This window comes from Colias croceus, chromosome 6 (genome assembly GCF_905220415.1).
Source record: "Colias croceus chromosome 6, ilColCroc2.1".
NCBI lineage: Eukaryota > Metazoa > Arthropoda > Insecta > Lepidoptera > Pieridae > Colias > Colias croceus.
In genome coordinates this window covers 6,463,861-6,533,211 of record NC_059542.1, presented here as the reverse complement: position 1 = coordinate 6,533,211, position 69,351 = coordinate 6,463,861, and the positions used below count along the sequence as shown (strand labels likewise).

The 69,351-nt window shown below is 34.0% G+C and overlaps 5 protein-coding genes across 5 annotated transcripts; 4 read left to right on the top strand and 1 right to left on the bottom strand.

Moving 5' to 3' along the window:
- The first annotated feature begins 8,697 nt into the window (after window positions 1-8,697).
- On the top strand, window positions 8,698-29,575 carry LOC123692831 (T-related protein). The gene is made up of 8 exons (XM_045637628.1): window positions 8,698-8,913; window positions 24,086-24,248; window positions 26,084-26,204; window positions 26,472-26,615; window positions 27,435-27,711; window positions 28,012-28,128; window positions 28,288-28,627; window positions 28,913-29,575. The coding sequence occupies exons 2-8, from the start codon at window positions 24,088-24,090 to the stop codon at window positions 29,160-29,162; spliced, it is 1,410 nt and encodes a 469-aa protein (XP_045493584.1). The 5' UTR covers window positions 8,698-8,913; window positions 24,086-24,087; the 3' UTR covers window positions 29,163-29,575.
- Window positions 29,576-35,130: 5,555 nt separating this feature from the next.
- LOC123692287 (origin recognition complex subunit 3) lies at window positions 35,131-50,949 on the top strand. The gene is made up of 13 exons (XM_045637011.1): window positions 35,131-35,343; window positions 35,436-35,582; window positions 35,660-35,838; window positions 36,064-36,172; window positions 36,405-36,628; window positions 36,726-36,873; window positions 37,112-37,237; window positions 37,465-37,779; window positions 37,935-38,324; window positions 38,497-38,593; window positions 38,950-39,086; window positions 50,061-50,245; window positions 50,793-50,949. Exons 1-13 carry the CDS (start codon window positions 35,317-35,319, stop codon window positions 50,887-50,889), a joined length of 2,181 nt encoding a protein of 726 aa, XP_045492967.1. The 5' UTR covers window positions 35,131-35,316; the 3' UTR covers window positions 50,890-50,949.
- A 1,623-nt stretch (window positions 50,950-52,572) lies between these two features.
- LOC123692668 lies at window positions 52,573-53,160 on the bottom strand. The gene has a single exon (XM_045637439.1). The coding sequence runs from the start codon at window positions 53,158-53,160 to the stop codon at window positions 52,573-52,575; it is 588 nt and encodes a 195-aa protein (XP_045493395.1).
- A 4,189-nt stretch (window positions 53,161-57,349) lies between these two features.
- Window positions 57,350-58,438, top strand: LOC123692311 (larval cuticle protein 1-like). Its single transcript, XM_045637045.1, has 3 exons — window positions 57,350-57,458; window positions 57,545-57,669; window positions 58,046-58,438. Exons 1-3 carry the CDS (start codon window positions 57,450-57,452, stop codon window positions 58,260-58,262), a joined length of 351 nt encoding a protein of 116 aa, XP_045493001.1. The 5' UTR covers window positions 57,350-57,449; the 3' UTR covers window positions 58,263-58,438.
- A 4,412-nt stretch (window positions 58,439-62,850) lies between these two features.
- LOC123692667 lies at window positions 62,851-68,985 on the top strand. The gene is made up of 9 exons (XM_045637438.1): window positions 62,851-62,901; window positions 63,286-63,545; window positions 63,658-63,748; window positions 63,922-63,997; window positions 64,677-64,905; window positions 66,158-66,248; window positions 67,020-67,174; window positions 68,069-68,189; window positions 68,695-68,985. The coding sequence occupies exons 2-9, from the start codon at window positions 63,286-63,288 to the stop codon at window positions 68,851-68,853; spliced, it is 1,182 nt and encodes a 393-aa protein (XP_045493394.1). The 5' UTR covers window positions 62,851-62,901; the 3' UTR covers window positions 68,854-68,985.
- The last annotated feature ends 366 nt before the right edge of the window (window positions 68,986-69,351 follow it).

Sequence of the window (69,351 nt, the reverse complement as noted above, 5' to 3'; positions counted from 1 at the left end):
AAAAACTTTTACTTTTATTTCTATTTATTCGGTATAATTACGACTTAATATTGATAAATACGATCATTATAAATACAAATAAGAATTAACAAGATCACGAACACGTGACACAACTAGTATTTTACCGATTCCATACGTGGTCATACATGTTTCAAAACAAAAACTTTTACTATTATTTCAATTTATCCGGTATAATTAAGTCTTAATAGTGATACATATGATCATTATAAATACAAATAGGAATTAACAATATCACGAATACGTGGCACAACTAAAATTTTACCGATACCACCCGTGGTCATTCTCCTTTCGTGCAAATTGGTTCAGTAGTTTAGGCGTGATTGAGTAACAGACAGACAGACAGAGTTACTTTCGCATTTATAATATTAGTATGGATTAGTTATTACTTACTTATACCAACTCAACATAAGCGTTCAAGCCTACACAAATATCAAATGTAAACAAGTAAAAAGTATGAAATTTGGTTAAAACTCTAGCGATAAGTTTTACAATATTATAATATTGACAAAATAACAATGGTATGTCGGCGTAACTAAGTTGGACTCCGTCGGCATTCGGCACCTTTAATGGTCAGGGAAATAATCGTACTTTACACACGCATCGTAAACCTAAGCAAACCGGAGACAGACAGGACAAGGTGTATTTGCCTTGGTCGCTGCTAGGGTTACAGGTAATGTGATTTGCATAATGCCGCCCACGATGAACTTTTAGCAATATTAGACCATAACATTTTATAACGTGACTGTTTTTGTAGGATTGGTTATCGATCGAAATAGTTTAAGTAACTAGTAGCTCTACCTACTTGTTTAGGAAGCTAGGATGTATATCTACTTGTACGTATCTTTTCTATAAACACAAGGTAGGTACACTTCACCTATCGAGATTGCTTGTAGAGACAAAATACCTACATTTGGTTATAATATCGATCAAATCTGATCCTCGAAGAGCACGGTCAGAATAAATCAGAACATATATCAGATTTTATAGGATAAATTATACACACTAGCTATCCTATAACTTGGTAAACAAATTATTCGTTTAAATTTTGTGAAGTTTTAAATGCATGTAGTTTGTGAAGTTTTTAATGCATAGCATCTGCTATTTAAGAGAGAGATTAGAAACCAGATTGTACCTAACATTTGTTTTAAACAAGTTTATCCAATATATTCGTGACAATCAGTTCAATCACGTCTATTCCAAAGCATACGTTAGTTTGAAAGCAAATAAGCGCCTTGAAAGCGTGTTTAAAGTAAACCGAGTTTGAAATTAAGATTCAAATAGAAACGTAAAGCGCAGCCCGACAGGCGACAGTCGTAAAACATAATTGTTTGCTAACCACGAATAGTTGGCGTAGCGTTATTGATCCTTCTAATAATTATCGAACACGTTTCATGTCACCATGTTTAAGTACATGTTTAAACATAAACGTCGACGAGCATGGCGGAGACCACGTCATGCTTGTTTATAGTCGAACAGAACCGTAGGCAAGCAGTAGGTAGAGCTAACAGAAAGGCCCATGATGATCATATCACGCTGTATAATAGGGATTCAAATTAGGTTTTTATAAGAGCAAACGTTACACGATAGCAGCGACATATTTACCTACATAGTTACGATATTTCTTATTTACTTCATGAGAGATAATACCTGCCTGTACCTATCATTGGTTTTCTGAAACGAAATAATTAATTCTATTCGAGTTCATTTTCTCATTAACAAACTTGTACTTTGAAATAATTGTAGTGTTGGCACAACATTGTCGTGTACGTACCTATTAGGTACAAGTCATAAAAAATATTTAATCAATCGAGTTACATTGCTAACTTCCTTTTTCAATATTAATTCATACTATTTACACCACTTGTAGTTCTATATAATTAAGCAGGCTGTACCTATTAAATAGGTTTAGATACCTATAGTAGATATTATCTCTAGATTGGTACCTATATTGTTTTCCCTCATCGTACCAACTGCCCAATAAATATTTTCTTTGTAACTGTTTTGGTGTTTCACTATTTTGTCAAGTTTCTAACATTATCGTCTTAGGCAAATGAAGCGTAAAACTTAACAATTATTATCGATGTAGGTACGTAAATGTTGATTTTCTATAAAGCCATTTATGAACTGTAATTTTTAGCAAGTTGTTAACCTATCGCTAATGGTAACGAAATATTTGCTTTTTTTAACGTCACAAAAAATTTCACGACACTTACCGATCGCATTTAAAGTCATCAAATATTTTTACCATCTATTTAACTATTAACTGTTAAGTAGTAAATTAATATTTCAGATATATAAGAATTCAATACTTTAATTTAAGAGCGATTAACGATACATTGTAGATCTTGCAATCTGGCTTAAAAAATAGGTTCTTCCTTCAATATGTATTGTTCTACAGTTAATTAAAAATTAAATAGCTCCCAATATTTCTTAAACCATGCGAGAAGAGCGGGTTATTTATTATAAAGAAATACGAAACATTTAGTGTTTATGTACTAAATATGCGAGTGGTAAATAAGGATAAACAAGGCATAAACCTACACAGTACATTTAAAATTAAAGTAGGTAATGAATATTATCATATAGAATGGTATTTATAATTGAATTTTTTTGAATCTATACATATAATAAATCTGTAGAAGGGTCAATTCTGGATTACTACTTATTACTAATTACTGGATCGATACCAAACCCAAATATGTGATTAAAAATTTTTTTGTCTGTCTGTCTGTCTGTATGTGAAGACATCACGTAAAAACTACCGGTTCGATATCGATGAAACTTGGTATAATTATACCTTATTATCCTGGGCGTAAAATAGGATACTTTTTATCCTGAAAAAATACGTAGAAAAAAAAATAATCTTAATTTTTCAGTTTTATTCATAGACGTTGTTCTGTATATAGAACCGCGAAAACACGTTGCGTATTATTATAGGCCTAGCCGTATTTGGATCCAATAGATATTTATAAGATGTCATTGTCAGAGTTACTCAAAATGGAGAAATAAACCATCCGCGCGAAGACCGACATCCGCGCGGACGGAGTCGCAGGCGAAAGCTAGTATAAAATAAAATAATTGTAGATGGGTACCTACCTACCTTTAAGTTGAGGTATGGTCTACGTCCGTACTATCAAAACATTTTAAGATGCTGATTAAAAAAATATATATACATATATACAGTTTTCCTTATTAATCTGCTAACTACATATACAGGATGACCCAAAAAGTAGTGATGAACGGAAGCTGGGAGGTAGAGGACCTAGAGGGCTATCCGAACCACCCCCATGTTATGCGATTTTACGTATTTTCGGAGTTATGACGTTTTTTTCAATTTTTCACCTATCGCCGAGTACGATTAGACGAAACGATTGGACGTTATGATAACCCGGAAATTCATATGATGATATGAGCAGAAGAAACCATTAAAAATGATAAAAGGGCACTCAGAAATTTAAAAGACAACTTTTTACGGTGATATCGCACTTACATTTAGCAACAGCGGGGTTATTTTAAAAATTTCTGGTAATTAAACACCTATTTATTGGTTTTAATTTGGTAATATTAGTACGGGAGCTAGCAACGTTTAAAAAAAAGTCATTTTAGTATAGTTGGGTTTTTGATATACTGTTTCTCTTGCTATTTCGGTTAGAGTCCGGGCTGTCTGGCTGGCCGCAGTGGTTGCGTTTATTAGTGCGCATCTTATCTGCACAGGAAAATATCCTTAATTTAAAGTCATTTTTTAACGCGTAATTTTTAATCTTTTGCCTTTAGATAGATCCATCAGACATAATTTTTTTATTGCAAGACGTTTTTTTCGTTGTAAAATAGGTGCCATACGCAATTTTTATTTCAAAATAACTAAAATGTCATCGAAATAAGTGAAATTACATCAACATGAGTCCGCTTAAAAGGTAAGTAATAACTTTATTATTTATATTATATTATCCTTTTTTAATACTTATATTGAATAATTAGTAAACTAATATTTTTAATAGATGGTTTCATATTTATTACACTTTTGGGTATAAATATGAATTTGATGATATTTGTATTTTCTAGTGTTTGATTTTACGCGAGTATTATACATTTTGAAATTAAAGACTTGAGAAAATAATACAATGAATAAATCGCGTTTAGAATCCTTTAAAAAGTCTTTAATTTCTTGATGATATTTGGTTTTTATCAAGTTTACATTAACGTCCTATTTGAGGTTCGTTGGGAAAAAGGAGGCGATATAGTAGATTGTTGCAAAAAAACTGTAAATAGTAAAATGAATATTATATATAGTATAAGTAACACAGTGATTACTTATCCTTCACTGGGACTCATGTTGATGGAATTTCACTTATTACGATGATATTTTAATTATTTTGAAATAAAAATTGCGTCTGGCACCTATTTAACAACGAAAAAAACGTCTTGCAATAAAAAATGTATGTCTAATGGATCTATCTAAAGGCAAACAATTAAAAATTACGCGTTAAAAATGACTTTAAATTAAGGATATTTTCCTGTGCAGATAAGATGCGCACTAATAAACGCAACCACTGCGGCCAGCCAGACAGCCCGGACTGTAACCGAAATAGCAAGAGGAACAGCATATCAAAGAACCAACTATACTAAAATGCTCACTTGTCAACGTTGCTACCTCCTAGAATATATTGATCATTATGTTAATAAAATTTTTGTACTTAGACATTCAGATTTCAATTTTTCGATTGAAGCCTTCTGAATAATAGAATGAAATTTTTAGGGTAGCTACCTGATGGATAGAGCAAGTTTTTAAAAGCCAAATGGAAAACTTTTTTTATGTGAATTTATTTTTTTATGGGCCCTTGAAGTTGTGACATAGGTACTGGGTTATTTTATCTTTCTTGGCATTTAATTCTTTTTTTATTCCATTCGAATATCTAACGATAGTAAATGTTACCATTCTGAATTGGCCTATCTTTCAGTTTAGCACACAAAAAAAAATCAAGCATCTTGCGCAATAATTCACGTCACCATAAATAAAAATCGCATAACCTACATGGGGGTGATTCGGATAGCCCTCTAGGTCCTCTACCTTCCAGCTTCCGTTCATCACTACCTTTTGGGACACCCTGTATAATTAAATTATGGAGAATAACTATTATTATAATTATTTCTGATAGTACATTTTCATTACTTTTTTAAGTGTGGCCTTTGATTGTAGCAATACAAGCTTTACGTGCTGTTCATATTATTTAGTAAATACAGAAGCTATTGAGGACAAATCACACTACAAACATGATTGGGCAATGCTTCTCGCAATACAATCTAAGTAAACAATACAGGCATGATTATTGCGTTAAATATTCGATCAGCAAAGACGAAATTTTGTTATGTCATGCCATTTCTATTTAAAAGATTGCCCATGTCGTGACAAACATATTTTTTCATTTAGGTACAGGAACAGTACTTGCAAGTAATTTTACCTATAATTATAATGAACGATTGTGTAACTTAATCTAAAACCGTTAGATGTTTATTACTACCAAACATTCATGTGGGAGATAACGAGACTAAATAGTATTTACGCCAAGGTGTTAATTTCAGGAGGTTAGAGTAGCGTGAATTTTATTTATATGGAAAGTTAATTCATGCCCTGCTAGCACGTAGTGTTTAAACGACAGAGTTAACATATACCTCCGAATAAACAGAGTTCCGTCGAGGCTTAGGTCTAAGGAGGCTTGGCACTTGGCAGTTGGCACCGGGTGCATCAATGTGATATTTTGTCGGCGCTAACCCTTTTATTAGCAAATGTTTCAGAAAAATGTTTTAATAGTTTGTGTGTAGGTAAGTAATTTTTAGACAATGCACAGATATTTTTTAAGTACTTAAATCGTAAAATTTTGCACAAAAAAGAACATGACAAATTGAAAACTAATTTAACTCAGTCTTGAATGATCTTTAGGTGCCTTTTCTCTTTCATTACTAATGAAGCTGTTTTAAAGCATTTTACATTCTAAGAAATATATTTCGTATCAAAATGTTTCGAAGGTTTCCAAAAAATACATAAAAATCCGAAGTTTGTTTGCCGGGTCTAATGAAATATGTAAACTCGAGTATTAAATAGAATTAGGTTCAGTAGTTTCTAAGAAAAGACGGAGAATGGTCAGGCATTGCAAATAGATAGATTAAATAAGATTTTAGATTATCATCATCCTTTTTCTTTTCTTTTTATAATAATTATTTAGTCTGTTATTTTCATATTGCGCTACCTCTCAATAGAAATATTGAAATACATGTAGTAGATTTGTGTGTAGAGATTTATATCTCTACTAGGTAGCCTTCCTTATAGTGTCCGGTTTAAAAACATACACGTGTATGTACACAAATAGATACCACATAGGTATTGCAATCGTCTATAACGGTCGAGTGTTTAAAAATGAAACGTTTCTGTTGAGAGCACTGAGCTCGATCGTTGTTTGAGGTTTCCTTTACCAATTAGCGCCCCTCGGCCGGTAGACCGTAACTGGGTGAGGCGGGCGAAGCGATGGAATGCTGACGAGACTTTAACCTCTTCACGGGAGGTATATATTGCTTACTTTTCGTCCGAAGTACACTCTATTTATTTTAAAATTGGACGTGTTCTTAAGAAAAGCTAGCAATAAATGTTGAATTGTAAACCAGTTTTAGGTATATAAACAGAGACTATATAGAATAGACTATTGACTGACGTGAAGTTCATCGGTTAAGATTATGAAAAATTAATTTAATGTGCCTATTTCCATTGTAAATTGTAGATTTATTATTTAGTAAGTACTTGTGTTAAGTATGCGTTAAGCTTTTCAGCTAAGATTAAGCTTAATCAATTATATTCATATAGATTTATAAAACACGCTTGACTCAAGTTAAAATTAAGATTATGTTACTTTATATATGACGAATAAATAGCAGTCATCAGATAAAACAAGAAAAAACGAACCCAGATTTTGATGAGGTTATTGAGAGTGTAGCAATAATTGACCACTGTTTAGAACATTACCAATAAGTAGGTTACACACGCATAGCACTCATTGTGAAACTTCAATGGTATGTTCCCGCCGAAATAGATAACAAAGGGTTGAATGAGTGTTTTCCTTTCGAGATTTTTTACTCGGTACTTAAAGTTCTCAGGTATGGAATTGAATGGAAGTGATTAGATTATCGCTAATGATAAGCATCATATGGTTCTTTAGACTAATGCATTTATTGTTTTCGTATCATTTGTTTAGCTTTTAACACATTTAAAATGTGATATATCAACAAAATTTTCGTTACAAATACATTTGTAATAACATTAATGACATTTTCCCACGAAAAATCTGGAGTTTTCCACGACGAAGGTAAATTGATTCCATCCTGAAAAAAAGGTAGAGCCTATAAAAATGAGTTTGATTAGGTCTAGGTATACCTTTATCAATACAAATTCATATTTTTTGTTATTCATATTATGTTGCATAAGTTAATTTGTTTTTTCTAACAACTGAAATGATTACTATATACCTACCTATAGGTATTTGGTAAGTAGGTACCTAAATACATATATATTATAATCTCGTAAAGCGATTTTATATTCATTTAAATTCTCTTCATTTAAACACTTTAGTCAAGGCACCCCTTTTATTTTTTAACAATATCTATTTTTGTGTTACTGTGATCATATGAATAATTTTGTTTTGTAAAAATCTTACAAATACAATTAGGTATTGAGGTGACTATTGTACCTATATTTCTTACTTATATAAGCAGAAGTAGAATAGGTAGAGCCAAAATATGCTCTACTCTCTAGGGTGAATGTGATAAAAACTTCTTCGACATCATTTATGTGAATAATATTCCTTTACCTGTACCTACGTGTTACAGTGCCTTCAAGCTCTGTCTCGATTATGATAAATTATTTTTTTTTAATATAGTCTGGAAATTTCTACAATTTAGTTTGCAAAAAGAAAATAATTCTTACACAATTATTGAAGATGGATATTGGCTCTATTCCATAAACTAGGTACCTACTCTTGTACTCCGTAATTACTCGAAGAAACCACTTTTTTTAAATCATGTTGAAACAAAAACACTTGTTAACGTAATATTTTATAATAAACATAATATAATGATTGATACATCACATATAAATTATGACGATTATATTACGATAAAGTTGAATAATGAATTCACAAAAAACAATATAAATAAATCTAATCATAATATATTTTTTTGTTGAATGTGTATTTATATAATATTATGTATTTATTATAATTCAATACTTATTAGTGCATGCATAGTATATTGCATAAGTAGTAGATAAGGAAATAAAAAAAAATTCAGCTGACTAACCATAGAAGTTGCGCACGATTGTCGCGGTAGCGGCCTGAGGATCGCCACCAATCAGTTTGTATGTCAATATACCATGGGCGTGGCTTGAGTAGCCGTCTATCAGTATGTCCCACATGATATAAAACACAAAAATGGTCTGTATTACCGCGCCGTAAGCGCTGCAATTACGTACCTATATATAAGTTGAATTTTAACAAGGTTCGAGATTCTGTATCTTATCGTAAGGGTATGTAGTTGGTTCTCGTTTGTATTCTTCAGAAGGCAGTGGGTACGTTATTTTGTACACATGCTAATGAAGTGTAGTGCGGTCGAGTTTGTGATCGTTGTTCATGCAGATGGCACGTCAGCAATGATTTGTGATATGTGACAAAATATAGAAAACGTCTGGTTACAAATTTATATATCAATTTATTTACTTATATATCTACTGAACTTTCTAAAATTCGGCGTCTGCGCTACAAACTACACTTGTGAAGTGAAGTGAACTGAAATGTTTATATTATCCTTGGTAATATATTTATGATCAGCAGGAATATTTGGAATCTATACTCGGTGAGTCTTTTTGTAGTATAATTCTTAGATAATATAGTATTAAGTATACAATTGTCTTCTTATTAAGCTTACATAATACATAATATAATACCATGATAAAAACATCCTTCGATGAAGGACCTTCGAATGTTCCGAAACTGTAGGTACCTACCGCAGAAAATAACCAAAGTGTTATTGATAATATATAATTATTATTCATTGATACTTAAGAAATCGTCAAGAGCCTACTGCATTACCGCGGTACCTCCGTACCTCCGTACCTACGTACTCAAATTTTGTAGGTAGGTACACCCGCCCTAGAATATATCTGTTTCACTAGATGTATCAGTAAGGTTTGTATTAGGTATACGTCTTATGTATTATATCTAAAGATATGTATAGGTATATGCTATTATTTTATTGCATTTCATCCTCGACTTTAGGTATAGAAAACGCGAAAAAACAATTTCTGGGTAGTTAGGTAGACACTCTACATTATGCTCTACATTTATATTTACAGGATGCTCTTCAATATACCTTTGTTAATATATATGTAGACTAGCTTACCGCCCGCGGCTTCGCCCGCTTTCTCTAAAACGATTTGAGATTTAAACTATCCTATCTCTCAAGTTGGATCGAACTGCACATGGTGTGCGAATTTTATTATAATCGGTTAAGTGGTTTAGGAGTCCATTGAGGACAAACATTGTGACACGAAATTTATATATATTAAGATTAAGATAAGATGTGGCTGCAATGTACTTCATATAAAACCTAGGTATTTCTGGTACTAGGAACTATATAGTAAAAAGCAATAGGTAGCAGCAATTAAAAGTTATTTCCTTGCTGCTTCTCTATCTTCCTAAATAACGCCTTTTTCATAAATCAGGGGCAATTTTTCAATCCTTGGTTAAAACTTATCCGCACAATAAATTATTAGGTAGGTACACAATAATATAAAAAAGTTACCTGTAAAATCGAAAGTCCGGCAATAGAACACATTTTTAAAACGATTGTGTAATACGTTATTCGAATAAGTTTTAAACAAGGATTGAAAAATACTGATTTATATGAATCGCTGAATGTGTTATGCAAAATTTTTCAGGAACGGTTAGACCAGTTCGGCTATTTTTTAACATTTTTCATATGGCACATGAGAGCCAATAAAAACGTAAAAACAACAATTTTATTTTCACTGTTCGGTGCTATATGCTGTATATATGTATGCGGCTTTCGGTTCTACAGGTTACGGCGCGGGCGCTGAATCGACTGCGTGTAACGCAATGTGTGTTCGCGGTTCTACAGAACAACGTCTATGGATAAAACTGAAAAATTAAGATAATTTTTTTTTCTACGTATTTTTCCAGGATAAAAAGTATTCTATTTTATGCCCAGGATAATAAGGTATCCATACTAATATTAATAAAAATAACTGCGTTAAAAACAACCGACTTCAAAAACGGAAACGTGCTTAGTGTTTGGCACCGACTTCAAACCTATTTAATAAATAGCACATAAAAATAATATGTAGTAATTAATAATATCAAATCTTTTTTATTTCTTACTTTTCCGTTTTTGAAGTCGGTTGTTTTTAACGCAGTTATTTTTATAATTAATACTTTTTAGTGTATTTTTCAACACGAATCAAACGAGCCCAAACTCGATAAAGTTGAGTCAATATATTACTGAGTTCCTATGGCCACCTTCCGATTCCATCATCAGATCAGCTCCATGTCATGATAATGTTTCATCGCTATCCAATTTACATTCGTATACAAAATTTCAGCTCAATCGGTTACCGGGAAGTGAATCAAAGTTACTTGCTACATTGAAATTAAGTCATCGAGTACAGACAAAAATGCTCATAAAATAAAAACTACTAGGCCTAGCCGAATAAAATTTTTATGGGACCAATTCGACACCATCCCGCATCGAACAAAAAAAGAATCACGTAAATCGGTTCAGAAACCTCGGAGTAATCGGTGTACATACATAAAAAAAAAAAAAAAAAATATACCGGCCGAATTGATAACCTCCTCCTTTTTTTTGAAGTCGGTTAAAAATGCGAAAGTAACTCTGTCTGTCTGTTACTCAATCACGCCTTAACTACTGAACCAATTTGCATGAAATTTGGCATAGAGATATTTTGATACCCGAGAAAGGACATAGGCTACTTTTTATCCCGGGAAAATGACGCAATCCCGGAAATCCCACGGGAACATGTACTATGCGGGTTTTTCTTTGACTGCGCGGGCGAAGCCGCGGGCGGAAAGCTAGTAAGGTATAATTATACCAAGTTTCATCGAAATCGAACCGTTAGTTTTCACGTGATGTCTTCATATACAGACAGACAGACAGGCAAAATTTTTTTTAATCACATATTTGGGTTTGGTATCGATTCAGTAACACCCCCTGCTATTTATTTTTTCAATATTTTCAATGTACAGAATTGACCCTTCTACATATTTATTATAATAATAATGTATAGATTACATATTTACACAACATATTTTAAGTTAAACCAAATTGCGAAACCTTCTTATAGTTACATAATAGATAATGTTCTTATATGCATATGATAACTTAGTAACTAGTATTAATTAATGATATTTAAGTAAATCGTATATATTGTTATATTTATTTTAATCACTCTTTTTCGAGAAATTATAATTCCGGTAGTCACTAGAATTGTAAAATACCTTCTTCATTTATACTACCTACGAGTATTACCTAGCCCATTTGAAAGAATCAAATTCACCGGGTGAAATAAATAATCTATACATATAATAAATCTGTTGAAGGGTCAATTCTGTACATTGAAAATATTGAAAAAATAAATAGCAGGGGGTGTTACTGGATCGATACTAAACCCAAATATGTGATTAAAAAAATTTTTGTCTGTCTGTTTGTCCGTCTGTCTGTCTGTCTGTCTGTCTGTCTGTCTGTATGTGAAGGCATCACGTGAAAACTAAAGGTTCGATTTCGATGAAACTTAGTATAATTATACCTTATTATCCTGGAAATAAAATAGGATACTTTTAATCCTGAAAAAATACGTAGAAAAAAAATAAATCTTAATTTTTCTTAATTTTTCCGCGCGGACGGAGTCGCGGGCGGAAGCTAGTCTATAATATAAAAATGAATCGCAATATGTGTTGGTAAGCGCATAACTTGAGAACGGCTGAACCGCTTTCGTTAATTATTTTTTTATAATATTCCTTGAAGTACGAGGATGGTTCTTATGTGGAGAAAACGTGAATATGTACCACGGGCGAAGCCGGGGCGGAACGCTAGTAAAAATAATAATTCGTTTAAGATTTGACTTTAATTTGACGTGGGTGAACGTCGTTCATGATATCTGGGGGCACGGTAGTGCCCCCGCCAAGACGAACCAAGCGAAAGCGATTATAATATACCTATAACCTATTGGTAGCCTCCCTTCATAAATGGACTATCAGATAATAAATAATTTTTCAAATTATTATTAGCGCGTTCAAACAAACCAACTCTTTAGCTTTATTATAACTTAACTATAGATAAAATTAATATTTACATTACGTTACGTTTGTTACTTACGTTTATTTTCCTTTATAGCTAGAAAAAAAAGTTGAATTTTTTGCCTCAGGCCCTACCAAACTCATTTCATGAACAAATGTTGCACATCGTCAACCATAAACTTCACTATTTTGTAACAATAACCTCTATTGTGGAAGTTGAAGGAATTAAAATTTATTCAAAGGATGTGCCCCGTCTGAGTCCTAAATATACGGTAAATCACTCCTACTCATTTCAGTGTCTAGAAATAAGATTCATGAGGAGGCTGACTTTGTATTATTTCGTACCACGTATCTTCTTTGCTCTTTCATTAAAATGCAGAGAGTGACTTAGTTTTGATATCTTTTTATGTTTTCTAAATAAATTCATATATTTATTAATTTCAATTATATAAGTTTTGCTTAGAGCATCTATGAAACTCTGCGAATGCGTGCGTGGTTCTTTGATGTTTTAAAAATTATAAGATAAAATTAAAAGATATGCAATTGCTCTTTAACTATAGATACGTTCAGCGAGTAAGACTCGATAAAAAAAACAACAAAATTAGTTTTTTCATCTTTCAGTTTGTTTTTAGCCCACAAAACAAAATTAAGTGTAAAAGTTGTGCAGTCAATTTTTAGGTAAATTTAAAGGCGGCACTGAGATCGTTTTCGTATTTATAATCTTATTTATTATATCTATTTTATAAGTAGGTAGATTTACGTATCTATTTTACTGTTATACATTTTTCAGTAATGAGTATTTTTTCAACACTGAAATCATTTTAAAACTAAAGATGTGATTTATCAATGGAAAGCTAAAGCACGCGTGAAAGACGGAAAACTAAAAAAACCTTATGTTGTTTCTTTTCACCTGATAATTTTAAAGACAAAGTTGAAGGCAATGAATGACCTTTCAATTTTTTGTAATTTTGGCATGCCTCAATAATTAAGATAAATCTGAGACAAGCTAAGATGCATCAATCCTTGAATCTTGTACATTGGAAAAGTCGGCTTTAGGTACTTCTAAAGCGCCATGTCATATATGATATAGGCAACTTGTGTTGTCACTTCATTAGGGAAATTTTTTCTTAACAAGTTTGCTTCGTTTAAAAGAGGATAAGCCGCACAATCCAAAACACACATAAAATAGCCCATGTATACAAACTCATACATTTATTCTTTTTACTAGAGTAAATTCTTACCAAAGTTTTTTTTAAATTTCAGTTCGGGAATCATGTAGCTTACTCATGTTACAAAAATTTTCTAAACTATTTTCTAAACTTTCTAAAATGAGTGAAGTTAAAGAAGTTGCATGTAAGTTTAACCATTTTAATTTTTTAATAGAATTTACATTCGAATTCGAAAGAGAAAACTATAAAATAACACTTCAAAATGTATATATATATATATTTGAATTGTTTATTAGCATGAAATATCCTCATGAGCTTTTATAAGCTGCTACGTGAATTATTATTAAATTTAGGTACGCATTACTAGTCTTTTAGAAATGTAGAGTTTCTTTTGTCCTTTTTAGGTGGCTGGTTATTGCGCATTTCAGATCAATCCTTAAATTAAATTATTATTAATATTATAATTTTAGTATGAAAGATAATGAAAAATGGACGTTCATAATGGACTTGCTATAAATTAAAATGCATAAATAATTCAATTTTAATTTTAATTATAATCAAAGTTACGATCGTATGTCAGTGTTTTTTATTAAAGCAATTGCAGTCAGGCGTAATTCATATTATAATACATAAAATTTATATTGAATGTAAGCCATTGTACTAAGTAAATAATTTAATAAACAGTGTTTATCTAAGGACACGATGTAGTAATAAATTATTTACTAAAATATATAAAAATGCATGTAGAGACCTCATAAATCAGAATTTTTTTATGAATATCTTAGGAGCAGGCTCTCCCCAGGCACTAGGCGATTACTTTGATTTATATAATTGATCATACTAAATAAATTGGATCTCGTATATACTTACGAGTATGTGTTTGACATTGTGTTATAGAGCTGTCGCGTTATGATAACATAATGTTATTTGATAGAAGGTTATTGCTCTAAGAAAGCTTATTTTCATCAGTATATTATAGTGTCCCGAAATGAAAGATTCTTATTGAGAAGTTTTAATTAAAACGTTTTAGCCGTGGTTATAATTAAAAATCAAATATTCAATGCCAATGTTGTTATCTTCGCTCATAATATTAGATTATCATTTGGTATGTCTCCTTGTAGTTTCATTTTATGATAAACAGTAAATCACTAGATAAGTATTGTTACTGTTCGACTAGAATTAAGCACTGAGGCTTGATTGTTCAATAAATATGCATAATGTAAATTAATATTACCTCACTGTGATGAACTATCAGGTGCTTTTGTTTGTTCGAGAGTCATTTTGTGACTAGTTAGTTAGAGTATTCCTGTATAGCAGCATTTATTTAGTTCAACATTTTTATCAACGGCATTTTTATTTTCCATATAATCTCTATATATACAAAATTCTCGTGTTACTATGTTAGTAACCATACTCCGCCAAAACGGCTGCACCGGTTCTCATAAAATTTTCTGTGCATATTATTATCGGGTAGCTCTGAGAATTGGCCAACATCTATTGTTGAAACCCCTAAGTGGTAAGAATAAAACAAGAGTAAGGTAGAACAACATTTACTGGGACAGCTAGTATTTTTAAAATACTTTTTTGTTTGATTATAATTCTAACACATGTTAGAGTCAAATCAAATGAAAGGTAAAACATATTATCGTAAAATAATTACTATTTAAGATATAAGAATCACGCTAGTCAGTTGTATGAGTAGTCGACTGAAAATAACTAATCTCTCCTTATTTAATCAATTTTCCTCTAAAATATACATACCTATAGGTATTGTAGAAGAGTAGGTATAAATTACGAAATGTAAGGTTGGAACTTTTTTTTTAAATTTCAATTCACCCAAGTAACTACTTACTGTTTTTGTTTAAAGAAAATACCAAATTTGTTTAATTTAAATTTATTTGAAGTCGATCCCTTAATTTTATTTCAATAAAGCAAAAAAAAATATACGAAATGAATTTAACAGGAATTCAATAGAATACCTATTAAATACTAGATGTACCACGGAGGTATTTCTTTTTACGCGCGCTAGGTCGTCCACGTGAAAACCAAGAAACACAAATCACCATCACAAAGTATCATCAAAATCTGTTCCATGTTTTTCACGTGAAAGAGTAAAATCCATTCCCACGAGCGTTATTGTTTATCATATTTTAGTAAGATTTCTGGTAATTAATATATGTCAATCGATATGTAAATTTTCTGAATAAAATAACCTTTAAAAATTTCTTGAGTTATTCATAAATTTTATCGGTTTGAAAATAAAACATAAAAGGCCTCCAATGATACGGAAGACAAACGTTATCCTCGATTGATTGCTATAAATGTAGGCAATAGCACCACGAGTCACAACTCGTTTTATTGCACCCATAGAGTTATGTGGCAGATAAGACAAAGTAGGGACGGGTGCGCAGTATGGTATTGTACAAAGGCGCAATGAGCGCCGGCCGGGCTCCGTCGTCAGCCGCCGAAGGCCCATCGGCGCGTCCGCTTCGCCACAAAGCCCCACAATAAACTTTTACAGCTCACATAAAATCCTGACTTTTTAACCCGAGTTATTTGAATTAATATCAATTCGGAGTTCCTCAATGGGCTTTACTCGTCAAACTCTAAAGTTTTATGACAACCACAGAATTGAGGAATAAAATTTAATTGAAATGTAGCCCCCAAAAAAAGATTGATTGCCGTTATCGGCTTCCGAATTTGAATATTTACATTAAATATTTTTCAGTGAAAGTAATTGACTCCGCTTAAATGTGATAGAACATTAATTATACGGTATATAATTAATATTATCTCACTTTTGGACGATAAATCAGTAACGTTTAAAAGCGGTTCTTTTTGCCCCGGTGTAATTTTAATAGAGCAAAAGACATCAACGCGTATCAAGTAAAGTTAGCTTGAGCATAGCTTAACAAACAGACTCAAAAATAAAACTTGCTGTAAAACAAAGAGTCGTTTTAAATATTACAATAAAAATTATGGATTTACAGTTTACACTACTGGAGAGTGCCATCTGGTATTATAAGCTGTGTAGGTAGCAATCAATTTATTGCCACGTCTTCACAATGAAGCCGCTAGGAAATAGTATTTATGGCCCCCTAAGGCAATCAAATTATTGTGTCAATAGAAGAAAATAATTTTTATTTGAAGATTCAAGCCTTATTGATCACATGTTGCGTTATATGATTTTTACCTATTGTTTGATTAATATATCAAGGCTGACGGTTGTATACATGCCAAGTGATAATAAAATTTCAAGTTTGAAACGGCGATGACGCAAGACCATTAAAAATACTTACTTGAGTTTTCGGCATCATTCCATTTGCATAGCCTCTCGGCCTTCATTACGCAGTCGTTCTGCAAACTTTGAAATTGGTAAAGACAACACGGACTATATTGTTTCAATAGTTTCAATTTAAGTTTGGTCCGTCTTGCATTTGATAATTAGCACCTCTCGCCTCACAGAACAGTGTACATTTGTATCTACATACCTAAATCATATGAACGGGACAATTGTGCCTCAACATATCGCATATTATATGAGCTGTGTGTCATAAACCTTCAATCGCTAGTCTCGAGATCCTTTCGAAGTAACCTTCGAGCCATTCGTTGTTATCTTTGATATTTTATAGGATCTGTAAAACGACGGCACTGCGAAGCGATTAAGCGACATTCCATGTGTCCATCGGTGATCGACACGAACTCAATTTAGGGCCGCAGCCAGTGCAGCACCGGTCTCGATGAAAAGCAATGTTATTGCACGTAATTAAAACTATCGAGCGGTGTACTAGGAATATATATTTTGTAAGGCGGTACGTTTTATGTGAGTTTAGATACGAAACTAGGACCAATAGTCGTACACTGTATTTTACTTCACCATTAAAAAGAAAATGTTCGCAATTCATCTATACGACTCAACTTTAATATTTATACCTTATGGAGTCGTAAAACGATGAATAATGACGCTGCAGACGAGTTGGCTAGTGCTGTAATTACTTTGCTTTTATACTTAGGTATCCGATGTTTTCTTGTTGTTTAAGACTTCAATAATGTAGACACATGATACTGACCTAGACGGTCAACATTGTTATTTAGTAAAATCACAATATATTATACTGTTCTTCAAATTATGCAATTTACAAAGAAACCATCGTTGTAAAGAGTTAAAACAAAACGGCTTAAAACAAAATGGCGTTTAATGCCATTTACATCCGTTTTTTTTAAACTCTAGTTAAATGGACCTTCAAATTTCATTTATTACGTAATTAAAGTTTCCAGTTTTTTCTGTCGATGGAAGTACAATTATCCATACTAATATTATAAATGCGAAAGTAACTCTGTCTGTCTGTCTGTCTGTTACTCAATCACGCTTAAACTACTGAACCAATTTTCATGAAATTTGGTATGGAGATATTTTGATACCCGAGAAAGGACATAGGCTACTTTTTATCCCGGGAAAATGACGCAATCCCGGAAATCCCACGGGAACGGGAACTATGCGGGTTTTACTTTGACTGCGCGGGCGAAGCCGCGGGCGGAAACCTAGTTTAAATATATGTTTAGTATCTATCAATATACAATTTTTATTTTATACATATATCTAAGTTAAACGTTTATGTTTTTCTTTAATTCGTCAGTCAAACAGTACAAACCATAAACTTTCTATATTTAGGTAGTATCAAAGAATCAGTAAACACGTAGGTAATATCGAATTATTAAAAAAAGCACTGGGAGAAATTCCAGGACATTGAACTACACGTTCGGTCAGTCAACGATAATGAGCACAATAAACATCCAAGGAGAAGATCGTGAGCCAGACCAAAGCTACAAAACTGTTCGGGTCATATTTGTTACGAGACATACAGATATTTTCAGTGAAAATGCAAAGTAACAATACTGATGACACAGTAAAAACTATTAGGAATTCCTATGACAATCTGAAATTTTCTGATCGAAATTTTGCCGTAGAGTAAATTTTTGTATTGATTGATTTCCGTTTTAAATAATTATTCTTTTTAAATAAATTTTTTTTTTCTCCCATAATTCATCATTTCCATTAAAGAAAAATTTATTTGAACATGTAGCTGCAATTCATATTAACAATATTTTTGTATAGGTATGTAATTAATTACATATACAAAAGAATATTACATAGGTATATTACCACCAATTTTTACCGGTAATCCATAGGTAATCCGTTGCATAATCCCTCAATATTCATTTCAAATAAATTTCATGAAAAACTTGCATCCTACCCGTAGCATCGAGCAGTGGGATGTTGTAGATACTATTAATCATCATCATCATCATCAATACATATAATAAAATTCTAGAAAAGTGGTGTCTGTACAATGAAAATATGTAAAAAAAAATTAGCAGGGGTTATTATTAAATCGATCCCAAACCCAAAACTGTAGTTAAAAAATTTTTGTCTGTTTGTCCGTTTGTCTGTTTGTCTGTATGTTTGAACACGCTAATCTCAGAAACGGCTTATCCGATTTAGATGCGGTTTTCACTAATATATTGTGGTAATCTTCATTTAACATTTAGTGTTTATTTCATGTCAATCGGTTTATAAATAAAAAAGTTATGACCATTTAAGTACTCACGGCGAACATTTGCTAAGGCATTCTATGGTACACTATACAGTGTACGATAAAACGTAAGTTATCTGTTAAACGCTACAGTTATGTCCAAGTGATCATATCAAAAGTCCCCAAGGGTGGGGGGGTAAGCTGAGGTAGTAGGGGGGAGGGGTCAAATTAAAATTATACTTATTTCTAGGTAAATTTTTTTTATACATAAAATATCCTTTAAGTTATGTCGTATTATATTTATAAACCCCCGATGCAAAAATATGGGTGATAAGTGTTTGACCGCTATGTGTGTGTATCTGTTTGTGCCACCGTAGCTCGCTAGCAGGTAATCCGAATTAGATGATGTTTTTTTGTTAGGCAGCATATTTTCCGACGCTGGTTCTTAAATAAACTGTATCAAAATCGGTTCACCCATTTATTGTACCTAGGTATATAGGGGTAAAAGTGGGAATGAGAATAACTAAAGTTGTCGTATGAAAGAAAGACATACACATACATATGAAAGTGACATATGAAATGAAAGGGCATGACGTGTAAAGTATAATTAGACATATTTAATCAAAATCGGTTTATCCATTTACTATACCTATCCTCGTAACGCCCAGATACCTATTAAAAGGCATGCAGCTCGATAGTGGTACCGGCCCAAGCTGTTATCCAACTTTATGACATAAACGCCCACGGTACCTTTTTAAAGGTATCTGACAGTATCTGATTTGAAAACGCCGTAACATTTTAAATAACGCGCCAAATCTAATTACTGTTTTTTATCCGGCTACTGGAAAGTATGTTTTTGTCTATGGTTAAGCAATAGTGCCAATAGAAAAATAAAATATATGTAATTTCCGGCGAAAAGTCTGGCCATCTCGACTGACTAGAGGACGTGGTAAGTTCAATCCATGATTATTGATGCAATCTTAGGTTTTTAACTGAGAGTATCTTACTCTGCTTGTTGACAAATAAGTAAATATTATAATTACATTTTGATTTACGCGAAAATAAAGAATATACGTGTAAAATAACCTCGTAAAATCTGGATACCTTTTAGAAGGTATAAGAGTATTAACATATTATTGGATTTTAAAAGGTATAAGGGAATAAACCACTAATCAATTTGATTTGCCTTTGCAACTTATGATTTAGACCGTTTTCTCCTTCATAATATAAAGTAAATTATTTAGTCTGTTACAGAATCTTTTAGTACCTATCCTTTTCAGGTAACCCAATGAGAGATGAGCAAATTTGGAGCAAATAGATGAAGCTTAAATCAGTCAGATATAGAAAAGTATGAACTATTTGGAGATGAGGATTACAACATAAACCAAAACCAAGAAAGCTCTTCCAGTTCTGAAGAATCTGAAAATAATAGTTTTTTTATTTAAAACTAACTCTTATTTGCAAAATTAAGTATTTAAAAGTTCTAAAGAAATATTATATCAATTTACCTACTATCATTCTGATTTTAAAAGGTATATGGGTTGCTATTATATAGTGTTTTTGGGTCCAATTTAGAAACTTGTTAATTTTTGCTTCTGTCATCTGTTGGAAGTGGATTTCTTCTGATAGAAATCCTAAAACACGTGATAAACTAGCCTTTAAAAATAATAAGTACAGAAAATAAAAATAACTGCGTTAAAAACAACCGACTTCAAAAACGGAAAAGTAAGAAATAAAAAAGATTTGATATTATTAATTACTACATATTATTTTTATGTGCTATTTACTAAAAAGGTTTGATGTCGGTGCATGGGCTTAATACTAAGTGCTTAGTGTTTGGCACCGACTTCAAACCTATTTAATAAATAGCACATAAAAATAATATGTAGTAATTAATAATATCAAATCTTTTTTATTTCTTACTTTTCCGTTTTTGAAGTCGGTTGTTTTTAACGCAGTTATTTTTATTTAATACTTTTTAGTGTATTTTTCAACACGAATCAAACGAGCCCAAACTCGATAAAGTTGAGTCAATATATTACTGAGTTCCTATGGCCACCTTCCGATTCCATCATCAGATCAGCTCCATGTCATGATAATGTTTCATCGCTATCCAATTTACATTCGTATACAAAATTTCAGCTCAATCGGTTACCGGGAAGTGAATCAAAGTTACTTGCTACATTGAAATTAAGTCATCGAGTACAGACAAAAATGCTCATAAAATAAAAACTACTAGGCCTAGCCGAATAAAATTTTTATGGGACCAATTCGACACCATCCCGCATCGAACAAAAAAAGAATCACGTAAATCGGTTCAGAAACCTCGGAGTAATCGGTGTACATACATAAAAAAAAAAAAAAAAAAAAAAAATATACCGGCCGAATTGATAACCTCCTCCTTTTTTTTGAAGTCGGTTAATAATGATCATATTGTTCAAAAATTGATATTTTTTTCTCAGATTGTAAGTGTGAGATATGTTTTTGGTCATTAAAATTTTGGAAGGACATGCCTTCCAAAATTTTAATGACTTATTAATCGACTAATTAATCCAAATATTTATGTTCATTGTTTTTTGTAATATAAAATAAACCCTATATTGTCTACCGCTAATCAATAATATCAAAAATACGAATTTTGCGAAATCGGGTTTTGCAATACATTAAAGCCCATATGCCTAAATAAAGAATAACGAATTTGGGGTTATTTAGTGTCTCAAAACCTTCCACTGACATACATTTACATGCAGAAAAAATCCCACGCTCATACGGAAATAATAAGGCACTTTTTTTAGATTTCATCACCTCTGGGTCCGCACCATGTGAACCTTTTAAAAGGTACTTGGGCTGCAAGCCAATGTTTGGTAAAAATAGCCTGGGCGTTACGAGGCTATAAATAGGTATAAGTGGGAATGAAAGAAACGAATGTTGTCAAATATACCTTAGTGATATATCAAATGAATGTGCATAACGGGTGAATTACAATTAGTAATGTTTTATCGAAATCGGTTCGTCCGTTTATTACATATAGGGCACTTTAGGGGTGACAGTGGTTAGATAAATAAACCAAATGGAGCATCAAACGATAGGATATGACGTGTACATATAGCCAGGTACAATTAGATAATATTATTTACATCAAAATCGGTTCTGCCATTTACTAGGGATGGAAAGGGAAGGGTTGAAAGTCTGTGAAAGAAGAGGGGGATAGGGGAGCGAGAGGACAGCCACACCCTGGAAATTTTGAACTCTTCTCAAAGCCACATAGGCCTGGCCCTTGGCAATTTTTTTTCTTAAATATACCACTTCTTTTGCCACTGTGGTCCAAATTTATGCACGGTTACGGCTCAACTTAAAAGATGTCAAGGAGCAACAAACTTATAGATAGGTATCAATATGATGTAGGAATGTATTATGGAGGTAGAAGTAGGTCTCGCTCACTTGAAAATATTACATGAAAATAAGAAGCCGAAGTTTAAAATTAAAATAAAACCCAACGCAACGAAGGAAAAGGAATAAATAATTTTTTTTTTATTATATTTATTTTTAAAGATCTTCGGGAAGTTTGTGAAATTATTTATTCCTCTTTCTATGCACTTTTCTTCGTTGCGTTGAGTTTTTTTAATTTAATTTTTATTGAACGGTCTATACGGTTTAGTTACTGCAGGCGTGAGACAGGAAAGATAAGAGCGCTAAGACAAACGTCAAAACGCAAAGGAATAGAATCCGCTATCGATAATAATTGTCATAAGCGTTGTTTTGCTAAGGATTTGTTCACCCTACCAACGACGACGACGACCACGAACAAAATTTTCATCCAGTCGCAATTTAACAAAATTGTGCAAAACACAATTAAAAATCAATAATTAAAATTTCCAGTCGTTCTGGTGATTGGAATTTTTATTTTTGAGATCAACGATGAATGAAAAAATAGATTTTTCATAGAAACAGTGGCTCCTAGAAAAAAATGTATGTGAAGTTTTTTAAAGATAATTTTATAATCTACAATTTTGGTAAAAGTTAAGGAGGAAACGATTAACTTACCGTCTCGGCGAAAATCGCAAGAAACCTATTTTTCTATTAATAGTCCTCGAATTGTTTTTTTCTGAGTTACCGGTACTCAGTATCATACGCTTATGACAATTAGTATCTATCGATAGCGGATTCTATTCCTTTACGTTTTGACGTTTGTCTCGGCATTCAGTTGCTGCACAATATATTGTCAAAAGCATCCATACAAGGAAGGAAGGTAAATAAATTTGCTCCTCTCCCTCCTGGTGCCTAAAAAATAATATGACATAATTTAAAATAAATTTTACGTAGAAAATTAATTAGGCATTTATTTTTTTATTTTTTAGATCAGTTTAGTATTTAAATTTTACTAACAGTTCTTTTAATTATTTATGTTAGGACGTGTTTATTCAATAAAAGTTAAGTAGTAGGTAACTACTATGCAGTCACTATTCCACGCGGACGAAGTCGCGGGTACAGCTAGTATTATTTAATATATTTGAATTCTATATGTGTAGTTAACATAATATATATACACAAATAATTAATTGAAATATTATTATTATGAATTTATTTATCATTAAAAGCAGTTATATTTTTTTAAATTATTGATGAAAACGTTGCTTCATGTTTCATTAAAATGACATAGGTACATTTTAATAAAACATAGAGCAACGACAAAAACTTGGAACTCTCCTGATTAGGTATGATTTTGATTCAACCATTTTCATTCTTACTCTGCCACTAGAGATTTTTTATATCCAGATTCCAGATCGAAGTAGATATATATTTTCGATCGGGATTAATTACACAATCAAAACACGATCACTGCATTAGTTATTAATAATACCAATTCAGGGTTCAGTCGAATCGAACTTTATTGAATCCGATCTTCCGATTCCGATCCGATTCGATCTTGTCTAGAGAGCCCTCTGTAGTAGGAAAGCTTATTTGCCCTGCTAATAACGTTTTTTGTTTATAGACATGGCTGCATCACACATTTTAAGTGCCGTGGAGCCAACAGTTGGTGGTGGAGGATCACGGAGCGGTCGAGAACGAGAAGTGAATGTCGCTTTGGACGACCGTGAGCTATGGATTCGCTTCCAGACTCTTACAAATGAGATGATAGTCACTAAAAATGGACGGTATGTAAAAATTTGACTGATAGATGTTGCCTGTATTCATTCTTAGCTCTATATTCTCCCTATAGTTCATGTTCCATAATTATGATGGAAATTTTTAAATCATGAGTACCTCTACATTACGCTACAATACTAAATTGAGATGCAAACATTTTACCATATTCTGACTGGTGACTACAACGCGAAGAGTGTTCCTGCGTCTCGACATCCGTGCCCCAGCAATAGCGGCTTGCTTTGAAATAGTCTTCTTCGTAACAGCTAGGGAAGGAAACTTTTGAGTGAAAATTTAAATCTTTAAAGAGAAAATTGCGAGGTGATTTCCGCGCACGCTTACCACAGAATAAGTAATGGTCTCGATCGAAGGTCCGCTTACAATGTAAGAGGTTTTTATGAAGAGCCTATTGACCAATTTAGAAATAGCTGTAGTAATTAAACTGTATATTTTACAAAATTCTATATAAATAGGACCGTTTTAATATTCATAGGATAAAATAGCCCTATATTGTAACAAATACCCACTAGTTAATCTTTGTAAAGAAAGATACCTTCATTTATAACAAACAACTTGTTAGGCTTTGTAAAAGCATTTACCAATCAACTTCTTACGAGTAGGAACCGACTTAAAATTCATTAAGCATTCGCCAGTTCGAATAATAATAGTATTAAAAGTTAAAATACAACATTGATGCGAGTAAGTAAGGTATAAATTGAAACAATGCATTCCGCAACAATATAATTTATATTCCTTGGGTAATTATATTAAGTGCCGTATTAAATTATTCGAACTGACGGAGGGTTAATCAACTTTGTGTATTTTATGATATATAAATAGGATCTGTTCATTTGTTTTTATCACTATTTGTGTACGTAGGGCGTGTTCTGCCAACACACACATTCGCGAGTGCTAACAGGGTGCGGAGGGCGGCTAGTTTTCAGCTATTAACACTGTAGGTCTTGCTGATTAGCGCAAGACTTCTAAATGATACCGCCCGAGATATATATTATATTATGATGATTTACCCTTTGTTTTGATGTTTTGACTGTCTCATACTGAAAGTATTATGTGGTATTATGCTATATATAAAACTCAAAGGAGACTGATATAGTGATCTATCAACGCACAGCCCAAACCACTGGACGTATCGGGTTGAAATTTGGCATGCAGGTAGATGTCATAACTTAGGCGTCTCCTAAGAAAGGATTTCCCGAAATTCTTGCGGGAACGGGGAAAAACGGGGATGCACGTACAAAGTCGTGGGCGGAAGCTAGTTATGCTATAAGACTGTACTTTGAACTTGTAATAATAAAATATGTAGGTACTAACAAATGGATGTCATTGATGAAACGCTTATATAAATTTTACTACTAACGTGCAACTTAGCATCAACCACGGTCCACGCGTTGATTTTTACAGCATCGAGTTTTAATTTTTAATAACCAGGTCAATCTCATCAAATATATAGGCAATAAAATAATACTAAAATAGCGCTGTAATCCAAAACGCGTTCGTGCGTATGTCCGCCCGACGAGCAGCAATAGAGTATCTGATTGATGGGGTTTTCATATAGATATAATAATCGTTCCGGAGAGTTACCTACATGCATTTGGCTATCCGCTATAGGGATATCATGCGAGCGAGGCCGTGGGTAGAAGTTAGTAATCATATAAATGTTCCGTTCACTAGCCGATAGTAAAACAATACAAACGGTGATCCGCTTCAAACATTATTCAAAGTACAACAGAATATAATAATATGTACACAGTCGTTAAATAAAATCTTCGAGATGCACATTTGTAAGTTTATGTGGTTCTAACATTTCATAAATCTTTTGTTTTAGACGAATGTTTCCCGTAGTTAAAGTAACAGCCAGTGGGCTGGACCCGACGGCGATGTATACCGTTCTACTTGAATTTGTTCAAGTTGATAGCCATCGGTGGAAATATGTTAATGGAGAATGGGTTAGTATTGTTTTCTTTATTGAGAAATTACAAGAACTTGTATATAAATTCAAATATCTTGAACAAAGCATATTTCTAGTCTACCACATTCACATGATTATGTTTAATTGTATTATTTTTTTTAAATTTAATGGGAATTGGGCTGCAATTACATTGAGTTTATAGTTATAATATACTATATCATGTTAAGGAAGACCACTAGCACAATCAACGAATTTATGGGTAATCAAAAATGGGATATATCATAAAGAATCAATACTTTTTCAGGTTCCCGGCGGCAAGGCAGAAGTTCCTCCATCTAACGCGATATACATTCACCCGGAGAGTCCTAACTTTGGAGCGCATTGGATGAAGGAGCCAATATCTTTTGCTAAAGTCAAACTTACGAATAAAACAAACGGCAATGGACAGGTATATTATCATTTTAAACTTGTTATTATAAACATTGTTTAAACCGCCCAAACCTACTGTTCTGATGAATAATAACAAGATGCATGCGCTTGCGTTGTATTGTTTGAGCTACCATTGATTTTATATTTACCCGTAACCTCTTTTCTTTGTATGGACTATGGAGCCTCCGGAGTATGGATCTCATTAGGAAAGAGGCATACCTAATTAACAGTTCAAAGAACTGTCAGAATACCTACTGATTTTAGACATTAGAAAGTCAGTTATAAGAAGGTGTTACAATGCTACAGTTTCGATGCTACCGCTACTTCATATTCATTTCTCACGCTTCGATATGGTGCGAATGAATATGAAAGCAAACATCTGATACATCCAGATCCATATGTTGACGGCTCGGTGTGAAATCTGTAGCTTTGCCAACTATTTAGCGGGTGTGCGTACGCACTATCATTTGTAATAATTATTGTCTCTGCGCTATGTTTACTGATACCGTTAATGTTGTATTCTACTTCTGTTAATACCAATTATTTAATATACACAGTTCAAGTCTACAAACATATTATTTAACATATCGTTTCTGATTATTTCAGTAACATTACTGAAAATCACATGCTACAGCTATATTTCTTTAAATCGTTAAAATAATTATACCTACTTCATAAACTAAACATAACTTTAGTCATTATATTTATGTCGAGAATACTTTTAATACTGAAAAATATTTTTTTACCGGAATGGAAGTATAAAGTTTACAGATTTCTGATTAAAAATAAGTAAAATGATTGTTACAGGTTTAAATTTAAATGAGTTCTTTCCTTACAGATAATGTTAAATTCGCTACACAAGTACGAACCACGAGTACACCTAGTAAAAGTTGGTACTGATTTACGACGGATAATGACGTACCCATTTCCTGAAACCCAGTTCATTGCTGTAACAGCATATCAAAATGAAGAAGTGACGTCACTGAAGATCAAATATAACCCTTTCGCTAAGGCATTCCTAGATGCTAAGGAAAGACCAGAAGGCTATTATCAAAGAGATTTTGTTGGGACACATTACCCGCAACAGAGTTCTTCTCCACACCAGTATCCGCAATGTGAGTTTTATTACTTTCTGTCATTGTACAATAATAATAATTAGCGGTTCTATGATAACTTTTATACAAACACGTATCTTTGACACCACGAAATATGTAGTAATGTTGAGAAATATGTCTGGAGACTGAAGTAATCGGTATATTATCTTAAAATAAAATTTATTTATTAAAAAAAAAATCTCTAATGCCAAAACTTCAAGTTTAAAAGTATTAATAAAAGGCCATCCTTAAAAAAACATTGTATATTACAATAACGTAACTATCATGTTTTTCTTTGTTAAATACAATTTTTTTTTTCAGTTGGTGGCTGGTTCGTCACTTCGCAACCATTGTACGGTAGTAGTAACTCTGCATCAAGAAGACCAGCACCTTATCCTCCACGACCTCCATCACGGCCGCGAACATTGTCACCACCGTGTGAGTATTACAATTAATACTATTTTGATTATACGAATAATGTTACGTAAAAAAGTGTCTCGTTACTAAAATCTGGTACTTATCAGGTAAAACATATTTTGATTTTTTTTTGTATATTATTCAATACATTCTATCAAATCAAAAATCTATAATTTCCAGCTACCTACTCAACCACGGAAAGGTCAACAGCGCCGGCCACAAACAGCAGTGGCAGTTACACATGGGCTGGAAGTAGCAGCTATTGGAGTTCCCAAGGGAACAGTCCACCGCAACCAAACAATACTTCACCTGTTCCGTATAGAACGCCACCACATGCGTATCCTGCGCCCTTAGAGTATACATCAGCTCCTCCTACAAGTTCTTCAGCGCCAACATCCACTGCTCCTCTCTACCCATTGCAGTACGATGCTCCCGCCCAACATCATTCACCGTATTACCAGCATGCTTATACACCTTACGCTCATCATGCGATTGAGGATATTTCTTATTGGCCCAATAGGTAAGATATTTGACATTACTAAATGTTTGAAACAGATAAAATAATAATAATCTATACTACCTGTATTAGAAATCACTACCATTGTAATCATTCGCCTAACTTATCTACAAACGTCTTTGACAATTTCTATGAAATTTTGCATAAATATTCTAGGTTTGAAAATTGGTCGTAATTCGTAAACTATTTTTTATACTTTCTGTTAATAAAAAATATGACGAAACTGCGTTTGCTGAATCATCTAGTATTACGATAGGTTTTCTTTAAGACGTTTATTTCACATTCCAGCTTAAACAGCTACGGTTATCAGCCATCAGAATATGTCGGTACTGGTGAAGTTTCCTATTCTACTGAAGGCATGTCCTTTGCTAATTCCGGAGCACCGCTTGAGGCCAACACAGCCAGTCAAGACGAACGTGCCACACCTCAAAGCTCTGAGCACCAGTCCGGTGACAGAGAATACAAATACAACGCTGACGAAGAACGACACTCTCCATGTGAAGATGCGACTCTGCCCTCGCGTTCGCCACCACAGTGACGGAATAGTTAATTCAAAATAGTTTTATAAATAAATTATATAATACCTACTTGATAATTGTAAAATGTATGTTTCATTTAAAATTTAAATTATAATTATTAGGTATTCATAATGCTTCTAGACAAATTTATTGATTGAGTGAAGAAAATTTGAAAGAAAGTTGGGTAGGTTTATATTGTTGTACAAAAAGATCATGCATTGATTATAATTCTAATAAATATTTAAATAGAAAATGATGATATTACTCAATTCATTCTAATAAAACTAACAAGCACAAAGTTTTTCATCGAAACGCATTCCTATTGGTACGGGAGCTACCAACGTTTTAAAAAAAGTCATTTTAGTATAGTTGTGTTTTTGATATGCTGTTTCTCTTGCTATTTCGGTTAGAGTCCGGGCTGTCTGGCTGGCGGTAATGGTTGCGTTTATTAGTGCGCATCTTATCTGGAAGATATACTTAACTTTAGTCATTTTTTAACGCGTAATTTTTAATCTTTTGCCTTTAGATAGATCCATCAGACATAAGTTTTTTATTGCAAGACGTTTTATTCGTTGTTAAATGGGTGCCATACGCAATTTTTTATTTAAAATAATTAAATTGTCATCGAAATAAGTGAAATTACATCAACATGAGTCCGCTTAAAAGATAAGTAACTAATAACTTTATTACTTATATTATATTATCCTTTTTTAATACTTATTAAAATATTAGTTTAAATAAATATTAAATAATTCGTAAACTAATATTTTTAATAGATGCTATCATATTTATTACACTTTTGGGTATTAATATGAATTTGATGATATGTATTTGGTTTTTATCAAGTTTACATTTAACACCCTATTTGAGGTTCGTTGGGAAAAGGAGGCACCATGGTAGATTGTTGCAAAAAAATTGTAAATAGTAAAATGAATATTATATATAGTATAAGTAACACAGTGATTACTTATCCTTCACGGGGACTCATGTTGATGGAATTTCACTTATTTCGATGATATTTTAATTATTTTGAAATAAAAATTGCGTCTGGCACCTATTTAACAACGAAAAAAACGTCACGTTACAATAAAAAGTGTATGTCGGATGGATCTATCTAAAGGCAAAAGATTAAAAATTACGCGTTAAAAAATGACTTTAAATTAAGGATATTTTCCTGTGCAGATAAGATGCGCACTAATAAACGCAACCACTGCGGCCAGCCAGACAGCCCGGACTATAACCGAAATAGCAAGAGGAACAGCATAGAACCAACTATACTAAAATTCTCTCTTGTCAACGTTGATACCTCTTATACGATATGTGAGTGAGCCGTTTCAAAAGTTTAGGTGGGAGTTTTCATACTGTTCGATATTTATACTGTGACACTACATAGGTAATTAATATTTTAACAACTATTGTAGGTACCTACATGGAAAGTTTGGCTATTCAATTATTACCAAACCTTATTAGATTTTGTTTAATTGAATTATATTATTCATGAAAGTGCGAAAATAGATTGTCTTTTAACTAACGCATTGAAAACTTATATATACCTACCTATTCTGTTCAGCTTTCTGTTTATATAAATTGAATATTCAAATCCTCATTCTTACCATTTATGAATTTTTCTTCAATGTCTTTTCAATAAAAATAAATTGGGCGTGTGCATAATAGCACTGAATATAAAACAAGCAGCTTACAGGTTACGTACCTGCGCGCTAGGTACTTATATAAATTTATGGCTTCGTTTTCCGTTAAATAAGTATAATTTATTTCGTTTGTTTTAAGAGTAAGTAGGCACAGTGTTTCTCTATTAATATTGTTTTAATTAATAGGTAAGTAGTGCTTATTCATAAATAATTGTGTGAAAATATTATTTTTTTACCTTTAAGCCAGAAGCGTTTAAACTTCCTATTCTGTTTATATAATATTTTATGTACCTACTTATAAGTTATACCTAGTATTGTAAAAATATAGTCTATAGATAATAAAATGATCAGTGTTATCGTAGGCAAACTTAAAATTACGTAGGTAATAAATGTTTTTGTTAAAAACACACATGTTTAATTCTCCTTATTTTTTAAATATCGCCACAGAATACATAATTGTAGCTAAACGCTACAGAACGGACACTCTCCGCCTCCCGCCAAAATTAAACACTTACCTCACCCCGCACGATCAGACATGTTATGGTACCCATTTCCCCGCAAGGACGATACCAACGACGTCTTAGATGAAACGCAACGAAGATTGACAACATTAATCAAATTGACTTAAAGTAATTTTATTATTTTGGATTTGTGATTATCGTTTTTCGTAGAAAATGGTTAAATATTGTGCTGTTTACGGATGTATTTCATCAGAAAAACGCGAATTTTTTTTTACGCTAGTCACAAATGTGCCAACCATAAAACGTTAACACACACATTTGCAGTCTCTACAGTGTGACTGTCAAAACAATGATTTTGTATGGAGTGTCCGGGGTGTGATATCGCATAACAATAATATACTATGGTAATGGCAGCTGTTATCATTTTATTCTCCGGGGACGGCGATATTATACAAACAGTGCACTCTCTATATTATTTGTTCTGTGACTCGCGCACGTTGAGATTCGCGTATTCGTGGTCACCGCCCACCGGACATTATAAAAGGGAAGACGAATGTGTGACAACGAACTAATGTTGACAAAATATGTTTCGTCGTTTACGAATGTTTCGTCGAAAATATCGTTGAGTCACGAGGCGAATAAAAAATAAGTACGAATGTTTATAATATGCATCATCATAGTATACTTATATTATATCGTGGCCATATCGTAGATTTGCTCATTTCATGAAATGATCAATTTATCCTTCCTATCATTATCCCGATTATCACTCATATTTTAAATTTTTCCATCTCCTCTGGCCAATTTCCTGATAATTGGAAAAATGCTCACATTTTTCCTCTTCCCAAGAATCCTAAACCATCTGCCCTTTCAGACTTCCGTCCTATTGCTATTTTACCCTTCCTGTCTAAAGTTTTAGAACGCTTAGTACAAGAGCAACTAAGTCGCTTCCTCAATACTCACGATCTCCTCAATCCTTTTCAATCTGGCTTCCGACCAGGTCACAGCACAACTACTGCTCTTATCAAAATCACAGACGACATTCGCCGGGGGTTTGACAACAAGCAGCTAACATTACTTTCTCTACTTGACTTTAGCAACGCATTTAACACCGTCGATCATGATGTTTTGTTAGCAATGCTTCGCTCGCTCAACATATCTCCAACGGTTATTGACTGGTTTCAAAGTTACTTGTTTGGACGTCGGCAGCGTGTCATGGTTGAAGACTTGTCTTCTTCTTGGTGCAACGTAAATGCTGGCGTTCCGCAAGGTGGCGTGTTGTCTCCTCTCTTATTTTCAATTTTCATTAACTCTATTTCCAAGAATATTAATTCTCCCTATCATATGTATGCAGACGATTTTCAATTATATTCGCACGCCTCTTTATCTGAACTACCGAACGAGATTTTTCGCATAAATACTGAGCTTGCTACCATCGTTAAATGGAGTAAAGACCATGGTTTAAAAATAAATCCTGAAAAAACCAAGGTTATTGTTTTGGGAAGTAGACAGCTCACAAGTAGAATTAACTGGGAAGACCTACCTAGTGTTATGGTTGACGGCACAATGATTCCCTTCAGTAAAACGGTGAAAAGTCTTGGTTTGCACTTAGACGAAAACTTATCCTGGTGTGACCAAGTAAAGGAAGTGCGGAAAAAAGTGTATGCCTCTGCTTCTTCTCTTCGTCGGTTGCGCAACTTTCTTCCGATTTCTACCAAAATTGCGTTGACTCAATCCCTTCTACTCCCCTTCCTGGATTATGCCGACTCCTGTTATCCCGATCTTCACGAATATCAACTGGACGCTCTCGAGAGGCTGCAAAACTTTTGCATCAGATTCATCTTCGGCTTACGCAAGTTCGATCATGTTTCTGATTTTCGCAAAAGACTTCACTGGCTCCCTATTCGTCTTCGCCGGAATACTCACATCCTTCAACTCTTGTACTCTATCCTGTTTGACCCGAAAACTCCTATCTACCTTAAGAATCAGTTCCAATATTTACATTCCAATAGTTCCCTTTCCCTCCGTTCTTCTGATCTCCTTCTCCTATCCACCCCTATTCACCATTCCAATTTTTTTAACTCATCCTATACCGTCCTAGCAATTCGACTGTGGAACTCTCTCCCTGAGACTATCAGACGCGCCAAATCACCGCACTTGTTCAAAGCACTTGTCAAAGAGCACTTTTTTTCCACTATTTAGTTACCTTTTTTTTTTTATCTGTATATATTTATATGAATCTGTATTTGTATTAAGTATATAAAAAATGTTTAATATTGTGTATAGTATGATATATTTTATTTATTGGCATATTTATGTAGGTATACATATAAGATGTTATATAATTGTATTATATTTATTTATTTATTTATTTTATTATTATATTATTATTATTTTTTTTTTTTTTTAAGTATTGATGTAGTATGTATGTAATATTGATATTATTAAGTTTTGTATACATTACTATTTATCTAATATTTTTTTTTTTTGATTTTGTTTTCTTATCCCTGATTTTATTTATTTATTTTTTTTTTCTTTATGATTGCGTCTTCGCGCTTAACCAGCATCGTACATGTCCTTTATTTTTCGGTTGCCTGGAAGAGATTGCTTTAAGCAATAAGGCCGCCAATTGTGCACTTACCATAATATTCATGTTCTCCATGTTAAACTTAAATTATATATGTTTTTATGTTTATGTTTATGTTTTTTTTTTTTATTACTGGTATTGTACAATAAAGTGTATAAATAAAAAAAAATAAAAAATAAAATCAATCATTTCATTATGGTCGCATTTCATGATGTGGCCAACATAGTTTGACCCACGACCAGATCGTTAAATCGTCAATGTTTTACGATTTTGTCATCCACATTTGGCCAGATCGTATAAAATATAGGGAGTCGATTAAATATTTAAAATATTCTGAATATTTAAAGAATTATGTATGTAGGTATATTGCACACAAATTGTTAGTAACGGAACCGAATCTGTCCACCCTGAATCCACGTGGTACTAATAATTGTCTGTCATACACTAGAGTGTATTAAAAAAGTCGGAGGCGCGGAGGAGCGTGGCGCCTGACTGAAGACTCCTGCCTGCAACGAGGTAGGTACACGGGGGCAAGCGCCACGTTCTGCAGCGCCGGAGCAGTCAAGAAAGCATATATTATCTTCGATATATTTCTAACAACATCACTACATAGTATAAAACCTGTGTATAAAACAAAGTTGCTTTCTCTGTCCATAAGTCCCTTTGATGCTTAAATCTTTAAAACTACGCAACGACAAAAAGTTGTTGGACTAAATATGTAGAGAATTTAATTTGCAACAAAATATAATATGTACTAACAATATTTTTTATCAGATAAATAGTTTAAGAGATATATCGTAAAAATCATTTCAACCACTATTTTCAAGATGGCGGCTGTGGAACAAACTCCATACAAAAAGTGGACATCTCCTTCTTGGTTAGGTTATTTTGCTCATGCAGTGCGAAGAATTTTGACTATAAAAAATACTCAGCTGCTTCATTTACACAGGTATCTATCGACCTCCTTGTGAAATAGCTGAATATATATTCCCGATTTCAATCATTTCAGAGTTGTTCCCAGTTGTTCCCATAGGCCATAGTGCATCGTTCAAATCCGTAAACTGTATCTTTCTGCAAGCTTTCTGCTTGAAATTCGGTCAAACAAAGCTGAAATACTTTAAATATGACTTGTCTCGCACCACTTTTACATATAGGTATACGATTCATTTTCTATATTTATGTGGATAAACGGCGAAACCACTCTATTCCTATTTCAATAATCTATATTCTTAATGTCAATTGTCATTTGTCAAATGTCAAGCTGTCAAATGTTAAAACAAAATATCAAGCTGTAACTGGCTGTGAGTGCGAGTATAAATTTAAATTTAAATTTAAAACCTATTTCATTTAATGGAAATTGTATTTATTCAATAGTGGTTAACTAAACTTTTGCTAATATAACTTTTACGATAGAAGTTAAGAATCAATGTTTTGTATAACAATAATTATACGTAAGAAGTAGGTATATGTTATTGTCATGGAATCCACAATTTCAGTGTCTAAGGTAAAAATATCATCAATTATGAGCTAACAATCATTAAATGAACCATTTTTTTACTATACTTGTTTCTTTTATCTGGAGTTTTATAATTACAGGGAGTGTTTTTATTTCCAAATGGATTCAAAAATGTAAAGAAGTCTAAGAAAAAGCACCGGCTTTCTATGTTTGATGCTATTTTTTCAAAGGAGCAATGGTTTGTTACATTTAAGAATAACTGGGATTCTGTTGAGATGCAGCTGAAGGTAATTATTTAAATCACATTGCATAAATATTGGGTAGGTGACTAGATTTTTTATTTTATTTTTATTTCAATTAACAGGAACTACATGAAAAGACATATAGTACTTTACTGAATGATATTGTAAGTTATTTAAAAACATCCTATCAAGACAATGAATTAAATAGTTTAGAGGGAATTATACCAAGTGCCACCTTATTAACTGGAGTCAACCAACCTGATCATGTGAACCAGTTTAAATCTCTTATTAGTATATTGAGGTATGAATTTCTTCTTTATTTTACCATTGTGCTAATTATTTTACCATGCCTTAAATTTGTTAAATAAGAAGCCTAAAGGTACAAGTCCAAGATGGGCCGCAGACCGCAAACTGCAACAGCAAACTGCAAGCGACACCACTTGTTTCTATGAACATCTCTGAATTGTACCTTTATTATTTACATTCAAGAATAAAAACTTTACATCAATCTAGATAACTTTTGTAGGGAAGAAGTGACCCCATATGTAGCTATGGTCAATTCTCAAGATGCTTCATCTGTGAAACATTTAGTGGAAAGTGCAGTTTGGCAACTGATTAATGGGGAAAATGAATTTGTAAGTTTAAATATATATTTTTATGTAAAAATATACCCAAGATTATATTTAAGTGCATTAATAAATAATAGTATAACCAGCAATGCTTTTTTTTATCGCTTGAGCGGGAACATGAGCTGGCGGGTCACGGTCACAGATAAGCATTTGCGATGTTAGGGCCACTGCTAATGTGTTGCCGGCCTTGGAGGTATAAATATGCCCTTATAATATTATATGCTTCATTTATTTACAGGATAATTCTGTGGAGAGTGTTGATGAGGATTCTGTACCAAAGCCTAAGCTTAAGAAGAGTCACTGTACAATGAAGACATTGTTTAATTGGTATAAAAACAAACAGGAAACATGTTCACCAAAGAAAAAGAAGCATGCTGTTGTACAGAAAACTTTAATTATTATTATACCTGACTTTGAAAGCTTTAACTGTAATATATTACAAGACTTTGTTATGATCGTAAGGTAAGAGATCATTGTATGTCTGATACCTAATTTGTTGTATGCATTTAGTGAATACTTATACATTTTGTTTTTTTTTATGATTTTTTTTTCTTTTTAGTTCGTATGTAGCTGTACTGCCCATAGTATTAGTTTTTGGTGTTGCTACATCTGTGTCAGCATTGCATAAGTCGTTCCCATATCAAGTTTCCTCCAAACTTTTGATAAAAGTATTTCATTCCCATCCTTCCCATGTTTATATGAATCAAGTAAGTTTGCATGGTATGTTTGTTTAATTTTAGTTGTAAAGTTAGTTGGTATTAAATGATTTTATATTATTTTTAGTTGTAGTTGTATTTTTAGTTATATTTTGTAAGTTTTTTATGTCTTTAATTAAAACATATATGTTTAAATAAAAAAAAAAAATTGTTGCATTAATCAATATCTTGTCTGTATATGTTATAATTACTATCATCCCTTATTTACTGTATAATATGGTATTTACAGGTATTAGAGAATGTTTTTCTGACTCACACCAGCCCATTTCACTTATCGGGAAAAGCTTTTGAACTACTGACAGATGTGTTTTTGTTCTACGATTTTTCTGTTACTGGTCTCATTCAAAGTATTAAGGTAAATATTATATTATATACTAAGTCAATGAAAAATGTTTTATAAATCTAAATAGTTAATAGACTGTTAAGAATTTCATAATATTTGCATTTTTCTTAGTTTTAAATTTTAATTTCAATCAATAAAAATGTGGTAAAGTTTAAGGAGTCTTGAATTTTATTGAAATTGTATCTTATTAGGTTTTTTTTATAATAATTACAAATAAATAATTGCTACTTATGTTTCAGTATTGCATGATGGATCATTATTACGGTGACAATATAAAATCACTTTGCTGTGACAGAGAGAGTATCGATGCAGCGGTTGCGAGTTTATCTTCTGAAGACTTAGAGAACATAAGACAACTGTTATCTTTCCGACCATTTTTAGAAGTGCAAGACTGTCACACTAAGATTGGGCTCTTTGAAGACAATAATTTCTTCAGAGAAGTCTTAAAGAAGGAAATGCACAAACTGCATGACTATGTTTATAGTTTTTATTTATGTGTGAGATTGCTTGCATCTTTTCTGAAGGATCTACCGAAAAATATACTAGGGAAGTCAGTAAGTACTTACTCGTACTACTCTTGAAGTTAGTTACTTCTATTCTAAAAGTAATTTATATTATGAAAACAGTTGGTAAAACTGACTGATAATAGTTATCAGTCACTTTTTTCAGCTAGCATATACTGATTATATTTAAAATGTTTGAATTGCAGATACGTGAAATATACGCCAGATGTGCTGTGGAACACGTAACAGAAACAGAAGGTTTCAAAGAATGTATGCAGCTATTAGGTTTTCAATCGCAAGTCAAATTGATAGACAGCATTCAAAGTGCTATTAAAGTCGTTAACAATGTTCTACAAACTATATCACCTGTAAAACCTCTACGCTCTACGCCATCGAAAAATAATCAAGTCAATATTAGTACAGAGTTAGGAGAGGACTTTGTAAAAAGTGTTAGAGTATACCTCATAACGTTTCTGAGGCAAATCGAAAGTGCAAGTAATGAAACTATACAATCAAGTAATAATGATGAAATGGAAATTGAAAATGATTTGGAAAATATGGACCTCAAATCGGGGAATCGTTATAAATTGAAAGAGGTAAGGAATGCTATAATATCATATAATACTTATTATAGGCAAGGTAGATTTGGAAAAAAAGTAATCTAAATGAGGAAAGCCCTGAGTGAAAAGCTAGAAGATGTCTTATGCATTCTATTTCAAAACTAGCATTTTTGAATACAACATAATTCTTGAATTTTTTTTATTACAGAAACTGCTCAAAGCAACAAGAGTGGATAGAATACAATCGGAATTTGAAATGATAAGATCAAGATTTGTCAGTTATTTGGAAGGAATGTTTAAAAAAGGTAATAATAGAATGAAAAAGTAACAAAAATATAAAAATTACAATAATAAAAATGATAAAATTTTATAGGCAACACAAATTAGTTATTCTCTTGTGCATTTTTGCTAGTTAAAACTCACAGGTATTGTGCATAAACGCTTTTCAAACAAATTTGAATGAATCATAGAATTATAAATGACACTTGTATTATATTATGCAGCAACTGCTTCAACATTAAATTTTCTGTATGATTTTTTTACAGTATTACACAGCTAACTATTCACTTAATTATTTTCGTTATAACATTATGTTTTTGTAATTAAGACTTACAAAGTAACAATCATGAAAAAAGGAAAATATCTTTATTTATATTTTAAGGTCTTCTTCCGCCGCACACGCAAACATTTCATGAAATTGTATTCTTTACCGAAGTGTCAAATGTAAAGAAGCAGATTGTTGGTTCACCGCGCGGTGCTCTACACATGGCACTCAGTAACCCATCGTATTATTTACAGGTATGTTAATGTAGAATATAATATTTTTTTTTAAATATTTATCGCGCGCTGGCCCTCGCGGCGTAGGGGAGCGTCCCCCGGGTGGCGGATGGGGGGATGGTCGGTAGTACAGCCCAGCTACGCTACCGGCTAAGTCCGATGGACTCGCTGACCAACGATGGGTGTGGTCCTCCAGCAATATGGGGGTTGTGCGGCGGGTTAACACCCCTCCCACGTAAAAATCTTTATGTTACGAAACTGAGTACGAGAAATAGAAAATCCGATCACAAAAACGACGACTTAAGGCATGGTTTAAAGGACCTACGATTAGCTACATGGAATGTTCGCTCTCTGTTTCGGCCTGGTGCCGTCTACCAGGTAAATTGTGAGTTGCTCAGATATTATATAAAAGCAGCTGCACTCCAAGAAGTAAGATGGCCGGGCAAAGGGGAGTGCAATATTGACGACAACTTACTTACTTACTACTTACTTCAACGGCGCACCGACCCAAAGAGGATCTTGGCCTCCGACACCAAAAGTTTCCAGGTTTCGCGCCTTAGCGCCCTGGTGTTGAGGTCTTCTACTTGACGACAACGTGATATTATTTTATAGCGGTAATGACGCTGGACACCATACACATGGTACTGGATTCATAGTCGCCAAAGATTTCATCCATAATGTCATTCGTTACGATGGTATATCCGACCGAATATCAGTACTTCGCCTCAAAGGTCAATTTGCTAATATATCCTTGGTAAACATATACGCTACAACAGAATTAGCGGAAGACGAAACCAAGGATCAGTTTTACGAACAGCTTGAACTACTATACGACCAACTACCGGGCTACGATATTAAAATAGTACTGGGGATTTTAATGCCAAAGTTGGACGAGAGACGATTTATGTCCCCACAATCGGACTACATAGCAAACATGCAAACTCAAACGATAATGGGTTAAGACTCATAAGTTTTGCTTCAGCCAAGGCTATGGTGATCAAAAGCACTATGTTTCCGCACAAGGACATTTATAAGGGAACTTGGCGATCCCCGGATGGACACACCATTAACCAGATCGATCACGTAGCGATTGATGAGCGTCACAAAAGGACCATCGAGGATGTTAGAACCTTTCGCGGAGCAGATTGTGACAGTGATCACTACATGTTAGGAATTAAACTAAAGTTTAGAATCAGATCAGTAAGAAAACACAGGCAGACTAAAGGATTGATGTAGATAATTTAAAAACACAGGATATAAAACAAACATTTCAATTAGAGTTAAGCAATAGATTCAAAGATTTAGATACTACGGAAAGCATTGACAATGTATGGGATAAAATAAAGAATACCACAAAAGAAATCGGATTTAAAGTTTTAGGGGAAGTCAAAAGGAAAAAGCGAAGGAAGTGGTGGAACCAAGAGTGTGAAGGCAAAATGGTAGAAAAAAGACATTATAAGATCTTGGCAGAGCAGGACAGGCAATGGAACGTAAAGTACATGGAATGCGGCTCACAGCTAAAGAAAGCGATCCGCAGAGCCAAAAGACAGCATCTCGATGGCCTCATACAAAATATGGAGACCTTTATACGCGCTGGTGAATCGAGGAAATTTTACAAGGAAGTGAAAACCACAAAAAAAGGTTATCAACCCACTACGCAAATGCTGGAGGACGTTAATGGGGACCTCATCACCGACAGCGATGATATTAAGATGGCATGGCGAGATTACTTCCAGAGCCTACTCAACTGCCCACCTCCTCAAGCCGAAATCATCAGGGAGAAGGATGACAATTACGAAGATGTACCCCCTCCCACATTCGCAGAAGTGCACAAGGCAATTATGCGACTGAAAAATAACAAAGCACCAGGTATTGACGGCGTGCCTTCTGAAGTGTGGAAGCAAAGTGGAGCGGTGGTGCATTCCAAGTTATATGAAGTCCTCAGAAAGATATGGGATGAACAGATACAGCCGAAAGATTGGAATACGGGAATAATATGCCCAGTCCACAAGAAGGGTAGCAAGAAAAAGTGTAGCAACTACCGCGGGATTGCTCTGTTGCCAACAGCGTATAAGATCTTTTCGAACATACTGCTAGATCGACTGGAACCTTACGCGGAAAGAATTCTCAGCGATTATCAGTGTGGGTTTCGTCGGAACCGAAGTACGATCGACCAGATTTTCCTTATCAAACAGATAATGGAAAAGAGGTGGGAATATGCTCAGAGCATGCACGCGCTATTTGTGGACTTTGAGAAGGCATACGATAGCATTGATAGAGGCGCCCTGTTTGCTATCTTAAAGGAGCTTGGTATCCCAATCAAACTGGTGGATCTAATAAAGGTGGCTATTGGGGAGAGTAGCATGCATGTAAGGGTAGGTAAAGAACTCACAGAAGGCTTTGCGGTGTTCACCGGATTAAAACAAGGTGATTCCCTGTCACCTGTGCTATTCAATTTAGTACTGGAATATATCCTGCGTAAAATGCTTGCATTGGATTGGAGAGTGACACTGAATGGAAAACATAAGGTGATTGGGTATGCTGATGACCTCGCATTGTTAGGTGAAACCCGCGATGAAGTGAGCGAAGCCGCGAGTATCTTGAAAGAAGAAGCGGAAAAGGTTGGACTAAAAATCAATGCCAACAAAACGGAATATCTCCACATGAAGCGGTATAGAGATACACGAGCCCAACGCCAAGACCTACAGGCTGGAGATACGACGTACAGAGGAGTTGCTAGTTTTAGATATCTGGGTTGCACTATAACTGACTCACATTCCAGGGAGGAAGAAATTAATATCCGTATCCAAAATACCCTGAAATGTGGTGCAGCTTTGCATAAGGTGCTCGCGTCCAGGCTTCTGAGCAAAAACACCAAATTGCGTATATACAAATCGGTCATAAGACCAATACTTATGTATGGGTGTGAAGCCTGGACCCTGACCCAAAATGAAGAACGCAAGCTTTCAGTCACCGAAAGAAGGCTTCTTCGCAAGATCTTTGGTCCCACCAGACGAGAGGACGGAAGCTGGAAAGTCCGAACAAATGCCGAACTAGAAAAACTAATGGCCGAGCCAAATATACTTGGAGAAATCAAAGCACAACGGCTCCGTTGGCTCGGTCATGTAGAAAGAATAGGTGAGGAACGAGGACTGAAGAGGGCATACTTGGGGCGACCCCTGGGCCAACGGCCGGTTGGACGACCTAAGTATCGCTGGCGCGATCGAGTAGAGGCGGACCTGCGCGTGCTACGAGCCAATAATAACTGGCAAGAGACCGCTCAGGACCGGGAAAGATGGAGAGTTCTCGTCTCAGAGGCCAAGACCCACTTTGGGGTTTCAGCGCCAGAGGAGTAAGTAAGTAAGTATATATTTATAGTGTAATAAATCATTCATAAACATTTGAAATTTTCAAAGAATTTAACTTTAAATAATTATTAAAATATGCTATTAAATAATAAATTTTATCGCTCTTGTTAATAGGAATATGTTAATAGTATATTGTTAATAGTTGGTTTATTTTGTTTCATCCGCGGACGGATCTGCAGGCTTGCATAGATATTATTGAAACCCATTCAGTAGTTTTGTAGTAGCGTGAAACAAACATATCCATTTCCAAAAACTTTCATGTTTATCATTATTAGTAAGATATGTATTATGCAGCTTTATGAATAATTATTAAGTAAAATATGTTCATTTTGTACAAGTTCATGCTCTATCTAACAATTTTACATATTTAATTATTTTATACACATTAATAATACGTAATATTTTCTAAGAATAATATTCAATTTCGATACAAATTTATAAAAAAAATAAATCGTTCAAGCTTACACTTTTAATAATATGTTAACCCTACAGTAGTCGCGTGGTCTACACGTGTAATCCAGTGATACAAAAATACAAATTTCTAAAAATCTAATTTCTCCAGTTATTTCATCCTTCGTGTAGGTACTCTAAGTTGAATAATTGCCGCATGCACTCAGTGCAACGCGGAGAGTCAGGTGCGCGTAGTTATGCAACAGGAGCTCCTCAAAATTGCCACGCCATGCAAGTGCCATGAAATTGCCATGCGAGTGCATAGGGCATTTGCCTCTTTTACCTGCGGCCAGAGGCGGCTCGCCCTAAGGAGCGCTGGTGCAGTGAACTCCCATAAATAATTATAATAAAATCATACTCCTTAATTTCATTATTAATATTAATTATTACTATTTAAAATCAATCGTAATCGTAAAAAACTACTGGCAATACCAATGAATATATCCATCATTCCATACACCTGTAGGTATAATACTGTATTATAAAACGCGCGTAGCGGAGCGCTCACGATTGCGCTCCAATGAAAAAATATTCAGTACATTTTCTAATACGAAATCCAATAGGAGTGAAAGAGATAGTTTTGTCAGAGTCCTGCGCGTGAAACAGAAGATTTTCTATGAAAAAATAGCAAAATTCGGAGCGCCGCTCCCGCAAACGTTGCCGGTTCGTTTTTACCGCGCGCCCGTACACAAGACAGCGATTGCGCGACGTTGCCACTCAAATATAAACAAACACTAGTCAACTTGCACGCGCGCGAATGTACCTATAATCGGGAATTTTCGAATTAAAATCATAAGATACGTGTTGACTGTTGAAATAGCCTGTAGTTATCAGTATTACTTGTGAGTGTTAAAATGGACAATTATAATGTGGCGTTCATTAAAAAGTGTGTTAAAACGTTACAAATTCGGCTTGAATTGAAAGCTAAGGGACCGCCACGGCCTGAACTTGACCTTACGCAAAAATGTACGACAAAAACGAAAACATATACGCGTGTGTTTAAATCCGAACAATAGGTATGTGAAAACACCATGGTTGTGTGGTTGTGATGAACATGAAAGCAACAAAATATTTTGTTTTCCGTGTCTTTTATTTGAAGCGGGCGCGGCCGACGGAGGTGAGAGTGCTTGGACTGAAACGGGCGTTGACGACTTAGCTCATCTTTCAATCAAGATGAAAAAACATTCACAATCTCGGTAGGTACCATTTGTTGAATGAACTGCAATTGGCGTCTATCGAACGACAAGACATTCGTAAAGCATTAGATTCCGCGTACCGAAAGTCAATACGCGAGTTCAAGAGTCAATACGCGAGTAGCGCCTCTGCCTGCGGCACGCGCGGCTTTTGGTTGAATCAAGTTTTGTTTTGGTATCGAGAAAATGTACCATTGTATAAAGCCGGCGGCATAAGCTGGCGGCATGTGTGGATGCGCCAAAAGATCAGACAAAATACATTGCCAAGAATCCTTTTCTTCAAAATAAAAGATTTCTTAGTTCTTCCACACCAAGAAACCCGGCTATCGACAGCAGGACCAATTCTAAGAAATTACTGCGTTAGAGCCCGTAATTGAAACACACGAAAGGTGTGCAGTACGTGCAAAAAGTTTATATGTTCTGACCATTTTGAAAGTGTATTATTATTTTGTTTGCAAAATACTGATCAGACTAGGTTTTTTATGTATATGTTTTTTTTGACCTCATATAATATGAATTATGTGATATTACGACTGAAACAGAGGTATTTTTTTGTTGTAGTTGATTTTTCTAATCATACAAGATATTGTTGTATGTTTTGTTGATTATTTTAAATAGAAAATATATAGTAATGAAGTATTATAAATAAATAAACAGACTTTTTAATTTATTTGTGTACTTGTTTTAAAAATGGTATACTCTTGTAGACTACGCGACCTCATACGTCGCTTTTAGCTTTTAGATACGCGACTACTGTATGGTTAACATGCTTTTATCTATGCCACAGAATGCATAATAGTAGCTAAACGCTAAAGAACGGACACTCTCCGCCTCCCGCCAAAATTAAACACTTACCTCACCCCGCACGATCATGCTATAAATGGGCCGCATTTTTCTGCAAGGACGATACGCAATAGTTCAGGATCCATCGCCCATTTTTGCACGTGATTACTATTAAGCTAATTTTCCGTGAGTAGCTTTATTTTGATGAGATGCCCAATAATTTCCTGTACAAAACTCTCGATTGTGGTAGCTAACAGAGGTAACAAGGATAAAATGTTTCTGGTTTCACTTCGGTTTTTACAAACTTTAACGGAACAACACGGCATTGTCAAATAATACCCGGCCGACGGTCGAACGTCAACTGAATGCAACAAACAGCATGTGTTCTCTTTTTGGGCATATTGCTGCGACACCGGCCCCGCCCCCTAACCATATCTCCCTTTAGTTTCTGTGATCTGTGATGTACTTACACCGATTACTCCGAGGTTTCTGAACCGATTTACGTGATTCTTTTTTTGTTCGATGCGGGATGGTGTCGAATTGGTCCCATAGACATTTTATTCGGATAGGCCCAGTAGTTTTTATTTTATGGGCATTTTTGCAAGTGCAAGTTTGAAGTCGGTTGTTTCTAACGCAGTTATCACTTGTGTACCTAAATTATTTATAATGATTTTATTTATATAATTGCTTGAGAATTAAAAATACTTGTATGTAGGTATACCTACTAAATTATTTTTAAAACGATAAATTAAATTAAATTAAAAAACACAAAATATGCAAAAATCTTAGGCAAAAATAAATTAAAATTATTATTATACGAGCATAGCCTCCACCTTTTTGTTTTAGGATGAAAAAGAAAATAGTTTGACAGGCTTAGTGCTTGACAAAGTGGTAAAGTCACGTATCGATAAAAATACAATAATTAAAATATCTATCTTTTTCTTCCCTAATATTTACGTAATTATGCACATAAATTTAAACAAGATTTTTTTAAGGTTTCCATTTTTTCGATTTTTGTGCTCTTCTAGATTGCGTAAAAAATAGATGCGATCTTTAAACAGACTGGACTCCTAATAGTGACTATTTGTAGCTATCATTTTGGTAGAAAATATGTCAACATAATTTAAAACTCATGCTATATCTATAGAAATTAAAAAATAGTCTCTTTTTAACTTGTAGTCAGATACGGTATTTATAAATATATTTATTGAAAGAGCTACAAACTGAAACAATCAATATTTATTTAATGTGAATTGACATCACTTTAAACTTTTTTCTATACTACGTATCTTTGTCATTCAAAATCTGTGGATGTGTCACCCGCTACTATCGATCCCCTTCAATACCCTTAGGATACTCGTAAACACCACAGAGCAATGGTAAACACACTTGCTTGTGTGCGTGAGCCATTTCGGAGTTTTTTTATGAAGTTTCCTTACTGTATGTATCTGTATATTTTTTTTTTTTTTTTTTTATGTCAGAGCAAGCAAAGGAGCAGGTGGGCCACCTGATGTTAAGTGGTCACCACCGCCCATAAACACTTGTAACACAAGTAGTGTTACAGGTGCTTTGCCGGCCTTTAATGGACAAATACGCTCTTTTCTTGAAGGCCCCAATGTCGTAGTTGTTCGGGAACACCGCAGGTGGCAGATCGTTCCACAGTTTCACCGTACGCGGAAGGAAGTTGCGGGTGAAGCGGACAGTGGTGGAGCGCCAACCATCCAGATGGTGCGGATGGAACTGGTTTTTACGGCGTAAGGTCCGGTGGTGGAACTGTGCGGCTGGTAAAAGGTGGAACAATTCCTCAGAGCACTCCCCATAGTAGATTCTGTACAGTATACAGAGAGACGCAACGTCTCTCCGCACTGACAGTGGATCGAGCCTATCGGAAAGCCTACGGTCATCGACAATTCGAGCTGCTCGACGTTGGATGCGGTCAAGAGGAAGGAGTTGATACTGTGGGGCTCCGGCCCAGAGATGAGAACAGTACTCCATATGCGGTCGCACCTGAGCCTTGTACAGCTGAAGTCGGTGGGCCGGCTTGAAGTACTGTCTCGATCTACTGAGCACACCAAGTTTTTTCGAGGCTAATTTAGCCTTCGCTTCCAAATGACTGCGGAATTGAACGTCACTCGAGATTTCAACTCCGAGGATTCCGATTTTCGGCGATATACTAAGGGGAGTACTCTTAAACCGAGGTTCTACGACAAATGGGGTCTGTTTAGCGGTGAACGCGCAAACCTGTGTCTTTACGGGATTGAACTCGACAAGATTAAGTTCGCCCCAATCCGAGACTTCTTGGAGAGAAGACTCGACTTCAGACACAAGTTTGTTTCGACTCTCATTGAGGCTTTCCTTTGAGGTGTTTGCACGGCCGGGATAAAGAGCATCCCCCGTACTGTCGTCTGCATAGCAATGAATGTTACTGATTTGTAACAAATCATTGATATGCAGAAGAAACAGTGTAGGAGATAGCACGCAGCCTTGTGGGACACCAGCGTTCACATGAAGAGGCTTAGAGCAAGAACCGTCGATAACGACCTTAATGCTCCTCTCTTCCAGGAAGCTGGCAACCCAATCGCATAACCTCGCAGGAAGTCCGAAAGATGGTAATTTCGCTAGAAGTGCCTTGTGCCAGACCCGATCGAAGGCTTTCGCTACATCCAAACTTACAGCCAATGCCTCCCCTTTACTCTCAACCGCCTCCGCCCATCTGTGAGTGAGGTACACCAAAAGATCACCAGTCGAGCGACCACTACGGAAACCGTATTGCCGGTCGCTTAACAACTGGTTCTCCTCCAGATACCTCATGAGCTGGCTGTTAATAATGGATTCCATTATTTTGGAGAGTAAAGAAGTGATGGCGATCGGTCTGTAGTTAGACGGATTTGAGCGATCGCCTTTTTTAGGGATTGGGTGGACAAGAGCAGTCTTCCACGAATTCGGAACAATGCCTTTGGCGTAAGAGAGCCGAAAAAGACGCGTTACAACCGGTGCCAACTCAGGAGCACATGTCCTAAGCACAATAGGGGAGACTCCATCCGGCCCTGTCGACTTATGGATGTCAAGGGAAAAGAGAGCGTTTCGAACGGCACGTTGTGTGAAACGTATATCCGCCATTGAATGGTTGCACCGCGGGATGGTCGGCGGTGTCTTTCCCCTGTCATCAAGCGTCGAGTTCCTAGCAAAGAGAGCGCCCAAGAGTTCGGCTTTCTCTTTAGCGGAATGGGCCAGAGAGTCTTCGTCCTTGTGCAAAGGTGGAAAGGATAAACGACAGAAGTTACCTTGGATGGCCTTGGCGAGGGACCAAAACGCCCTTGTTCCCGAAGGAAGTCGCGTTAGTCTATCGCCAAGTGCACCAATATAACTAGATTTAGCCCTAGCGATTTCTCTTTTGTAGGATCTGGAGGCAAAGTTGTACTTCTTCCTGATGAGACCAACGCTTGGATCGCGACACGCCGTTGCTGCAACCCAGGCTTGAAAAAGTTCCTGTTTCTGGCGAGACGCCATGTTACAGGAACGTCCAAACCAAGGCTTGGATTTGCCACCGACGGGCACAACAGAGTATGGCACAAATAGTTCCATACCCTGCAGTACCACGTCAGTGATAGACTCAGCACAAGCGTTGGGATCCTCCGAGGAGAAGCAAACAGGCCCCCATGGGTAGGAAGCGAAAAAACCACGCATTCCGTCCCAGTCTGCCGACTTGTAGTGCCACACACGGCGTCGAGCTGCAGGTGTCTGCTGTTTCGAACCCGTAAGTGGCACCATACTCCGTATCAGGCAATGGTCTGATGACCCCAGTGGGGCCACGACGGAGACCTGATAGTTCTCGGGATGTGTGGTCAGCAGAAGATCCAGAAGAGAGGGAGTATGGCCCTCCACATCCGGTATTCGCGTAGGCGATGAGACCAGCTGTGTTAGGCCATAGACTAGAGCGAAATCGTGCACAGTTCGTCCCGCGTGGTCAGTTGTACGCGACCCAAGCCATTCAACGTGGTGGGCATTGAAATCGCCTAAAACCACAAGCTCCGCAGAAGGGAACTGTACAAGCAAAGTGTCGATCATCTCTTGGATGTGCTCAAATAAACGGTCGGTACCAGTATTCCCGCTGTGGGATCTGTACAGGCAAGCATAGACGCGAGGGTGGTCGCCGCAGTCAATATGCAGCCAGATAATGGACAGATCCTCACCTTCAAGGGTGCCAAGACGTCGACAACAGATATCTTCCCTAACGTATGCGCATACCCCGGCACGCGGTGCAAAAGTATGCTCCAGCTTAAAGCCAGGGTATGTGAGATAAGATACGTCGGCCGGAGTTGATATCTGAGTCTCAGTCAGGAAGAGCAAGGCCGGCTTAGCCGTCTCAAGATGGTAGTGGACGGCGTTTAAATTAGTGTGCAGCCCCCGGATGTTACAAAAGTCCACCGTGAGAGTGGAGGGGGGTGATTTTCTTCGCTTGCTCTGCGAACCCCTTGGCACATGACCGAGCGGAATTATGCCCGCCCCAGAATACGACGGGCTGCCGCAGCGCAGGCGCTGCGGGAGGGATTCTCCTGCACCGTAGGTGCCGGTACCCTCCTGGGGTATTCTGCCTGATAATACCGCGTTCATATTTGGGGGTTGTTTTTGGGTCTCCGGACCCCTCACTCACCGTACGAAACACGGTAGCATACTGTTAATATGCCACCATTTCACGCCGGTTTTCTGTGAGGGTGTGGTAACTTCCCCGGTGCGAGCTTGACCCATTTCGTGCCGAAGCAATGCTCGACTCCCACTTATAATTGTGATATTATGATAATATTGTGATATTATGCTGTTTACGGATGTATTTCATCAGAAAAACGCGAATTTTTTTTTACGCTAGTCGCAAATGTGCCAACCATAAAGCGTTAACACACATTTGCAGTCTCTACAGTGTGACTGTCAAAACGATAATTTTGTATGGAGGGTCCGGGGTGTGTCTATGCGTCGAGTTGTAACTATGCAACTCAATAATATAATTTAGGAAGAAAAATTTTGTCCACATCACCTATCGCTTCTGATGATGAAGTAGTTAAAAGCTTTTTTTGACTCCTTTAGACTCGAATGTGATCCACTACAAATTTAATTCAAACAATATAGTAATATTTCAATTTCGGTAAAGTGTTTTATAGTTTTTATAGGTTTTTATTAACTAGGTAATATTTATTATATTTCAGTGTTCATGCTGTAATTTACCTTCGGTTGAAAGCGTATCAGATACGTTGCCAGATGTGAGTCTTGCGTACAAACTGCACCGGGAGTGTGGGAAACACATAAATCTCTATGATTGGCTGCAAGCGTTCGCCGCCGTGCTCTGCCCAGAAAGCGAGGAAGAAAATAGAGCTCAGGATGTCAATATTCAGTAAGTTATTTCTATATTAGCTGTTTGTCTTTATTAGCTGTGTGTGTTTAGCAAAAGCAAGTATTCCTATTGCATATATGTTATTCTGGCACATAAGCTACATCACTGCCAAATATCATCACAATCTTTTCAGTGGTTTTTCCGTGACAGAGTAGGAAACATACATGATATGTAATTTACAAACTCCTTCCATACTAACAAACTATCTTATTTATAATATTAGTAGAATAGTAGGATTCCACAGGGGGTAAAATGTTTAAGAATTTATGTTTCGATCTGCATTTATAATGAGAATACAAAACATGTTATAAATGTCAAGTTATTTTATGTGTCTTTTGAAGGAATAATCTAAAATCTATTTATATTTGATTACCATTAAGCCAGGCGGTAGGCTCTAGGCTAAGGCTCTAAAAGCTCCTAAAAAGATACTATGGTAAAGCGAAGTTCAATTAAGCCTATGGATTTGTTTTTTTTTTTTTTATTCCAATCTTATTTAAATTTAAATATGTAATAATGTAGTGATTTTGATGTTTCTATTTTCAAACAGGGTCAGGTTCACGCGGGCGGTGGCCGAGTTGCAGTTCCTTGGTTTTATCAAGACTTCTAAACGAAAGACAGATCATGTAATGCGTCTCACTTGGTGATACAGAAAGTTTTTGCGTGTACTTATTTATTCTTTATTTTAATAAATTGTGTTCTGCTCACTTGCTTTATTTCATTTCGATTAGAATTCTATTATCCAACTATAATCTGTCTTTAACAAATTATTCATAAATTCATCTTTAATTTAAAAATTATGTAAATTTCATGCCTCGGGATAACCGTGGTCAACAGTGTCCTTCACCTCACATTATTACAATCAATAGGTATATGTTAAACAAATTAAAAATAAATTCGATAAAAAATAAAATTTGTCTACGACATATGAATAAGTGAAAGTGAAGAAAATATATACATATATAAACAAACTGTCTTTTACTGTTAAGATTTGTTGATATTGATTTTATGAACATTAGATAATTTTTAACTATAATAATTTTGGTAACAAGAGTAATTTAACTCCTGGTTACAAAGCAATTAAAATTAATCTATTGTTTAACAACATTAAACAACGACAAAACATAAATTCAATTAGCATCAATCTTTCTATTCATAGGCAGTAGGTATTTATATGAATTAGGTGTGTAGGTCAATAACTTCTTGAAACGAGACGATAAAATATGTGTTAGACTTATCATTCGAGCAGACGATTTAAATAGTTACATCTCGTGTCAAAAGTTGAATAAGTAATTTTCAATGTCTGTTATTTGTTCATACTGTCAAATTACACAACTTTGTTGACACACATTTGTCAACGTACTGACTGTAGTATATGCGAAACGACCTTGAATTATAATTTCACGAAAAAAAGAATGGACCTGACCTTTGGAAAGGTTAAGAGCACATCACTTTTATTTGTGTCTCTCTGGACAAGTTTTTCTAACATTTAAAATTATGCATCGACGTATGCGTAGTTTATAATTATGTTTTATACGTTTTTACCTTTTTTTGACATTTGACCTTTTCAAGTTTTATTGATACGAGAGGAATTAATATTCCGATAGATATATTCCGGTTAACGCTTTACACTGGATTTTTTACAGTTTGTAAAAAACATGCTTCAAAATATAATATATTTTTATACATAGAAGGTAATCCAGTAGACACACATACACAAGTTCTCATAAGCACAGTAGTCTTGAGGTAAAATCATTCACATTGTGATTCGAATTGTGATTATTAGGAAAATTTTACTTGAATCAAATTAAATAACAAATATGAATTCGCTCTTTTGGTAATATTTGTTGAACTCCAATTTAAATTAAACTATCATATACTTTTTTTTTTAACGTTGGGAAATGCATTTACGCATCCCCCTCTACAGTTTTGCTGCACGAGGGGGTATGTGGGACTCGCATGAAGCCATACCCACTAAAACCCAACGGTGGCCACCGTTCATCTTTGGCGACAGGGGTTAACAGCCAGGCCTTGTACCCCCGCCGCCTACGTGGTGAGTGACGCAACTGGGCGACTCGCCCAAGCCCCTAGTTTGGCAATAGGTGACGGTATCGCATAATGATAACGCCACCCTATTGCCGGGCTATCCACCCTCTGTCGCAGGGGGGGGCCCGTTTACTTGCAGCGAGCATATCTGTAGTATGCTCGTCTCTACGTAAACCTCCCCCTGTGCTTAGTTGTTAGATCTTGTTTCAGGGCAGACGTTGGACATACTGACGCCTACGTCTACCAGTTCTACGTCGACGCAGAGGATCCGCCGCTGGGTCATTTTACCGGGCCCTCTCTGCATCTTCTTTCGCCTTCATTATGGTTTCGCAAAAGGCTGCGACCATACCCCATTTCGCGTCATCAGCGACCATCATCTTCACAAGGTCATGCAGGGTTAGCTCGTTGTTCGCTCCCAGCAAGCCCTCGAGAGGCCTTCTTTCGGATGTCCAAGCTGGACACTCAACTAACGTATGTAGGGCCGTGTCTAGTTGGCTACTGCAGTGGTGGCAAGAGGGGGCCGATTCACGTCCAATCCTATGCAGGTAGCTGCCGAAGCATCCATGCCCCGACAGGACCTGCACAAGTCGGTAGCTGAGTGCCCCCCACCCTCTCTCTACCCACTCTCTTAGCACCGGGCTTATCGCGCTGAGAGTCCAGGCCCCCACGCACGATGAGTTGAGTTCCCGACTCCATTCTCGGAACACCGCGTCTCGAGCTTCCTGCTTCCAGGCATCGAGCGTTTCGGAGGTCAGCTCTAAGCCGGAGGGGCTTGCCTCCGCTCTACGCCAGTAGACATCCGCCAGGGCGGCCGCTTCGAAGTGCCAGGGTGCAGTTTCGGCTATAACACACACCGCATCATAAACTATCATATACTGCCCATCTTCTATCGACCTAACTTCCCCGTTGCGAGCTTCTAAGAGGGTTAGGTACACATTAATTAAAAATCGGGAGGCCTATGCCGGCAGCAGCAGTGGGAACATAATGCGCTGTAAATAAATTAATGGCTGATGATGATGATGATGACGATGAATGATTTTATTTAAAGCTTTACATTTTTTATTTCCTTTAATCGTTAACATAGTCAAAGTTTAATGGCTAAGGTAGAGTTTTCAGCAACACCGCTATAAGGCGAGGATACAAGACATAAATGATATCAATAAAATATAATTATATGATGATCAAGGTTTAAATATTTCATAGCTATAAGTTTTTTTTTTGTTTTACTTAATGGGCCTTGGTACCAGTTATTATAACTATATGTAAATTAAAAAAAAATCAAACTAGTTAAGATGAATGTAAAAATATTATTGTGGAAAATTTATTTATGTGCGTCAATTTGATATTACGCTTTGATACAATATTGTGCCCAAGCACGTTATAAAAATATGTCTTATGAAATATGTTATTTTTTAAAATGACCGCCACACAAAGTTTTGTTTTGCTGGTTGTTGAGGTCATCAATTTTATTAGGTACACTATTTTGGACATTGTAAACGTTTTTTTCTATAATAATCCTTTGTTCCGCATATATTTGAATTTAAAAAATAACCATTCTCGAATCTATCTGAAACCACTAAAAAATGTTATTAAAATCGGTTCAGCCATTAAGGAGGGGTTCAGTGACAAACACACGCTCAGAAGAGATACCTTATAAATACCTTTATGAACACATAAACATGTGCATAATGGTTTCCTTTTTATTTCAAATTAGCAGTTCAATTTACTATTTCAAGTATAAGTAAGTACATCAGTAATGGTTATTTAATCATTATTATATTATTATTGTAATTAACGTGGGCCGCGGAGAGCGCGCGTCAGCCTGTCTCAATAAGAAAAAAAAAAAAAACAATTACTAATACCTGGAGATACATTTGCATATTATATACTAGAGGTCCGCCCCGGCTTCGCCCGTGGTACATATTTCGCAATAAAAGGTAGCCTATGTCCTTTCTCGGGTATCAAAATATCTCCATACCAAATTTCATGCAAATTGGTTCAGTAGTTTAGGCGTGATTGAGTAACAGACAGACAGACAGACAGAGTTACTTTCGCATTTATAATATTAGTATGGACTATTGCATGGCATGCATCTAAATAGGTAATTCTTTGATTTATAAAAGACAACTATTGCCGGTTCTTTAATATTTTCCGACCGATACTGCTTTGGTTTTCAAGGTTTCGTAATAAAAGATGCATAGTTATCTTCGATCATCGATGTGTGTTTGATAATATTTTCACATTTATTCCTAAGGAAATCAAGTTCGTCGGGCCAGCTAGCATATTTTTAAAGATAGTAAGTAACAAGGCAGGAGATGTTTAAATACTTACCTTCAATAATAATTTATACTAATATAATAAAGCTGAAGAGTTTGTTTGCTTGAACGCAATCATGCATCTCAGGAACTACTAAAAATACTCATGACTAGTTCATTTATTGGGGAAGTATATACGCTATATATAATAATATGTCTATGTCTACACAGTCTACTGTGTAGACAAGGTGTAGACAGTCTATTGTATATGTTACAGTCAAAACCCTGAACCAGTCAATATCCTTATTGACGGTTATTAAGGTTATTGACTAAGGGCGTATTAACTGATTTTATCTGACAAAATCAGTTAATAAGGTTGTTGACCGACACCCTTAGTCAATAACCTTATTGACTGATTTAAAGAGCAGACATTCAGTCAATATAGGTTTTAAACTTTTAACCAACGTACTGAATAGATTTTAACACTTAAATCTTTCTGTAATGGGCAAGTAAAATAATAGCGAGTTTTACTTGTGTTCTTGTGTTCCCTTATTAGGGGATTTTTTTGAGAGAAGTAATTTTCAAGACGTCTGTAAAGTGAGTGTAAACATAAATTTTATGAAGTAATTTACCTAACTACTAAGTTTAAGAAGTTGTGGTGTAAAACATATGTATGAGATAACCGTGGCCAACCATTTCAAAAATTGACCTGGAAACAGACAGTCTAGTTTTATTGTATGTTTTACTACAGTTTTATTTTATGATAATATCACATTCAAAATACAATTTTTTCACTCCTGTTGATAAAAATGAGCAAGTAAAACTTAGACTTTAACTTGTAATTTTAAGACTCATCTAGCTATGAAAAGTACCTTCTAAAAGCCGATATGATTCCCTTGCACTGAATGATGATGAAAAAGATGGTGAAAGATATTAATAATTTTGAATATTCTTAGGCTCCTTTTAATTTAATAAGGCAATTATAATTAAAATTTAAACAATAAGTATTTATTTCCCATTATTCTGTTTGTTAATGAATCATGAAGGAACACGAACTCAAGATTTTTTTACTTCTAAAAATTCTTTAAAAAAGAACATTATTTTCTTGGAAATGAAGCCCACATAAAAGGTACATTACTATGTACCTAGGTAATACTTTTGCAATCCGCAAATTTCATGCATCAAAACATAATATTATTAATTCGTCAGCTATAAAACATGATAATTATTGTTATTAGGTCACGCAGGTCATAGGATTGCATTTGAGATATTATGACCTATAAAACTTGAATTATAATAAAGAATTTACCTGCCCTCATTAAAGATACCTGCTCGTCTACAAAAAACATATTTATAGGTGTATAATAAAAACTGGTCGCATAATTATTTTTTTATGAAATTTTTAAACAAGATTATGTTACACTGTTCTTAAAAAAATATGCCAACGCATTAAAGGATTTATAATTTTTGAACAAAATGGAACCTCTTCACAATCGAGAGCGTTGGCCCAACAAACGATCGTTGATACAACGATGGCCAATCATAGACATTCAGGCTCTCTACCTGTGCCTCTACACTATGGTGATTGCCTCTACTCGCCCAACGCTGCCCATTGATAATGGGGATGAATTGTCGAATGGCCATCAGTGATTCGTGTTCAAACACAGACATAATATTATAATTATATTCATTTTTCAATCATCATGTACACAATTTAACAAAATATTACACATATAAGTAGTCAAGTAGATAATTATTATATATAATATTATTATATATTATAGGTAGGTACCTATGTCATTACCAACTACGCGAATCCGTAGGTAGGTAATCAATAAAAATTCTGATATTTTTTTACCTTTTACAAAGTAAAGCATAGTTAAAGTCTCCCCAACTTCGCTGCCTTTATCCTTTCCTTCTAATATTATAAATACAAAAGCTTGAATTAAGGATGGATATAATTATTATATGTGTTTGTAAATATTTCACGTAAAAACTACTGTAAAGATTTGAATGAAACTTTGCTGTAGATATTCAAAGTAATTTTAAGTTATTTACTAGAATAACCTATGGCCAAAAGCTATGTAGGTCCTCAACTAAGCTGTAAAATTTAAGTTAAAATTAAATTATTTGTTGAAAGTACCTATATATACTTACTATACCTATTATGTAATGTCAATATTTTTTCCTATTATATTAAAGTATGATTTTTACACAAATAATTTTGCCTAAATATGCAGTTATTGTTTATATTATATTATTCATAAACATTATCTAAAAAAAGGATTAAAATAAAAAAAAAAAAGAAAAACAATTACTCAAACAGATGCATGCAAACACACGTGAATGAAATACTTTTAAGAATTAACTTGTAAAGCAAATGAAAATAATGTACGAGCACACGTTTTAGAAATTCACATTTCCCATTTTTTTACAATTAGTAGAAACATTAGATTTTTTTTACATTAGAAGTAAATTATTTCAAATAATGAAATAATTTACACATCTAAACATTAAATTTTAAACAATGTTGAATTTTATCTTTGTATGACAGAAAAACTTATTAAAATCCTTGGCCCGAAGATGATATTATGAAAAACCGTTCAAGTAGATATTACGAATTTGGTGACAAATTATAAAGTAAACAGTCATGAATAAAAGCCTTCGTATCACTGTGTGAATGCGTGACATATGTAAGTAACGAGGAACCTACACCAACACTAAGAAACACGCACATGCTTGTGATCATACGTGAACGTATCCGGGGAGTCGGACTAAGGCGTATGTTTGCTGCCATTTGACATTACGTTAGATGAAGAAGCCGGGAGAAATGTATAAAAGAATTAGCTCCGAGCGTTTCGGCATCAGTCGCTCACTTGGAAGCTACCATAACAAATCAATTAAAGATGAAACTGGTACGTGGTGTTCTACACTATATTTAAAATTTTCTATCAAAAACTAAATTTGTAGTATTATTAATTGAAATCTTAACTATCCACAGCTCATTGTCGCCCTCGCCTTCGTGGCAATCGTCGCTGCCGGCCCCGTCCCGGAGGTAGTGAAGGAGCCAGTAAAGATCGTCCGTTCCAATTTCGATCAACAACCCGAGGGAGGATACGCTTTCAGGTGAATAGTTTGATCGAAAGCGAAAGAAATATTCAACTGTAAATCTTATTATTGTATTCGGTTTCACTATTGGGATTCAGATATCCTGTGTTTTATTGATAACACTAAGAAATGTTATTGATATTATAAAAGAAGTATCCATATATAATTAGTTAATAAATATAAACGTTAACTGTCATGAGTTAGTAAAGCTTGCTGTTGAGATCAAACATACAAATAACGTTTGAACTTTGAAGCTTCGATTGTTAAAAAAACGGTGTTCATCATAAATTCATAAACTATCTGGGGATATAAACAGTGACATCACAAATTGAGTAATAAACACTTATAAACACACAAACATAAGGGTCACGCTTATACATATTATAATTTTCAGTTACGAGACCGAAGATGGATCCAAACGTGAAGAGACCGCAGACGTGAAGGAAGCCCTTGATGAGGAAAACAAGCCCCACCAAATTCTCTCCGTCCGTGGAGCATTCTCCTACGTGGACAGCGAAGGCAAGGTTGAAACCATCACCTACTACGCTGACGAAACCGGTTACCACGCCGAGGGTCCATCCATCCCCAAGTCTCCCGTCGCCAGGAGATAAACGCTTTCCGACTGAATGATCTGTAATATAGGCTGTACAGTGTACAGTTCTGCCATAGTTTATGTAGCGAGGCATCCGCTATATAATGTCGCTCACTAAAGATGCCTACTGCCATATTTTGTACATTTTTACTGTTGATATACGTTTGTATAGAAATACACGTTGAAGTATAATTATTTACTTGTTTATTTTCCCGCTTATAATTCTGTTGATCTAATCTTAAGAAGTTATCAAGATTCATAATATGAAATATTGATTAACCATAGAAAAAATACAAAAATGACTATAACACAAAATGTTTCATCTCACTTATAATAACACGGTAATAAATAAATACTACCAATACAAAACAATAAATATACAGATAAAAATTACCTACCTCATTTATTATATTAAAAAAAAAAATATTTAATTGATTAGGTATAACTACACTTATTACCTATATTTAGAAAATTTACACAATAATAATCCAACCGCTCTACCGCTAGAGCTTATTCTATAGGCTCATACATACTTATAATGAATGTTGACAATTTTTTTTATTGATATTCAATTTATCTATTAATCCACATATCCGCCTCTATAAATAACTATGCAAGAATCATTTTAAGTATCTTTGATTTTATCATAAAAATTCTTCCCATGTCCTGACTTCTGACTATTCATTCATGCAGGGCAAAAATATGCAAGTCTTGTACGTCTTGTTGTATTTATGGGTAATTCGAACTTTTATTTTCATGAGTTTATAACATCAGTAGTTCGTTTCTAAATCCGATAAAACAAACATACATAATATATTACATGTGAGTCCTCAGAATCAAAAACTATGTATTTCTTGTAGTAGAATCCCATAAAATACTTTTACTTTATTATTTATGCTAGGGTACGAATGGTATGAGAAATCATAATCTAATTTATTAAAAGAACTTTTATAAAATTTATTTAAGCTGGCGATTACAATATACGTATTGACTTAAAATAGTTGACTAATCGTTACGCAATTTATCTAATACCGAAGCTATGATGCGATGTCCAAACTGATATTAATTACTCAAACATTATTAAAATATTATTTGTTAAAGAATAACACCTTATTTTAAAGGTAAAAGGTCAATACATTGAGTAAAGAATATTATTGGCTTAGTAATAAATATATGTGAATTATGAATACATTACATTAATTTATGCGACTTATTGTTTGAGGTTGTGGATACGAACCTTTCCTATTTTATATTGAATATTAGGTATATAGTATTCTGCAATGAAATGTTTAATTTTATATTTATTAAATGAACAGTATCAATATGTTAAGTACCAACATAGTAATTATAAATAATAATTATTATTTTAGGTAGAATTTGTGTTATGTACCTATATTTTGTCCTCTAAAGAACTAGTTTATTGAACAAAAAACCAATGATTTCGATGACGGCTTAGAACTGCGTCTGGCGCCATATTAAATTAGTATTTTCCTTTTTGAAGGTATTTGAAGCATGTTTTATTAGCATACGAAGTGTAGAATTAAAAAAAAATATGTCTAATATCAAGTTAGAAACTTGCATGCTAATATAGTAAAATGTAATTACATAGTTAGTTACATATTACGTTTATTATCTACCTATCCATCTGCATGTGTATAAGAACGCGAACTTAACGCGAACGCGCCTTCGGAAGTTTTGAAACTATCTGTGTGTTCCCGAACATTACGATATTGAGACCTTCATGAAAAGAGCCTGTAGTTAAATTCATAAAACACTGACAAATCACTAATACCATAGTAGCAATACGTGTGTAATGTTATAATAGGCGATAGTGACCATTTACCATTAGGGCGACATTTTTCTTGTGCTTGCTCTACCTAATGTAAAATATGCTATGTACCTAACAAATGTTTGGCTTCTATATATTAAGCAAACGTTTTTAAATAAAATTAAAAAATACAAACCGCTATGATGATTTTTTTTTGCCATGTTGCCATCTTTATTATGTACCTAGTTGCTATATAGTATAATTTATTGAATTTTTTTCATAACCTACAAGTAAAATGATTATTTTATGATTGACTGATTTAAATTCATTATTTAATTAGCTAGTATTGCTTATAATTGAAAATCGAAATCCCAATCTATGGCTATGTCTGCTGGCTGGCGATGAGCGCTAAGTTTCTTAATATGTATAATTAAGTCCATTATATAAAAATCTTCGCCCTTGATATTTAATTTTACAGCTCATCAAAATAAATTAAAGGAAATTTAATGTATTATGGTATGTACCTCACGCTCACCATATTATGATTAGTGTAAATGGCCCATGTCTGATGTCGGCTATTTACACTAATCATAATATTGTATGACCCATTTAAAATGGGCCATACAATATTAAAAAAAATCCCATCCTTGCAAAAGTCATTATAAAAAATAATAAGAATTCTTTTAGTGCTCCATTAATAATAATTATTTAAATGTAATTTTTCTGGCAATTTATAACGCCTCCAACTAGAGACAAGCAACGCGGCGTAAATGTGCAAAAGCTTTTAAGAATGTACTAACAAATTTTTTCATGCGAGCTTTTAATAGTAGGACGCTGTTTCTGCCTGTAGTTGAAAGAAATAAATTCTTAACTTTAAGTATGGATGCTTGTGATTACACTATTCACAAAGCTTAGAAAATTAATGATTAAGATTACAAGATTGCTTATATGCTGTGAGGCATATTTTAGATATGTAATCAATCTTGATGATGATAAATTTGTTGTGAGTATCGGTTTGATTTTTCATAGTTATGAATACTCTGTTTGCTTTCAATGTTAAGTATGGGAAACTAGCGTAAGTATAAATAAAATATTGGGACTTCGAAATAACTTCTAAATTAAGAACTGCAATACTTATAAATATTATTTTATGTCAAAACCATAGAGCTTTACTCAGACCATAGACTACACATAATATGACTCAGACCTATATTTTCTACGTCGAGGGGGTTTTTAGGGATGAATTTCGAAAAATTATTTTTCAAATGAGATGATATGCTAAAAATATTACATATTAATTATAATTATTGATATAATAGTAAAATTACCGTAGCAACAACTTTACGCAGAATTTATTATATCCAGAATACCTTAATAAAGAGAGGCTGAGTTGGAGTAGTAGGTAAGTAAGTACCTTAATTTTTCCTACAAGCGATGGATAAAAATTACTGAAAGAAAAGTAATATTTGAAAACTAATAATTTAGCTCTTTAATGTACCTAACACAGCATTTTGCTGTGTTTTGTAATCTGGAAATTCCAACATGCTTTCATGTTGCATTTAAGGGCTAAGTTACCTATGACTTAATATTTTTATATGCACATAAAAACGTAATCCAAAACAAACTTACGCAAAAAAGTTACTAAAACTAATCTGGAGCTAATAATAATCACATCGGTTGGTGTAAAAAGACAATTACAAAGTAACTATGTAAATTTTGTACTAAAAAATTAATCAAGGTATATTAAATTAAGAGAAGCCTCATGTAATTCTGTAATTAAATTGACATTTAGATCTTTATCTATCATGTTCAAGTGCCGAAATGAATGAGAACAAATGTTTTGACCTTCTTTGATTAGAATAATTATAACCATTTGTTTTATGATGGTTTTATCAAATATGTGTAAAAAGCTATTCTTATTAGAAAAATTATTTAAAAAGCTCATTTTTGTGCCTTTACGTAATAATTTTACGAGAACAAGGAGATCTGTCATAGAAATTAGTTGGTCAGTACAAAACTCTATTTAGGATATGTTTGGAAAACGTCACTTAACAACAATCATAAATTTTAACTGGAATATTTAATTTAATAAATATTAAGATTAAAACTTAAAAAAAAAACTATCATGTCCGTGAATCGATTTTGGAGCTATGAATGCACAAATAGAGTCGGTATACATTCAATTATTCAGGTCAGGGGTTACAATAATTTTATTCATTTACAATTTGTTCTTGTAAGCGATTCCTCTTTTTCCAAATGGAGAGCAAATTGGGATCGCATCTTCCTTTTGTTTAAAAATACAAAATTATGACAAATTTTTAAAGAATAGAAAAAAGTCGATCACGGGACGGATTCGTACCTGCGTCTTTCGAATCTCATAACGCTTTTGGATTGTATAAAACTAAATATTATAAAATATACTTACTCTTGTAAAAACAAACTACTTAACAAAAGCATTTTCACGTTTTCCCCCCATGTATGTCATAAGTATTTTAGTAGTAGTCAGAAAATTGCCGTATCTTACTTTCTTATATTACGAAATTAAACGTACTTACCTGATTGCTTCTAGGTGCAGTATAAATGTATCTTAATATGGAGCATGGAAAATTATTCCAATAATAATGATCGTTTTATTTCTGCTTGCAACACTTAAACCAATTTCAGGTGTAAATGTACCTTAACCCACGTTCAGCAAATTGGAGTTAAATGAGGATAATAGCAAATGATTAGTAAAAGGGATATGAGTTAACGTCACGTTTGAGTAATATTATAGTAAAAAATATCAGCTTCAAGAAACATTGTTAATATAAATGGAATATCAGATCCCACAGCAACAGAAGCAAAGTGAACATAACAAGAGCAGTCGGCTCCAAATAACGATCTTAAAAAGGTAATTTAAATGTAATTATTATTCACTAATTCACAATCTCAGAAATTGTTACGCATTGTTTCAATTCAAACATTGTTATTATTCCACGCGGATTACGATTTTCCGCCTACACTTATTAATTTGATTTAGTATAAAATTTCATGTAAATTTGATTCAAATTAAAACTGGCATTGCAATTAAATTAATGCTCTTCATCTATCATTCTAGTCGGATCTGCTACCGAAATTCCTAATTTTTCAAAAAGAATATGAATACGATTAGAAGTTTTAGGGTCCATAATATTGGTTTGGGTCTTGTTAAAGTTACAAAATTCCAAGTATTAGTGGTTCTTGTGCTATTTATGAAAAAATACGTGCTGATTAAGTAAACGTCTCCTTGTTCTAGATGTTTCGATCGATAATCATTTGCGCGTTATCCTATCAAGTGGTAGCAAGTGAATCTCTCCCTACAGTCGCTACTGCACCTGTTCCAATTCCTAGTGTTGGAGCAATCACTCCAGGAGTTAATCCTTATGTCGCTGGTTTGAATAACGCATACCCAGGATACAATGGCTATAGAAGCCCCTATTACAATCCAGCTAGTGCAACCGCTCCCATTTTGAGCTACTCCAATAATCGAGCCATTGATGGAAGTTATTCATACAGGTTTGTATTATTTTTGCATCAAAAAATTTACTTAATTTATAATACCTACATGTGAGTATTTTTTTGAAGAAATTATGTTTTCAAAATGACTCAAATATATTTTGATTGACAGCTATGCTACTGGTGATGGAAAACAAGCGCAAGAAAGAGGATTTTTGAAAGACGCTTTCATTGATAATCATGGATCTCCTCAAGGAACACAGGTATGCTTCCGAATTCTTATTATTAGGTATATTATTGCAATAAGTAGATTAAAATATGAAATTATTGTCTACAATATTAAGAATTACCGCATTTAAAATACCGCAATTTTTAAAAGGAGATTAGCTATATTAAATATTAAAGTTGAAATGAGAAATTCTTAAATAAATTTCAGGTGGTAGAAGGAAGTTACGCGTATACCTCACCAGAAGGTATACCAATTCAAGTGAGCTACGTAGCTGATGAAAATGGTAAAAAAAAAATATAACTATTGTATTTAACGTCACAGTAGAATACGTCTTATAATGTTCATGTCTGCTTTTGTACAAACAACGATTTATATAATATTTAACTATTGGATATAGATAAAAAAATGTGTGCGTGTACTAGTGTACACACGTAAGAAGTGAAACTTCTTTAAGACCTTATTTTTCAAAAAATAATTTACTATATGCAACTTTACAGATTATACGTCGAATCACGCGTGGTAGGGATGAGAAAAAGATGGCGCGTAACTGAAATTTGTCACACGTAACGAAAAAATGTTACACAAAATTATTTTCCAACCCCGATAAAGAAGTTTCACTTAAAAAATCTGATTGAGATTCTCATGTTAATCCACCGGGAATATAATCAGAAAATCATAGTTTTCGGTAAAAGAAAACTTACTAAAGGGAGCTAGCTTCCTGATTTATATAGGATCCGAAATAATTTTACGCAATAACAATAACACAGACACTATTATAAAATATAGAGCAAATATAGAGTCTATCGTTCTCATCTGCTCTCTATATAAATTAAAGCGTTCAATCATTAATTTATCATATTCTAAGTTGCTCCAAATCTTCTATCTATTACATATAGAAAGTAACTATCTAATACCACAGACTAATAATAATATACTACGTATCTAATACTATTCGTTTACAGGATTCAGACCAGCCGGTGTGCACATACCTGCGGACGGAAGAGTGTCTCCCGCTGCTTTACCAGCAGGCTACAATAATAACCTTTACGATCCCCGCTACAATGGCTATAATCCTATAAACTATCGTAATCCTTATAGCAATCAATATAATCCTCTTAGACCTTATGATCCTACATATAATCAATACCATCCATACGCAGGAAATATCGTTAACGGATATAAAAAAGCTCTGTAATTCTTAACCAACAACTTTACGTTGCTTTTTTTATGGGAATAGATGGATTTAATAAAGACGATTTTTCATGAAACTTATGATTTATTTATTTAAATTGTTGAAAAAATATAGCTTAATAGTCCCTCGATATAGGTACATGTGCAATGTTAGAAGTTATTTAAACCAGGGTGTTAATTAAAGTTTTTACCTGTATTCAATCATAATAGAATTAAATCTTATTACATTATTTAGAAGCTGTTTTGCAAGCATTACGAGTTTGATAAAACTAATGTTTATAAAAATTTTAATATTATGACGTAATTCATCATGGAATCTAATCAATTACCATACAAATTACAATTAATTAATAATAACAACAATCGCAGTTAGGAACACATTCTCAAGTGGAAAGCAAGATGATTTATTTATAGTTCATAAAAATTGACCCCAGGCTAATAAACGTCCAAGATCAATATTTTATTACCGTGTATGAAGGCTTGATGAGGCAAGATCAATAAATATTTCTTTTAAAAAAACCTTGTTGAAGTATGTCACACGCTTGTCTTGCGACTGGTTTGCAGTGATGCACCATGAAGCGGTTTTTTGTAGTCATAATTTCGCTTTATTGTCAACATAGCAATAATCACATAGCTATGTGTTATATGGGGACATAAGCTTAAGACGGTAGCAAAGCACAAAGCTTTTTCTTAAAATGTGATAATTGATATTTTGTTTCATGACTCCAGTTGCTTGAAACTAATTACTTAATAAGTAACATCTTATAAATATCTTAGTAATCATATTCTTAATTTTATATTAATTAAATAATAAAGCAACTTAATAAGCTTCTTCAATACAATCCATTTGCAGGAAATATCCATAACAGATATAGAAAAACTCTATTTCAGCGGTGTTTCTGTCCATTTATCTTAACAAATGTTTTATGGTCACATCTAGAATTTCGTATATAATATTAAAAACGAAACATACATTAAATATTCACTTTCTGTTTTCCTGCTACACGCTATTGTCTTTATTTTTTATGATGTGTCGACTGCATCTATGAAACTTACATTATGTAAAAATAAGATTGAAATTTCAATGTCAATCATACAGAGACTGGTTTCATATTCAAGTGACATGCTGCACGTAGAATCTCGATAAGGGACGCCCCTCGGTATCCAGTCTTTGTCAACAGCCAACCGTAAAATATGAATTTTGCATACGTGGCAGACTGTAATTGCTACAAAAGTTTCATATAAATACGAGGGTTAATCTGATGTGCATCATTCTCCTTCCTGCATTTTGTGAGCATTCAACGATAGTAAACGGATATCAAAAAATCGCCATGAAATCTTTTGTGAGTATACCTACATGATATCTACTTCTCGGATAGAGCGTTGTTATAGCCTTTCAACACCTTCTTTTATGTTATGAAATGATTACTATTCTTGATTTTTTTACTATAACTGATAAACGTATAACATTTCTTTCCTCGTAGAACAATCTTATCATAATATCTTGTAAAGATCGGAGAATCTATTCGGTCCAGAGCTTAATGTGTTTTATTTGGAGTTAAATCTTTTGAAACTTTGATTCACATACTTATAGCCCCATTTTTTATATGAGGAACCCAACTAGCCAAAGATTCTAAGAAAATTTTGAAGAAAAGAAAAAAAATTGATCACGATGCAGAATTCGAACTATTGTCTTTCACCTAAATTTTGAGTTCTTTCCCGTTCGAAGCCCGCCGCGTGATAATTTTTTTAAATTAAAAAAAAAATAGCCAAAGCTTCTCGAAAGATCCAAAAATGCTTATAAAAACGTAGCAGAGATAGGTACTAGACAGACAAACAGAAATATTTTGGCAATTATGAATAGAATACTATGTACCATATTGTCATAAAATTGAACTATGTAAATATTATTAATACTACATTAGTATTTACACTTTACGCTGCTGTTGTTTATTCTTTGTCGCCAGTTGTGATTTTGCAAACTTTGCAGTTAAGTTTTCTAATAATATGTGTTATTTTTTAGTAAACTATAGGTACAAAAATACATTAATTCTCACCTCATAATATTAATTTTTGTTACTAAACAAAATAATCATGAGATTATTTTATTTTAGTTAATTTTAACGTTGGGGATATGCCTGGCAGCTGCTGACGTCAACAATTTCCAACCCTACTATACACAGCAACAACAACAAGCCTATACAACAGAAACGATACCGATTGTACGACAGGAACAAGTAATTAATCCCGATGGATCTTATAAATGGAAGTAAGTTATTGCCAAATAAGCTTTTTAAAAGGCTTTGAATTATTAGGATAAGGTTTTTTTTTAAATAAACAAATTGGTATCCTGGCAGGCACGGTTACGTTTACATGGGGATTTTAAAGTAATTAATATGAAGTTAAAATGTTTCTTAGTATCAAGTCTTCATAAATATTTGTTTAGACTAAGTATATATATATTTACATTTAAAATTCGAAAACTGAGCGCACGAGAGCTTTCAGTGCGTGACTACGATGTGAAAGCTTTCGTGCGCGAATATTCATCCTTAGAAGTTTGGTAAAAAATAATACAAAAATTCTTTGAATTTTTATAGTATCAGTGTTTTGTTATGCAATTTGATGATAGCTTTAAAATTTAAATCGTTGAAGAAATAAGTAACAACTTTACGCCTACGAGACCTTCGACCACACCTAGTAATCATCAGTTCTTGTTACTATATTTAAACGATGATGAGATTTAGTTTATCTTTAAATATTATCTAAAAGATTGTATAACTTGTTTAAATTTTTTGTCATCATGACATCTTTTCAAAAGAATTTTTAACAATTTTATTGCATACATTCGCATCATATTTTCAAGCAAAGATTTTTAATTTTCTATTAAAAGAAGTTTTTATAAAATTCTAAAGACTTGACTTGTAGTATTACGAGTTTAAAATTAGGTTCATACCTTTATTCAAAAAAGTTACCTTAATAAATATACCGAACGTGGTATTGTAATTTCTACGTCTTCACTCTATACCTTACCTTCTAACTTTATTTTGTTGGTTGTTTATTTTGAAAGACATGTATTATTAAATTTCTCATTGTGCAGTCGATTCTTTCGATAAAACTTGTTTATAATTAATAGCTACATTGTGTGTTAATACTTAATATTCAGTTACGAAACGGGTAATGGCATTGCAGCTGAGGAAGCGGGTTCAATAAAGAACCAGGGTATTCCCGAGCAAGAGTCCTTGTCTGCCCAAGGCCAGTACCAGTATACCGCGCCTGATGGACAAGTAAATATATTTATTATTAATTAATATTGAAATGTAAGAAAAGTATAAAATGTAATATCTTCCAAAAGCTTTCAAAGGTATCGAGTAAATTAAGTTTTTCTCTCTGTATACTCCTATCTCCAGTCACAAAAATCAAACTATAAAATGTATAAAATGCACCTGTGTAATATTTTCCTTAAATGTGCGCTGATTATTCGTTAGACGCCTGATATAAGAATAGTGAAATATTCTATATGTCTACATGAATACAAAATATTGTTAGGCGCATTTTTTTGCTTGACTCGTAGACCTTCTAAGTACGAATTGTAGCGTGCGCTTTAAGTGTTTTATTTTAAAATGTTGAACAAGTTTATTATTTTAAGTACGTTTAAGATAAGTAAAGTTAACAACAGATAAAGAGCGAGGATAACATTTGTATATTTGATCTAATATTTAATATACCTGTGACAACAGAAGCTGAACCCTGAAAGAGATTTTCTAATTAATTACAATTGTAATTTACCAGATAATACAACTGCAATATGTAGCTGATGAAAATGGATTTCAACCCCGTGGTGCTCATTTACCTACATCACCTCCAATCCCTGCAGATATTCAAAAGTCTTTGGATTATCTCGCTACTGCACCTACGCCGCCCGCAGAACTCAACCGAATTAGAGTTTAAAACCTTTGCTATTTTGACTATAATAATAATGTACCCGTGAACGAGGCTAGTATTCTACAAAATAAGATTTTTATATGTGATGAACTTCTGTAGTTGTTAAAATGTTAATTCTATAAATAATATTAATTTACATATTTATTGATCTGTAATGTATTTTCTATGTAAAATAATAATTAAATAAAAATAATATACTGTAAAATACGTGTTTTATTTATAAATGCTCTCTCTGCTCGCTCTGCTTTTGCTTTAGAAAAATGGTGGGTTTCCAACTCTAACTTTGAAGAAAAAGTCCCGTGTCCCGATCAAAAGTAATTTATCGAATAGGTAACTAACTATGTACTCAGTAAACGGAAACACTTCGGAAACATAAGACATCTAAATCCACACAGATCGATTGACAACAGATGATTATTTACCATTAAGTCAAAAAGTTATAAGAAATCTATTTAAATGATTTTAATTGCTCAAAAAGATAATTCGGTATCAATTTAGATTAAT

Coding starts and splice junctions, on each gene's coding strand:
- LOC123692311 (XM_045637045.1), top strand. Junction 57,670..58,045: donor GAGGGAGGATACGCTTTCAG/GTGAATAGTTTG, acceptor TATAATTTTCAG/TTACGAGACCGAAGATGGAT.
- LOC123692667 (XM_045637438.1), top strand. CDS start 63,286: ATGTTTCGATCGATAATCATTTGCGCGTTATCCTATCAAGTGGTAGCA. Junction 63,749..63,921: donor GATCTCCTCAAGGAACACAG/GTATGCTTCCGA, acceptor AATAAATTTCAG/GTGGTAGAAGGAAGTTACGC. Junction 68,190..68,694: donor ATACCGCGCCTGATGGACAA/GTAAATATATTT, acceptor GTAATTTACCAG/ATAATACAACTGCAATATGT.
- LOC123692287 (XM_045637011.1), top strand. CDS start 35,317: ATGGAATCCACAATTTCAGTGTCTAAG. Junction 35,344..35,435: donor CCACAATTTCAGTGTCTAAG/GTAAAAATATCA, acceptor TTATAATTACAG/GGAGTGTTTTTATTTCCAAA. Junction 36,173..36,404: donor TTAATGGGGAAAATGAATTT/GTAAGTTTAAAT, acceptor ATTTATTTACAG/GATAATTCTGTGGAGAGTGT.
- LOC123692831 (XM_045637628.1), top strand. CDS start 24,088: ATGGCTGCATCACACATTTTAAGTGCCGTGGAGCCAACAGTTGGTGGT. Junction 27,712..28,011: donor TCCACACCAGTATCCGCAAT/GTGAGTTTTATT, acceptor TTTTTTTTTCAG/TTGGTGGCTGGTTCGTCACT. Junction 28,129..28,287: donor GCGAACATTGTCACCACCGT/GTGAGTATTACA, acceptor TATAATTTCCAG/CTACCTACTCAACCACGGAA.
- LOC123692668 (XM_045637439.1), bottom strand. CDS start 53,160: ATGATAGTTTATGATGCGGTGTGTGTTATAGCCGAAACTGCACCCTGG.